This window comes from Gossypium hirsutum, chromosome A12, assembly GCF_007990345.1.
Source record: "Gossypium hirsutum isolate 1008001.06 chromosome A12, Gossypium_hirsutum_v2.1, whole genome shotgun sequence".
In the NCBI taxonomy this organism is placed as follows: domain Eukaryota; kingdom Viridiplantae; phylum Streptophyta; class Magnoliopsida; order Malvales; family Malvaceae; genus Gossypium; species Gossypium hirsutum.
This window is the reverse complement of record NC_053435.1, coordinates 17,956,882-18,028,970: the sequence shown is the minus strand read 5'-3', so window position 1 is coordinate 18,028,970 and position 72,089 is coordinate 17,956,882. Positions and strand designations below refer to the sequence as shown.

At 35.4% G+C, this 72,089-nt stretch overlaps 4 protein-coding genes, 1 non-coding gene and 1 pseudogene across 7 annotated transcripts; 2 read left to right on the top strand and 4 right to left on the bottom strand.

Moving 5' to 3' along the window:
• Positions 1 to 29,325: 29,325 nt before the first annotated feature.
• Positions 29,326 to 29,847, bottom strand: LOC107933105 (putative methylesterase 19). The gene is made up of 2 exons (XM_041084129.1): positions 29,740 to 29,847; positions 29,326 to 29,622 (listed from the first exon to the last, which is right to left on the bottom strand). Exons 1-2 carry the CDS (start codon positions 29,845 to 29,847, stop codon positions 29,326 to 29,328), a joined length of 405 nt encoding a protein of 134 aa, XP_040940063.1.
• A 5,039-nt stretch (positions 29,848 to 34,886) lies between these two features.
• LOC121203412 (polyneuridine-aldehyde esterase-like) lies at positions 34,887 to 35,931 on the bottom strand (annotated as a pseudogene).
• A 987-nt stretch (positions 35,932 to 36,918) lies between these two features.
• On the bottom strand, positions 36,919 to 42,886 carry LOC107933052 (uncharacterized). Of its 3 annotated transcripts, XM_016865211.2 has the most exons (14): positions 42,772 to 42,886; positions 42,624 to 42,686; positions 42,436 to 42,540; positions 42,253 to 42,339; positions 41,607 to 42,164; positions 41,037 to 41,516; positions 40,741 to 40,802; positions 40,546 to 40,651; positions 40,307 to 40,386; positions 39,832 to 40,146; positions 39,663 to 39,737; positions 39,438 to 39,540; positions 38,653 to 38,847; positions 36,919 to 37,430 (listed from the first exon to the last, which is right to left on the bottom strand). In XM_016865211.2, the coding sequence occupies exons 1-11, from the start codon at positions 42,859 to 42,861 to the stop codon at positions 39,701 to 39,703; spliced, it is 1,983 nt and encodes a 660-aa protein (XP_016720700.2). In that variant the 5' UTR covers positions 42,862 to 42,886; the 3' UTR covers positions 36,919 to 37,430; positions 38,653 to 38,847; positions 39,438 to 39,540; positions 39,663 to 39,700. The 3 variants fall into 3 exon arrangements, with proteins under 3 accessions (XP_016720700.2, XP_040940192.1, XP_016720693.2); XM_041084258.1 differs by having other exon boundaries at positions 38,653 to 39,540; XM_016865204.2 differs by lacking the exon at positions 38,653 to 38,847.
• A 99-nt stretch (positions 42,887 to 42,985) lies between these two features.
• On the top strand, positions 42,986 to 45,649 carry LOC107933042 (pentatricopeptide repeat-containing protein At3g50420). Its single transcript, XM_016865193.2, has one exon. The coding sequence runs from the start codon at positions 43,176 to 43,178 to the stop codon at positions 45,291 to 45,293; it is 2,118 nt and encodes a 705-aa protein (XP_016720682.2). The 5' UTR covers positions 42,986 to 43,175; the 3' UTR covers positions 45,294 to 45,649.
• On the bottom strand, positions 45,348 to 48,927 carry LOC107933073 (nuclear pore complex protein NUP58). Its single transcript, XM_016865226.2, has 6 exons — positions 48,488 to 48,927; positions 48,103 to 48,217; positions 46,919 to 47,392; positions 46,111 to 46,615; positions 45,901 to 45,941; positions 45,348 to 45,727 (listed from the first exon to the last, which is right to left on the bottom strand). Exons 1-6 carry the CDS (start codon positions 48,790 to 48,792, stop codon positions 45,689 to 45,691), a joined length of 1,479 nt encoding a protein of 492 aa, XP_016720715.2. The 5' UTR covers positions 48,793 to 48,927; the 3' UTR covers positions 45,348 to 45,688.
• A 19,444-nt stretch (positions 48,928 to 68,371) lies between these two features.
• On the top strand, positions 68,372 to 68,478 carry LOC121211865 (small nucleolar RNA R71). The gene has a single exon (XR_005907082.1). It is a non-coding gene; the product is annotated as a small nucleolar RNA R71 (small nucleolar RNA).
• Positions 68,479 to 72,089: the final 3,611 nt, after the last annotated feature.

Sequence of the window (72,089 nt, the reverse complement as noted above, 5' to 3'; positions counted from 1 at the left end):
AAAGTGATTATGTAAGTGTTGGAATTGTATTAATTGAATGAAAATTATTATTTTGATCAAGAAATGCTACAATTAGATTTAAACCGAGGAAAACGCTAAGGTTTGGGACTAGTTATCGACTTTATTTTAGCAGTCATTCTAATCGAGGTAAGTTCGTATAAAGATTAAATTTGTTATTGCTATTTTTGATGGAATGTTAATTAATATTTGTGATATGCATAATTGGTACAATGGATTAAGTTGGTATAATGGATTAAGTTGTGAAGTTAATTAAATTAAAGTTTATATATGAAAATATGAACTTCACTTAATGTGTAATCGAATGGTACAATGGTGTAAGACCCCATACCCGGCTTGGATGCCAAGTCTAATATCGAGATGCCACACCACCGTCTCACTACTTGTTCATCTAAAACGACATGTCATTTCTCATGCATTTTTTTAATAATAACATACCATTATCATGAATTATAGACCATACATTCACTTTTTGATGATAAACCATGCTAAGAATTCATAAAATAGCATAACATAGGTATTAATCACGCATTAGGACCACTTATCAAATTTTCCCAAAAATGTTATGTAGGTACCGATATTGCCTCTATGGTATCGATATTTCCTTCAAGTGGTATGAATATCACCTGGAAAATCAATACCAAACTAGCATTCTATTTCTCGCCAAATTTTAAAACATCAGAAAATATCGGTACCTTTCGCAAGTTATCGATAATTACACCCCAAGTATTGATACTTGGGCCAAGGTATCGATACCAAATTGGTATTCTGACTCCCTGCACTTTCAAAAATATAGAGTATCATTTTAAAAGCCCTAATATAAATACCTCTCCTTCAGGTTACAAAAATCCATCATATAAGAGCATTTAAATCATTCAACTTAATCCCTAAAAATCCCGCTTCATTCACCTAGTCATATAAGCATCAAAATGTCTAAAACAATAGTCCAAATACCGTATCCAAGTCCACATGCTTCCAAACATACATAATATGGCAATAATCCCAAATACGTCTTAACAATCCGATATAAATGTCTTCCATATAGCCATTTTATTCCCTAGAACTAGAATAAGCAAAACACCTACTATAATGAATAAAGAATGGCTTGGATCAATCCCTCGACGGCCACACCACTCACACTAGAACCCATTCTACAAGGGTAAAGTGGAGTGGTTGAGCTTAACAAGATTAGTGAATGCCTAGAATAACCACTATGCAAACAAGTTATCAAGCATCAACCAAACAACATAGAACATATCCCCAAAACGTCATTTAATAGATGTCATAATTCACATATTTAGTCATATTCCATGCATTATTTTACACATTATTTATATGAATGTTTAGGGATATATATATTCCAACATATATCAATCACATATAAACACGTATAATTACATACAATCACATTTAATAACAACGTATGATAATTTGGCTTTTGAGATTATGAAACGTAAAGTGGATTCTATCACCACTCATCAGATACAGGGATCTCCATCACACCACATATAGACTCGTAGAGTAAATCATATCCCTTAAACGAAGCGTATAACTAACGCTCTCCAACACACCACACATGCATATCCTGATGAATAGAGCTCGACTCATATTCCCTTATCTCTCCAACCTGTCCCTAGGCCTTAGCGCCCCACATATCACAACACACATAGGTGAGTACTCACAATCCAAAGGCATGCCATCTATATCCAACAGTCTCATTAAGTCACAAGGCCAAAATATTTGTATTAATGTCACATATTTACTTACTGACTTTCTTCACATATTCGCTGTATATTCACATTATTAACACAATGTAATCTATGTCATAAGGCATGAGAGCATACCCTTGTATTTACCACCTCATGACACAAATAATTTACTGTCCTACTCACTTCCACAACAATCAACATACACTCATAGGATATATCATATCATCTTATATGTTCATGATTTCACAATTTCACAAATTCAGAAACAAACATATCACACATTTAATCATAGGAGCGAGAAAACTTACACTCGAAATTTCGAGTAGGGGTTTAGGCTACCTCTAAATTCCTAAAAACACTTACATGAGCAGTGATTCTTTAACACTCACCAAAAATATTCGCTTTTGCCAAAAAACTAAAAGTTTAGACAAGCTTCCCTTTGGCCTTATCTCTACTTGTTAAAGGTCCTATCAACTCTGACACTTCAACAAGACAAACCACACATATATTCAGTCAACAAGCAGTCAATAACACACCTCAAATAGCCACAAACACAAGCCTAAGCTACACTCTTTTCTAACTAAATCCTTTAGCACGACAAAGTTAAATTTTGAATAACTCAATCTACGCTTAATATTTTCGCACGAAACAAATTCCATTCATCTACATATTCATCTACGACTAATTCTCAACCTTTAAACCACACAAGACTATATGTTTTAAGGTATTAAAACATTTTGACTAGTTTTTGGCCATTACAACGAAAATTCATTAAAACCCGAGAAATCATTGACGAAACTTCAAAGTTACTTTAGAAAGCTTCTAATTAGATTAAAACTAATTGAAAAACACTTTCAAACCAAGTTTTTATCCACAAACTCAAAATTTACCATGAAAGACCCGATTTTTGACTTTCACCTAAAACATGCATTTTAATGGCTAAAAATTCAATTTAAAGAACCAAATAACGTTTAAATCTAATAGGAAAATGATAGGTTACCTTGAATGCAAGAAAATTGAGGTTTGACTCAAACCTGAAAATACTCACGTTTTGGAGAAGATGATGAAAATGGTGGAATCCTTAGGTGATTTTCAGGGTTTTAATGGAGGTTTAAGGCTCCAAGGTGATAGAATTCAAAGAGAATTATGAATTGAAGATCAAAAGCAAGTGGGAGGAGTTTGGGAGAGCAAGAAACTACACTAGCAAATGAGAAGAAAAGCTTTTGTGAAATAAAACTAGGAATTGGGGATATATTAGGTTGATTTTGAAAAATTGGTTTAATTTCTTCATAAAGACTCACAACATTGACCCTTTTTACAAATCAGTCCCATTTTTAAAATTAATGACATTTAAAACTCGTTTCCAGAAATTGACTTAACTTTATGAAAACCATTGTCGAAAAGATTATTGAGTACCACCCTTACAAAATTTTGAGCTCATATTGGCCAAAATTCCTAAAATACCGCAAAAACTCCTAGGCCTCATTTTGGGGTGTGATAACTCTCCCCTACTAAAAATAATTCCATCCTCGAAATTACCTTAGCTAAACAAGTAAGGATATTGACATCTCATCACTTCCTCAGTTTCCCATGTAGCCTCTTTCATTTTGTGATTGTGTCATAAAACCTTAACCAACGAAACTCTCTTATCTTGCAAAACTCTTTTCACACGCTAGAATCTCAATTGGTTCTTCCTCGTAAGTAACCAAGTCGAACCTCGATCTCTTCAACTTACACAACATGCAACAGATCCAAGTGATACTTCTGTAGCATAGATACATGGAAATCATGTGAATTTGCTCAAGTTCTAGTAGCAACTTGAGTCGATAAGCTACCAGTGCAATCCTCTCAACAACTTCATAAGGTCCAACATACCTTGGACTTAATTTACCCTTTCTTCCAAATCTTAAAAACATTTTCCATGGAGAAACCTTCAAAAACACCTTATCGCCAACTTTAAACTCATTAACTCAATGCTTCAAATTCGCGTGAGATTTCTTCCTATCTGTTGTTGCTTTCAACCTTTCACATATTGATATTACTTTCTCTTCAATCTCACAAACTAATTCTGGTCCAACAACACGCTTTTCATCCAACTTTGTCCAACACAAAGGAGTTCTACACTTCCTATCATACAACGCCTCAAACGGTGCCATACAAATACTCGCTTGGAAACTATTATTGTAAGAAAACTTTGCTAAGGGCAGATATCGCTCCCAACTACCACTAAACTCAATCACACAACTTTGCAACATATCTTGTAACACTTGAATTACCATCTCCGATTGACCATCAATTTAAGGATAATAAGTCATACTGAAAGTAAGCTTCAACCCCAAAGCCACTTGCAAACGCTTCCAAAACCTTAAAGTAAACCTCAAATCCCTATCAGAAATAATCAAAATTGGGATCTCATGAAGACGAAAAATCTCAGCAATATGCCACCCTACATACTTCTACAACAAATAATTGGTACACACTACTAGGAAATTCGCATTCTTCGAAAACCAATTCACTATAACCTAAACTGAATCCTTCTTCGATGGAGTGAATGACAAACCAAAAAAAAATTCATGGTAATCCTTTCCTACTTCTATTTAGGAATCGAAAAAGGTTACAACAACCCCGAAGGAAATTGATGTTCAACTTTCACCTTTTGACAAATCAAACATCGAGCCACAAAATCCTTAACCTCACGCTTCAACCTAGTCCACCAATAAATTTCACGAAGATCATGATACATCTTCCCACTACCAGGATGCATAGCATAAGGGCTACTATACGTCTTGGTAAGGATTGCTTACCTTAAATCCACATCTTGCGACACACACAATCTACCTCAAAAATTCAAGATACAATCACCATCTACATGAAAATCCCCCTTAATTCCTTGCTAAACCTATTGAATCCTCTATAGTAAATCCTCATCTAAGGGTTATTTTCCCTTAATCTGTTGCGACAAAGTCAGCCTCACTTGAAGTTTAGCACACAAACCACCATCACTAGCTAAACTCAAGCGCGCAAACATAACTCTCAATTCCGTCATCAACTTCCTACTCAAAGTGTTAGCAACAACATTCGCCTTGCCAAGATGATACTCAATCACACAATCATAGTCCTTCAATAGTTCAATCCAACACCTTTGCCTTAAATTCAACTCCTTTTGGGAGAGGAGGTACTTAAGGCTCTTATGATCAATGTAAATCACACACTTATCTCCACAAAGATAATGGCAACAAATCTTAAGTGTAAACACCACCGCAGCTAATCCAAATCATGAGTAGGATAGTTCCGTTCATGCTTCTTCAACTGCCTTGAAACATAAGCCACAACATTACCCTATTGCACCAACACACAATTGAGCCCTGTATATGAAGCGTCACTATAAACCACAAAATCTTTTCTATGTTCCGTTTAAATCAACACTAGTGCCTTCGTCAACACTGTCTTAAGCTGAACAACACTCTTTTGCCTTCCATCAGCCTATTTGAACACCACACTCTTCTGAAGTAGTTTCGTTAAGGGTGCAACAATGAAAGAAAACCCTTCTGTAACACCCCTTACCCGTATCCGACACCGGGATAGGGTTCGAGGCATTACCGAACTTAAATATAAACTAACATACAATGCCAAGCCATAAAATTTCATCCAAATTTAAAACATTTCAATCACATGCAAATTGTCCCTTAAAGGCCTACTAGGCCCAAAACATACATTGGGAGTGGTTCGAGACTAAACTGAAAGCTATTAGAACTTCTACTACACTTAGAAAATTTTTCATAGTTTGGAGAGTCCAATGCCTGTGTGGGTAGGCCGTGTGGTCACACACGCCCGTGTGGCTTAGGACACGCTCATGTCTTCAGTCCATATAACTCTCTGACTATGACATCATCTACAAAATAAGGTCACACGGCCAAGTTACACGCCCGTGTGCTTAGGTCGTGTGGCGAATTAAATTCTCGAAATTAAGTGCAGACTTCACACGGCTTGGGCATACGTCCATGTCCTGAGGTCGTGTCCTCCATAAGGCTGAGACACACGACCGTTTCTCTACCCGTGTGTTTACTACTGGGCGTTCTATTTACATTAATTAGAGTGCAGGGGACACACAGCCGGATCACACGCCCATGGGGCGGACTGTGTGTCACACACAGCCTAGACATGCTCATGTGTCTAACCGTGTGGACAATTTCTAGGCTATTTTCCAAACCATTTACCACCGTTAAACTCTCACATGCTTATACTCACTTCATGGCATGCAACATGGCACATTTGAATACTCAAGCATCCACATTCATGGTTAAATTATGACTTGGTAATGTTCACATATCACCTATTCAAGCTATCATGCTTCCATATGGCATTCCACACCAATTTCATATTTGTCTATCATCTTTACTAACCTATTTTTAGGTTACACACTTACATCACCTTTATTGTCATGCACATTAATTCATATTTCTTACACCAAACATACATGCCATCCATCACATACTCATTAGCCATAAGCAACCATAACCACATTAAAGCCAAAGCACATTTGCATGCATGCACCAATAAATAGGGTTACAACCCAAATAATTAATATGAGCCACCTCTCATGGCCATATACAAAATAATCATAATAATTTCATGAGCCAACACTTTTGGCTAATCAATATGACATATAACAAAAAGACCAAGTCTTTATACATGTCATACTCAAAATGATGAGATAACTACACCCAAATGTCCAGTTGATAGTGTGATCGAGCCTCCGACGTCCTTCGATTCCCGAGCTAGCTTGGCGGTACTATAAGGAAATGGAAAAGAGAGGGGAGTAAGCTTAAAGTGTAGTAAGCTCAAAGGCAAATAAATAGCAACATTATCACATATATATAAATACCAATGACATAACATAGTTTACTTATGTGTTGTCATAAACTCATAGGCTTAACTTACACAATTCAATCTTACCAAAAGTTTATCATATACCGAGTTCATTCATATAAGTTTTTCATGCATACCTGTACCAACACGTAACACATTGTCACATTTCTTCATCATTGCCTTACCTGTCACCTAATTCACTGATTTACCAGTTGAACACTTGGAATACTGTCGGATACATGGAAAGCTTGCACATAGTGCCTCATACATAGCCACTTGCTACCTCATATCACATATCACACATTGCTCACTCTCGAGCTAATCACGGGTCTGCTAACACAAGCTGGCAGTCAGGACGTAGCTATTCGGACTGCTCACACAACCTGGCAGGTACCCGCAACACATGCCGCGGGCTACCCAGCCACCGGTAGAACATATAAGACTAGCACCTGGATTCACATAATCATATATGCACATAATTTCATGAGCTCATAATCACATGGTTCCTAGTGACATGTCACATTATATCCTGAATTATTCCTAAGGTTCAAACAGGATTTTCTCGATGTCACATCTTTGTCGAACTCGTTCACAATGTCAATCTCATTTACCATAGTATCATTCATACACTCATTGTAACAATTAAACATAGAAAGTCATACATTAATTAAGCATTAAAACATGATACAACATTGCATTATTTACACATGAACTTACCTTGGTACAAAATATGGACAATTAATTCGATTTAGTCCAAAATCTTGTTATTTCCCCGGTCTAGGTCCGGATTCTGCTTTTCTTAATCTATAACAGCAAATTTAGCTCATTTAATCATCACATTAATCAAATTATTCCAAACATTATATTTAGGCAAAATTATGATTTTTCCCCTAAACTTTCACATATTTACAAACTAGTCCCTAGGCTCGTAAAATGAAATGTGTTCATTTTCTTTATTACCCAAGCCTAGCCGACCCTAATCTATGTTTATATCAGCTCACATTTTCCTTTATTTCACATTCTACTACTCATTTTTACACCTTTTACAAACAAGTCTTTTCCATGCATTTCTATCAAAAATCACTTAGTAAAAGATGTAAACACATATCAAACTTTCATATTCTTCCATTAAATATCAAAATACAAACATGTCACACATGGGGAAGTTTTTGAGCATGAACCCTAGCTCAAAATATGGCTAGAAATGGATAGATCATGCTTCAATGACTTTAAAAATGCAAAGAACATCAAAAACAGGGCTAGGGAGTACTTATAATCAAGCTTGAAAAGTTGAAAACCCTAGCTATGGTGACCCTTGGAATTTCGATACCCATTGGAGAATATGGACACAATTTTGCTTTCTTTTTCCCTTTTTATTCTTTTATTTACCAAAAAACAAAAATACCCTTTAAGCCTTTCTTTCAAATTTTTCCTATTCATGCCCATTTTTGTCCAAAATTTTAGAACTTGGTCAAATTGCTATTTAAGGACCTCTAATTAATGATTCAATGCAATTTCATGCTTGAATCTTCTAGAACACAAGTTTTACAATTTATTCAATTTATAGTCCCTAAAGTCAAATTGGACATTTTAGGCATAGAATTTCTTCATGGAAATTTCACACAAATATGCAATCATATCATGGACCATCAAATAATTGTGAAATAATTATTTCTATTTCAAATTTGTGGTCTCAAAACCACTGTTCCGACTAGGCCCCAATTCGAGATGTTACAATTCTCCCCCTTAGAGATTTTCATCCCTGAAAATCTTACCGGTGAAAAGGTTTGGGTATTCGTTTCTTATGTTTTCCTCAGTCTCCCATGTAGCCTCTTCAACTCCATGTCTTTGCCATAAAACCTTCACAAGAGCAACACTTTTGTTTCTCAATTGCTTGACTTTTCGAGCCAAAATCTTAATCGGCTCTTTGCCATAAGTCATATCCGGTCGGATCTCGACATCTGTCGGTGAAATCACATGCGAAGGATCAGATCGGTATCAGTGCAACATAGACACATGAAACACATCATGAATCCTTTCCAATTCTGCTGGTAAGGCTAACTGATAGGCAACTAGCCGTACTCTCTCGGTGATTTCATACGGCCCAATAAAGCGTGGACTTAATTTGCCTTTCCTACCAAATCTTAAACCTTTTTCCATGGAGACACATTCAAAAATACCTTATCACCGACCTCAAACTCAATCTCTTTTCGTTTCAAATCCGCATAAGATTTGTCTATCCGAAGCGGCTTTCAAGCAATCACGTATTATCTTTACTTTTCTTCAGTTTCTCTGACTAAATCAACTCTATGAATCTGATTCTCTCTGAGTTCGGTCCAATACAAAGGTGTTCGGCACTTACGCCCATACAACGCCTCATAAGGCATCATTTTTAAACTTGACTGAAAACTGTTATTGTAGGCAAATTCTACCAACGGTAAATACTTTTCCCAGTTACCTTGGAACTCAAGAACACAACACCGTAACATATCCTCAAGAATTTGAATTACTCACTCAGTCTGACCGTGTCCCAGGCTATGTGTCTGACCATATAACTCTCTGAGTTAGGTGACACAGTCGTGTCATAGGTCGTGTGTCAAGTCGTGTAACTCTTTGACTTGTGACACACGACCATGTTGCAGGCCGTGTGCTAGATCATGTAACTCACTAACTTGAAATAATAAGTGACACAAGGTCGTGTAGCCATGGCCGTGTGACACACACGGCCATGTTACAGCTCGTGTCCCAGGCCATGTGCTCCATAATTTGACCCTAAACAAGCCATTTTAAGACCAAAATTTACCCAATCATCCACTCCATTTATGCATACATTCAATAGACCAAAACACCTTTCAAATACACATAAACATACCAATTCAATCAACCTATTTCACCTAAACAATATGCCATTCAAAGACACCTCATTTATACCAAAACAACTTCAATCAAAACAATGCTATAATGCCACATCTCAAACACAAAAATATAGTCAAATAAGCTACCTAATGACATCAATTTTCAAACCATTAACCTTTCATTAAAACATACTAAAATGACCATAATCACATGGCTTTAATATATAAACAACCAACCAAACCATATATTACAAAATACCTAGAACTTAACTCAAGGGCATAAACTTTGCTAAAACATTATAAGTCCATACAAACAAAGTGAATACATAAAAGACATACTCATACCAAAATATTCATTAACATACTCAAAGACATTCATTATAAAAAGGTCATATACATGCCATTTATAACCTTTATAACAGCCCAATTTTGAGCCTACTCGGAATAGTGATTTTGAAACCACAAATCCAGAGTCAAAGAAATCTTTTTATTATTATTTTGGTGTTATAGAATGATTATATGAGTGCATGAAAATTTTGGTGAATTAATTTTAGCGATTGTGAGCTCAATTACGAAAAAGGACTAAATCGCATAAAGGGAAAAAGTTTTGTTTTACTAGGTAGATGTGTTAAATAGCTAGAGAACCATAATTTTGGGTCTTTAAAGTGCAATTAGACTCTTTTAAAAGAAGTGGTCGGTCATAGGGGACAAAGAGAGTCATGTTGACTAGGTTAGGTGGACATTTGGTGACTTGTTTGACTAAAATAAAAATAAAAAAAGAGAGGCTATAGTGCCATCTTCTCCACCGATTTTTTTAGAAACTATTCAAAAAATAAGGGGGTTTAGAGAGCTAAAAATATCATTCATTTTTATCTCTTGCAAGTAAGTCATTTAGAAGGCTATTCTTGATGATTTTTGTATTTTTGGACCCCTTGTAGCATGAGCTTTCTAATAAGGGGACTATTTTGCAAAATGGATGAAAGTATAGGGTTTTTCCATGAAATAATTTATGTTTTTAGCTGAAATTTTATGGAATAAAATGAATCTTGGTTGTTAAATAAATAACTTTTGTGAAAGGGGTTTCATGAAAACACCTAAATGGGCTATTTTATAAAGCTTGTAAAATAGGTGGTAATTGTGTGAAATGTTTGAAATTGTGAGTTGCTATACGTATAAAAAGAGTTTGGCTAGGCTTGGTTAATGAAGAAACATGATAAAAAATGATTTACTAGCCTAAGGGAAAAATCATAATTTTTGTAAAGTCTAAAGGCAAAACGGTCATTTTGTCGAATTGTGAATTGTAGTATGCTTTTGTTAATGTGACGATTAAATGAGTGAAATTTTATTATTATAGATCAAGAAATACGCAATCTAGGCCTAGACCGGGGAAAATCCAAGCAAGCAGATTAAATACAATTAGTCGCCTACATTTTGTTTACCGAGGTAAGTTGTACGTAAATAATGTAACTTATTTGTATTTATGTATTGTATAATTAATATGGCATAAATTGTGGACTATTGCTATGAATGTGCATGACGAGAATTGATGTAGTAGAGACTCCTGGTTGAACCTTAGGAATAATTTGATATCCATGCCATGACATTTGGGTGATGTGTGTGCCAGTGTAAGACCTGTCTGGGACATGGCATCGACATAGATAAGTGAGAGCTAGTGTAAGACCTGTCTGGGACATGGCATCGACTTAGATGTGAGAGCCAGTGTAAGACCATGTTTGGAACATGGCGTCGGCATCGTACCCTATGTTTGAGACTTAGTGATTATCCTGTAGTATTCCAAATGGTTCAATGGGCAATTTATGATTTATGTCAACATGATAGTGCTTATGACCATATTGTGAGTGGTACAGGTATTTATATGAAATTGATGATATGTGAACTCTATTCTTGTTGTATGAATAGCGAGGAATGAACATGAGTAAGTTGTGTTATGAACATTTACTCTTTGTGCGAGTTATGATATATTGAGGGTATGATCACATGAGGTAACATGGTTGTTATTCAATATTTTACATAAAACTTACTAAGCTTTGTGCTTACCCTTTTCCTTTCCATTTTCTTGTAGTGCAGACAAATTAGCCTGTGGCTCAAAGAACGTCAGAGGCATCACTCACACTATCACTCGAAGCTTTTGGTATAGTTAGCTTTATTATCTGTAGTATGGCATGTATAGGGATTGAGTCTTTTTGTTATGTGTCATATTGTTAAGTTAGCCAATTGTTTGGCTTGGGACGAAAACCTTTTCCTTTTTTTTTAGGCCAGGGTTGATGGCTAATATTCATTATTGATAATTGTAAATGATGGTGCTTCCATGGATGAACAAAATGTATGAATGATCAAATGCATGTTTGGTTTGTTAGAATGTCATGTTGAAGTTGTTTTAGTCTTATATTTTTGTGTGGATTTGAGATATTTGTTGTTGTGTAGGTTGGTGCAAGTAAGGGTGGCAAAAAGGCTTGGTAGATAGCCTAGTATTTGTCCACACGGGTAGACACACAAGCGTGTGTCTAGGTTGTGTACGACACACGGTCAGCCCTATGGGCATGTTGTCCAGTCGTGTGTCCCCTACACCTTAAAATTTCAAGTCAGTAAGCACAGTAGTAAACACACGGGTAAAGACACGGCCGTGTGTCTTAGTTGTGTGGAAGACACGGCCTCTGGGCATAGGCGTGTGCCCAGGCCGCGTGAAGTGTGCACCTTAAATGTGGAATTAAATTCACCACACGACCTAGCACACAGGCGTGTGCCTTGGCCATGTGCCCCTAAATGTTTGCTGACGTTGGAAATAGAATGTCAAGGTTGTAGGGCACGGGCTGAGACACGAAAGTGTCATGGCCGTGTAAGGAACACGAGCCATGGACACGGGCGTGATCCAGGCCGTGTGAAAAACCCTTTAGGTTCAAATTAGGAATTAATTCCACATGGGTTAGGGACACGAGCATGGCCCAATGTGTTTAGGCCATGTGAACTATACAGGCCTTCAACACGGCCATATCAAGAAGGCCACACGGGCGTGTCGCCCCTTCCACACGGGCGTGTGCCCCTGTTTCAAAAGTCATTTTCTAGAGTTCTTCAAAGGACACGGTTTGGTTCTGAATCGTCCTTAAAGCTTATTCTGGGCCTCGTAGGCCCATAATAAGGAATTCTAGACAAGGTTTGAAAAGTTTTAAGTTTGATCAAGTTTTTATGATTTGTAAATGTTGGAATGCATGTGTTTAAGTTTAGTAATACCTCGTACTCAGTCCCAGCCTCGGACTTGGGTAAGGGGTGTTACAACCTTGGCTAAAATAACTCAAAAACTACCGAAGTGATTGCTAGATAGTGTGATACATCTCCAACAAGCTTCCAACCGATCAAGATTCTGATAATCTATGAAACAAAGGAAAATAACTACGTAAGCAACTAGTGCTTAGTAAGTTCGTATTAACTCAAACATAAGCTTACCCTTCTTAAATTTATTCATAACATCATTACCATGCTCAAAAGCTTAATAAAATCCTATATACATCACCAAACTCACAAGTCAGTAAGTTCATACATAATACATATAAGTTCAACCATATTATAATGAATTTTCATGTGCATATCATTCATCACATACTTAATTAGTCCCATTTCAATTCATTTTCATTCATCAACTTTACCTTTTTATAAGGTCATGAACAACTATCAATTAGTATACATGCCTATCCCTTAACATTAGCATACCAGTTGAGCCGTCTAGAATTTCGTTGGATACTTGGGAATGCTCACACATAGTGTGCCTTTACATATAACTGTAACCTTTCCTTTTCAATAATGCTCACACGAGCTGTAAAATGGCCTGCTCACATGAGCTGCGCGTCAGAATGTTAGCTACACGGTGCTTCTCACACGAGCTATGAAGAATTCGCAACAAATGTGGGACCTCAGCCATTGGTAGGACATTCAAGACCAGCACCCGAAACATGAAATCCCTAATGACATGTCATTCATATCCTAAGAATTCTTAATGTTCAAATGAGATTATTTAACCATCGATTATTCAAAAATTGATATATATATATTCAAGCTAGTTTATAACTAATATAATATAATAGATAATCTTTTAAACTATCATTAATAACATTATAATTCATATGAACTTACCTCGATAATTATAGTTGCAAAGATAGAGTTGGAGACTAATCCAAAGCTTTTGTTTTTCCCCGATTTAAGTCCGGTTGTTGCTTATCTTGATCTAAATAAATAATTTCATTCAATTAAGTACTTCAAATAACCTCAAGTATTCAATTCAATCTATAACTCATATTTTCATGAAGTTACAAAAATACCCCTCCTATTTTAACTTTTTCACAACTTAGTCCTTAAGCTCATAACTTGAAATTTAACCATTTAACTTAAACCCATGATAACTAATTCTTCCCTAAGCTTAAATAATCTAATTTTTTCCATTTTTTCATACAATATACATGGAATTTTCCACTTAAACAAATTAGTGCTTAAACCTTAAATTTACTAAAATTCACTTAACAAAACATGTCCATATAACAACCAAGTTCAAGTATCTAACAAATAACTTCACTAAAACATCAAATCCATTCATGGCACAACCCTCAACCTTAAACATTTTTGTAATTTAACGCTCGAGCTAAGTTGTTTAAGCTAAAACGAGCTCAAAAACATAAAAATCACTAAAAACTAACCTAAAAAACACAAGCATGCAAGGAATATGTTTGGTCAAACCTTCAATGCTCTCCTATGGAATTTTAAGCTCTCAATTAGTCAAGCAAGAAGATGACCATATTTGCTTTCTATTAGTTTATGTTATTAATTTACTAAATTGCCAATTTTTCCTTTAAAAATTAACAAAATTTCATGATTTTAATCATCAAAACCGTCCACTATAAAAATCAATTCGTCTATTTACAATTTAAATCCCTTAGTATAACATTCTATAACCAATTGGCTCTTTTAACTAATAGTAATCTACTTTTTCACCTTTTACAATTTGGTTCTTTTTACCTAATTAACCATTTAATCTTCAAAATTTATTTACAGAAATTTAATACTACCTTAAATTAGCCCTATAAACATTAAATAAATATTAAAATAATATTTAATACTACTGCTGATATTAAATGGGCCAACCATAGTTGAAATAAGGTTGTGGATCTCATTTGCAAAAACGCTATTATAAATAATTGTAATTTGGTTTTCGATATGGATTACCGTAAGGAAATCCATGATATTATACTTGGTGGTTCTATTAAAAGAGTTCTTGACCTTTTTGGGTCTTTTTGTCAAAAAAAGTTAAAATAATAACTCACTTGTCGGATTCGTGGTCTCGAAACCACTATTTCTGACACAACTGAAATAGGGTTGTTACACCAAGAATTCATAAAATAGCATAACATAGGTATTAATCATACATTAGGATCACTTATCAAAATTTCCCAGAATGTTACGTAGGTATCAATACTACCTCTATGCTATCGATATTTCCTTTAAGTGGTATCGATACCACCTGGAAAATCAATACCAAACTAGCATTCTGTTTCTCGCCAAATTTCAAAACATTAAAAAATATTGGTACCTTTCCAAGGTATCGATAATTACACCCCGAGTATCGATACTTGGACCAAGGTATCGATACCAAATTGGTATTCTAGCTCTCTACACTTTTGAAAATACAAATGTATCATTTTAAAAGCCCTAATATTGATACCTCTGCTTCATGTTACAAAAATCTAGCATATAAGAGCATTTAAATCATTCAAACTTAGTCTCTAAACATCATGCTTCATTCACCTAGTCATATAAGCATCAAAATGTCTAAAACAATAGTCCAAATACCATATCCAAGTCCACATGCTTCCAAACATACATAATATGCAAATAATCCCAAATACGTCTTAACAATTTGGTTGATATAAATGTCTACCACATTGCCTTTTATTTCCTAGAACTAGAATAAGCAAAACACCTACTATAATGAATAAAGAATGGCTTGGATCAATCCCTCAATGGCCACACCACTCACATCGAGAATGCAACCACTTTGCAAGGTTAAAATAGAGTGGGTGAGCTTAACAAGCTCAGTGAATGCTTAGAACAACCACTACGCAAACAAGTCATCATGCATCAACCAAACAACATACAACATATTCCCAAAATGTCATTAATTAAGTGACATAATTCATATATTTAGTCATATTTTGTGCATTCTTTTACACATTATTTATACGAATGTTTACGCATTTATATTCTGACACATATCAATCACATATGAGCACGTATAATTACATACAATCACATTTAGTCACATTGCATGATAATTTGGCTCTTGAGATTATGAAACGTAAAGTGGACTCTATCACCACTCAATGGATACATGGATCTCCATCACACCAAACATAGACTCGTAGAGTCAATCATATCCCGTAAGTGAAGCGTATACCAACGCTCTCCAACATATTACACATACATATCTTGATGACTAGAACATGGCTCACATTCTCTTTTCTCTCAAACATTGTCCCTAGGCCTCAGCGCCCCATATATCATAACACACATAGGTGAGTACTCACAATCCTACGGCATGCCAATTATATCCTACGGTCACAGTACACATATTTACTTACCAATTTTTCACACATATTCGTTGTATATTCACATTATTAACACAATGTAATCTCTATCATAAGGCATGAGAACATATCCTCGTATTTACTGCCACATAGCACGAATAATTTACTCCTCTACTCACTTCCAAACAGTCAACATAAACTCATAGCACATATTATAGCATCTCATATGTTCATGATTTCACAAATACACAAACAAACATATCACCCATTTAATCATAGGTACGAGAACACTTACACTCAGAATTTAGAGTAGGAGTTTAGGCTACCTCTAAATTCCAAAATACACAATGAATCATCTACGAGCAGTGATTCTATAACACTCACCAAAATATTTGCTTTTGCCGAAAAATCAAAAGCTTAGATAAGCTTCTCTTTGCCCTTATCCCTACTCGTTATAGGTCCTATCAACTTTGAAACTTCAACAAGAAAAACCACACATATATTCAGTCAACAATCAATCAATAACTCACCTTAAACAGCCATAAACACAAGCCTAAGCTACACTCTTTTCTAACCAAATTATTTAGCATGACAAACTTAAAATTTGAATAACTCGGTCTGTCCTTAATATTTTTGCACTAAAAAAATTCCACTTATCTACATATTTATCTATAACTAATTCCCAACCTTTAAACCACACAAAACTACACGTTTTAATGTATAAAAATTTTTCGATAAGTTTTTTCCCATTACAACGAAAATTCATTAAAACCTGAGAAATCCTTGATGAAACTTGAAACTTACTTTATAAATATTCTAATTAGATTAAAACTAATTGAAAAACACTTTAAAACCAAATTTTTATCAACAAACTTGAAATTCATCATTAAAGACCCTATTTTCGACTTTCTTCTAAAACATGCATTTTAATAGCTAAAAATTTAGTTTAAATAACCAAATAACACTTAAATCTAATATTAAAATGATTGGTTACCTTGAATTCATGAAAATTAAGCTTTGAATCAAACCTAAAAAAATTCACGTTTTGGAGAAGATGATGAAGATGGTAGAATTCTTGGGTGATTTTCTTGGTTTAAATGGAGGTTTAAGGCTCAAGGGTGATACAATTCAAAGATAATTGTAAATTGAAGATAAAAAGCAAGTGGGGGGAATTCAAGAGAGCAAGAAACGACACAAGCAAATGAGAAGAAAAGCTTTCGTGAAATAAAATTGGGAATGGGGGTTTATTAAGTTGATTTTGAAAAATTGGCTTAATTGCTTCAAAAAGACTCACAAATTTGACCCTTTTATAAATCAAATGAAATTGGGCTAACTTTTATTTTGATTAAATGTGGATAATTCATGAATATCGGGATTTAGGATTAAATTGCATAAAAGGAAAAATGTTGGGGTAATTTTGTAAAATGATGATGGAAGGACTTAATTAAATAAAAGAGATTATTTAAGTGCTGGAATTGTATTAATTGAATGAAAATTATTATTTTGATTAAGGAACGCTACAGTTGGATTTAAATCAAGGAAAAAGCTAAGGTTCTGGATTAGTTGTCGACTCCATTTTAGAAATCATTCTGGTCGAGGTAAGTTCGTATAAGGATTAAATTTTTTATTGTTGTTTTGATGGAATGTTAATTAATATTTGTGATATGCATAATTGGATTGATATTTGTGTATTAATTTGGTATAATGGATTAAGTTGTGGAGCTAATTAAATTAAAGTCTATATATGACAATATGAACTTCACTTATTGTGTAATCGAATGGTATAATGGAATGAAATGAAATAATTTGGATACATAAATTGAGAAATGTGTATTTCATTAAGCATGTGTGAAATAGTATAATATAATGAATTGTAAAGAATTGGATATGTGCAAAGGTCTTGTTCGAACCTTGTGAATATTTAGGATAGAAATGACATGTCATTAGGGATTATACGGTTTTGGGTGCTGGTCCTGATGGCCTATGATGGCTGAGGTCATGCATTTTTTGTGGATTCTCGACAGCTCGTATGAGCAACATCGCTTAGCTAACATCTTGACCCACAGCTCATGTGAGCAGGCCCATTCTATAGCTCATGTGAGCACTATTGGAAAGGTTACAGTTACATGAACAGGCACACTTTGTGTGAGCATTCCCAAGTCTCCGATGTAATTCTAGATGGTTCAACGGGTAAGTAAAGGTTAATGGAAAGACATGTATAAAAACTTAATGTACTAATGTTCATATGAAATGAAAAGATGGATATGCATATATGCCATTAAAAGGATGATAATTTTTTACGTGATAGATGAAATATGCATGGAATTTATTTCTTAATATATGTTATGTTTACTTATTATCTATTAACTATATGGACTCAAATGAATAGAATGTGAAATGGATATATATATATGTAATGGTTGATATAAAAAACCTTAATGCTTATTAGGTATATGCCATGATTTACTATGCTATAGTATGTATGATATATGAAGTTTGAGGTGTAGAAGGTAATGAAAATGAAAGTACACAGTATATGATGAAAGTGATTAATGAATTTGAAAAGCTTGAGATGTTATATGCCTTATTTGGTTAAATTTATATGTGCATTGCTTCATCGACTAATCTTGTGAGGTGTTGTGTATAGGAAAAAGGAAATTTGGACTATGGTTAAATGGAATCATTTATGGTTGTTTAATTAATGCATTTGGTAAGTTTAAGTTCTGTTATATGAACTTTATAAGTATTAGTTGTTTACCCATTTGATTTTCCCTATTTTTATAGGTCATCGGAAAGCTCGATCGATTGGAAATTATGTTGGAGCACGATCACACTATCTAACGATCGATATTGGTAAATTTTGGTTATTTTGGCAAATGGTTATAAATGACATATAATAGGATTATAAGTGTAGTCTTGGTAATTGGTTTGTTTTTAAATGGTGCCAAGTTCATTTATTTTCATATTTTTCGATGAATGCGTATTCATATGAGGTGATAGTAATTATGCATTTCCTCATGTGAGTAGAAAGAAGATGATTGTGTGATATGTTGTGATATGGTTATTTAACATGTATAGGCTAGTTACCACTTGGTATTTTGATGTTTGAGTTGGTATGTTTGGATTGCTACCAAATTATGCATATGTTAATATGGCTATGTAAATGTATGTATATGTTTGTGACTTTGGACCATCTTAAGATGCCTTGTAAATATGTGATTTGTGTTCATTCATATGTGATAGAAATGGTATAATGATGGTGTGAACATAGGAAAATATGTTTAGGTTATGATGCATGTTTGATTGAATTAAATAGAATGATGATTGAGGTGCCATTTGAATAGCATAAATGTGATTTTGGCATGTTTATAGATGTTTTGAGGTATGCTTTATATATGCTAATGATGGTTGAATTCGTAACACCTTGATTTTGGGCCTATTCGGAACCATTAATCTGAGGTCAGAGAAATTATTTTTTTTATTATTTTATGTGTTATAGCATGATTATATGAGTGTATGAAAATTTTGGTGAATTAATTTTAGCAATTTCGTGCTTAATTGCAAAAAAGGACTAAATCACATAAAGTGTGAAAGATTTGTTCTACAAGATAATGTTGCTACATAGCTATGGAACACTAAATTAGAGGTCCTTAGTGAGAAAATAGACAAATAAAAATTAGTGGCTGAACATGGAGACAAAGAAATTGAAAAGTCAAAGTTTGTGGGCATTAGGTGACTTATTTAATGATAAAATAAAACAAAAAGGAAAAAGGTTGTCATCTTTTCATCTTTCTTCTTCATCCACCAAAAATGGCATCAAACATGGGGGTTTTGAGAGCCCAAACTTTCAGCCACTTAGTTCTCTTACAAGTAAGTGTTTTTGAAGGTCTTTCTTTTGTATCTTTGTGACCCTTGTAACTTAAGCTAACTAATGGAAGGACTAGTTTACAAAATGGTTGAGAGTCTAGGAGTTTTCCATGTGAATACTCATGTTGTTTGCTGAATTTTTATGAAAGAAAATGAATCTTGGTTGTTTAATTAACAACTTTTGTGAAAGGATTTTTCATGAAACCACCTAAAATGGACCTTTTTGTAAAGGTTATAAAATAGGTGATAAATTTGTGGAACAATTGAAATTGAGAGTTGCTATAAGCTTAAATCAGTTTCGGCTAGGCTTGGTTAATGAGGAAATTCAATGAAAATCGTTTCACGGGCTTAAAGGCAAAATCGTAATTTTGTTAAAGCTTAGGGGCAAAATTGTAAATTTGCCAAAGTATGTTTTATGGGCAGCTGGTAATAATTATAAAAATTCGGCTAAGCTTAGGTTGTGTTTAATTTCATGAATTTGCACTTTTATGTGATAGTGACTAAATTGCAAGAATGTGAAACATTAGGGGCAAAAGGGTAAAGTTGTCCTAATGTGAATTTTTGGACTAAATTGTATAAATTGATAACTAAATAAGTAAAATTTGTTATTATATAGATTGGGGGAGACGAGATCTAGACAGAGAATGAGGGAAAACAAAGCATTGGGTTAGTCGACTTAATTCTTTGTTTTAGCGAACGAGGTAAGCTCATATAGCTAGTTGACAGTGATCAATTATTAAATTAGAAATGATATAATGTATTATTATTATGTACAATTGTTATCGAATCATGATAATATGAGATTGAACTGAAAGATCAATCTAAGAAAAATGCAGGGTCGAGTACAATCGGACTAAGACTCGTGATGAATTGACGGAAAAGACCATGGTTGGACCATGGCAATATGAGAGCCAGTGTAAGACCATGTCTGGGACATCGCATCAGCCTCGATATATGTCAATGTAAGACCATGTCTAGGACATGGTATTGGCACTGGTATATTCGAGCCAGTGTAAGACCATGTTTGGAACATGGCATCGGTATTATTATGTGAGCCAGTGTAAGACCATGTCTGGGACATGGCATCGGCCTCAATATGCGAGCCAGTGTAAAACCATGTCTGGGACATGGCATCAGCCTCAATATGCGAGCCAGTGTAAGACCATGTTTGGAACATGACATTGGCATTGTTATATGTGTTAGTGTAAGACCATGTCTGGGACATGGCATCAGCACCGTTGTATGAGAGCCAGTGTAAGACCATGTCCAGGACATGGCATCGGCATTTTACCCTTTTGTATGAGGCTTATTGGGTACCCTTTAGTATTCTAAATGGTTCAACGGGTGATTTAAATATTGTGTCATTATTATGTTGCAAGTGGTACAAGTATGTGTGCAGAACTCATGAGAAATGATTTCGGTTTAAGATGCACCTTTGGTAAAGATGCAAATAAGTAAGTCATGCCCATAAGAATGATTTTGTGATGACCTTGTGATTATGGGTCTATGCTTATGATGTATAAATATGTATTTTTACCATGATGGTTGAAATGATTTGTAAAGGTGTTATAAACTTAGTTATCATTATTTTCACTAAAACAGTTTTGGACAGCAGCAGTAGTCTGACTTTGAAAATCCACCAAAAATTGTGTAAATTGAGTTAGAGGTTGAATAAAATGTAAAATTAAAGCTTATTGAGTCTATTTTCACATAGAAGAAATGGTGCAAGCAAAAGAATTTCATTTTATGAGATATTTGGATTTCTATGAGATAGGGTTAGAGTGATTTCGGGTCCCCTTGTCTTAACTCTGGAAAATCATTAAAAATTATATGAAAATAATTATGGGATAGAATTTATATGAATAAATCCTTAATGAGTTTATTTTCAAGATAAATAGACAGAAACGTTATCTGAATCTCATACTATAAGGTAATTAATTTTTAGTAAAGAAAGGTTGAAGCTGTCAAACAGCAGAATAAGGGTAAATTTGAAGAATAAACTGTACTTATTTGCTAATCCATAAATTCTGAAAATTTTATGGTATAAATTTATATGATTCTAGTTTCAAATTATTTTAACGGATCTTAATTTATAATTTTTTAGCTCAAGTTATCAATAATTTAGTGACTATGACTTGCGTAGACAGCTTGGCTGGAATATGAATAAATAGTGGAATTATGTGCAATTATGATTGTGTTACCTTGAGAACATGTTGTGAGAATATGGAAAAAACATGTCAATAAATCTCTTATTATTTTCATATGGACTTACTAAGCTATATAGCTTACCACTTCCTTTTTCCTCATTTTATAAGGTCACTAAGCTAGCTCGGGTTGGAGATCGTCAGAGATTCTATCACACTATCCAGCTATTGAAGGGTATAAATGATTTCAAGCACTTTAAGTCTATGGCATGTATAGGGACTTAGTCAATTGGGTATGTTTCATTTTATTTGGCCAAATGTATTGGCTCATAATGGGAATATGATTCATTTTGTATAAGGCCGTGTGATATGGCTCATATTGGTTATTAGGTGTAAACCTATTCATATATGCATTTATGTGCTAAAGGTTTCATATGGTGTGGTCATGTGTGTTTAGTATGGATGAATTGTGAATGTGCCCTAGAATACTTGATGATTTTAAAGTGACTAAATTGGTTTATGGATAGACATTAGCATAAGTATGAAGTGTAAGAATGTGTTGACGATAATCATGGCATGAAGTTGATAAGTTTAAACTAGGAAAATTGCGATGCCTTTTCATGAATAAATTGATATGAAATTGCCACGAAAAGTGTCATTGAATTTATGTTTAAGTAAGTGCTAACGAGGGTGCCCAATGGCTAGGTAAATAGCCATTTTCTGGGCCACACGGGCAGAGACACAGTCATGTGTCTCATCCGTGTGGAGGACACGGTCTAGCACACGGGCGTGTGACTTGGCCGTGTGACCCTATTTCATTGCTGACATCATAAACAGAGAGTTACATGGGATGAGAACACGAGCGTGTCCCAAGCCACACGGGTGTGCGTGTCCCAAACCCACACAGACGTGTGACTCTCCAAACATGGAAAATTTCCTAAGTGTTGTAAAAGGTTCGTAAGTTCTCGATTTAGTCTCGAACCACCCCCGATATATGTTTTGGACCTCGTGAGCCCATATAAGGGACATTATGAACATGAATGAATGTTTTTATTTTGAACGAAATTTTATGACCCAGTTTTACATGTATGTGTACGTTTTAGTCCGGTAATGCCTTATACCCTGTCCCGGCCTCAGACTCGGGCAAGGGGTGTTACAGAATTGGTGAATCTTTGTGTGAAATTTTTAGGCTTGAAATGACTTGATTTAGGGGCAACTTTTGCTACACATAGTCTAAAGCACAAGCTATCACATGGTCGTGTGCCACACACGGTCACCCCACACAACCGTGTGTCATTTAAATTTAGGTGCAGGGTGAACCACATGAACTCAAAGAGTTACATGGTCTAGGGACATGGTCGTGTCGCCCAACTCTGTTTCCACACACGAGCTGGGATACGGCCGTGTGTCCTAACTTTGAATGTCCATACAATCTGGGCTATGTTACATGGCCATGTGACCTCTATTTTCAAAATTTTCAATTTTTTCCTAAAATTTCTTATTTATTTCAAATTAGTCTCGATTTGTTCTTGAACTATTTTTAAGGCCTCGAAGGCTCGATTTAAGGCCCAAATGTGTATGTTTACTAATATTATGATGAGTTCTGGTAATTAATAACAAATGGTATTATTGATCTATTTTAAAGTAAATTGTTCTGTAATGCTTCGTAACCCTAATCCAGCGACGAGGATGGGTTAGGGGTGTTACGATGTGGTACAGTCATTGAGACTTGGGAGGAGTTCTAAAGCTCCAAAGTGAATTCAAGGGGTAGTTTTATAGGAGTATGCGGAGGATAAGGCTCAGGCTAAGTTACGCTGGCTTACACAACAAAGCACAATTAGGGAGTATGTGCAGTAGTTCAAGGATTTAATGCTCCAAATTTCCAACTTGGGTCAGAAAGATGTCTTCTTCTCTTTCATGCATGGCTTGAAACTATGGACAAATCAAGAGTTACAATGTTGAGGGGTCAAAGAACTTACCAAAGCCATGACCATAATAGAGTCCTTAATCGATCTTTTGTTCCAAAAGAAAACAAGTTTGAGTCTTCCAAGCTTAAGGAGAAGGGCAATGGTGGGGGAGATGAAGAAGGAAAGGTTAAAAATAACAGTGGTGGCAATAGTGGTAATGAGAAACCACATAAAGGAAAGTGGAAGCCCAATAACAAACCAAAAGGGCCAATGGAATGTTTTCTTTGTGACAATTCGCATATGGTAAGGGATTGTCTGAAACGATCCATGTTTTCTACCTTTAAAGGGGACGATGGGCCAACAAAGCATCGATAAGGCTTGGTTCGATCTTGATTCTATCGAAGTCAAGAGGGTCAAGCAAACTAAATATGCTCATTTCATTCCTATAAAAACTAACTATTCCCTAAAGAAATTGGCTAAAATTTATATCTCTGATATTTTGAATTTCCACAATTTACCTTTATCTATAGTTTCAAATCAAGATCCGAGATTTACCTCTAAATTTTGGAGTAAACAAAATGAAGTTTGGGTATTAAATTAAATTTCAGTACAATGTTTCACCCTCAGACCGATGGACAACTGAAGCGAGTAATTCAAATACTCGAAGATATGTTGCGTTGTTGTGTGATTGAATTTGAATGCAACTGGAAAAGATTCCTAACGTTAGCTAAGTTTGCTTACAAAAAAAATTATCAATTGATCATTAAAATGGAACCTTACAAAAATTTGTATAAGTGTAAATGTCGAAATCCTCTTTTCTAGTCAGAGTTGAGTAAAAGAAAGTTAGTGGGAACAGATTTGATGAGTAAGACAGAAGAGAAAGTCCATGTTATTCAAGATTGCTTGAAAGTTACTTCAAACTGACAAAAGTCCTATGCTGACTTGAAAAGATAAGACATTGAATTCAAGATTAGTGACAGTCTTCTTAAAATTTTTACATTGGGGCAGGAAAGGGAAACTCGGTTTGAGGTTTATTGGACTGTACAAAATTCTCGAGAGAATTGGACCTATAGCTTACCGACTAGCTATACCTCCAAAATTGAATAAGATTTATAATGTTTTTCATGTATCAATGCTAAGAAAGTATAGATCTGATCCCTCTCATGTGTTAACTCTTAATGAAATCGAGTTGCAACCTAATCTGACATATGGTGAAAAATAAGTTAAGATTTTAGCTCTAGAAGTAAAAGAGTTGAGAATTAAACATGTGACATTAATGAAAGTAAATGTGGCACCATCATGGTACAAAAGACGCTATATGAGAGCCGAAAGAAACTATTAAATATCAATACTCTCATATTTTCTCAGGTAAATTTTGATGACGTAATTTCTTAATGGGGGAGAGTTGTAACAACTTGATTTTTAGTGATGCCGAAAAAGGCAATTTTGAAACCCCATTTTTGTAAATTGGGTCCGTAAATATTAAATATGAATATTTATGGATTTATTATAAAAGTATATTAAAGTTTGGTCTAGTAATTTGTTCAACTAATAGTTAATTTAGGTGCAGGGTCTAAATTGTAAAAGTTTAATCACTATAGATATTTAATTAGCTAAATGTTCAAAATGGTAAATAAACCAATTTTTTTTACATTAAATAGTGGATGATGATGTTAACTTCTACTAATTTTGATTAATTGTGATTAAATTTTAATTAATTAAGTCTTAATTAAGTTAATTAAGTAATTAAATATTTAATTAAAGTAAATAAGGCAAATTTTAGTGGGATTTTTTCATCTTCTTCATTTCACCTAACCAGCCATGCTTTGAAAACCTAAGAAAAACCATTTTTGAAGCTCAAGTTATTTGGTCCTTAATTGGTAAGCATTTCCAAGCCATTTTCTTGTAATTTTTATGTTTTTAAGGTCATGAGAGCTTGATTTAGCCTATGTACCAATTTGCAAAACTGTTAAAGTTTTTAAAAGTTATCATTACTGATTTCGTGAAGATTTTTAGGTTAAATTGATAGATTTTAAACTTAAATTATGAAAAAGGACTAGATTTTAAAGTTTAATTGTTAGTTTTGCATATAGGGACTAAATTGAATGAAATGTAAAATTGTTATAAAATTTGTTATAAATAGAAAGTAAGGGGTTCGTAAGGGATGTAATTGCAGTTAGTTTTTAAACCGAAGCTCAAAATTGAAAGATATGGCTATTTTGAATTTAGGGACTAAATTGAATAAAATGTAAAACCTTAGGGGTATCAAAAATGAGATTTTTTAGGTTCATTTATTTCATTTCATAATTTGGTCAATGTTTGGTATTGATGAATTGAATGGAATAATTGCATAGATCAAGAATTGAATTAATGGGAGATAATCGAGAAAAAGCTAAAATTGTTGATTAATCCATGAAAATTCAACTTGTTTGGTATTTTGACCAAGTAAGTTCATATGGGACTTACTATTCTATTTTAATTATTCATGAATTATATTTTAATTAAATATATATAATTGTTAAAATTGAATAGAATTAAGGAATTTGGCACAAATGTCTTGTACTAGACTGGATTGTAAATTCATGTGAATATTGGTTGTATGGAAATAATACAAGGTGTCAATATGATTATTGATTGGTTATATGCCTTGTAAATGAAAAATGAAATATGTACAATATTTGATATCAAAATTTATACAAAAGTAATACCCAAGTGAACTTAGTAAAATGTTAGGATAAGTATGGCATGATATTAGAGTTATACATGTATTTGATCATGGATTTACATGTTATTATAAGATTAGCATTTTTTGCATGTTCTTGAGTTAAAAGTATCATAGGTTTAGCTGTAACATCCTATTCCCGGCCCAATTGTCAGGTTTGAGCTATAGTGTGCTACATTCGTTGCTGGAGCAACTACAATCAAAATAAATACTAATCACATCATTAAACATTCAAACACAAGTATTAATCATTCTTGTGTCTTATACAAGCTTAAGAAAGCTTTAAAGCTATCCTGAGATAGAATAAGGACTGAATTATAAAATATTCAAATTACAAGATCAACGTTGCAACGTGAGGGAGTTCCTCATCGCGACATAATATATTGTTTTAGGGCTCATTGGGACAACAAGGCTCATCGGGACAACAAGTTTCCTCGTCTCATCGTGATATTATAGGTTATTTCTCATCACAATGACATGTGTTTAACGTCGTGACGTCACATACTTTTTTTGCAATTTTCAATTGAATCACCAATCTACATTTTCAAATCAACAAGTATACATACACCAACCACAAGTCCAACTAAAGCATGAAATATTTATGATTCTAACATAACAAAACTCTTGTCATCATCTATGCACTAATGCCATTTTATCTATATGTTAACTAATTAATAACATTTCATTCCAAACATTAAACATTTATGCCTATTCATTAAGCCATAGATAATTGCAGCTTTTTAACATAAACTATACTTTGAACTCATATGCCTATTTCATCCAACAACCAAATCCATACATCCAAATTTTATTCTCAATATTGAATATAACATAATCTTATACTAAAATTGACTCAACCTAGATACATGTCATATAACCAACAAAGAATATATTTGAGAGTATTTACTCAAACACTTGGTGTGCATTGCTTTCCTGTGGCTTTCCAAGTTTTTTGTTGCTCCTTTGTTTTTTAGTTGCTTCCGCTTTATCTTTGGTGCCTTAGGGAATTTCTGAGAGAATTCTCACTTTCGAGAATTAGGTTGACTTAGGCGGATTTGAAGCAAAAAAATATCACCTAAGGCCACACAATTTGCTAGACTAAAGTTCTAGGCCCGTGACATTTGCATATTCTTTGTTTTTTTCCTTTTCAAAAATAGCTAAGAGTTACTATAAAACAAAAATGTATCACTAAAAGATTATTATTATAGTTCTGTATAAGCTGAAGTAAATGGGTAATGCAATTAAAACCATTGATCTCCATTGTTCTATCCATATCACTTACCCAGACGAAAGAATCAAAGAGAATCATATAGTCGGCAATTGAATATCAAAACTACAATAGTAAAGCTTGGAAAGAAAGTTACAGATATGGTCATAATATTTTATTTGGATATTGTGAAGTAACTGGTGTTGAAATCGTTGTGTGAGATGTGTTCAATTAATCAAATGAAATAGCTTGTTTAAAGCATAGTCTACCTGCAATTTTGATTAACTTTAATAGGTTTTCATAAAGTAAAGGTTCAATCGTAAGACACCTTCGTTTATGTAATTGGTTTCCAAAATTATCGAAATCTAAAATATTTTGAAAATGTGAGAAGATCGTTGGAATATTTTCAAAACATTTATAATGTTTTAATAGTTATAATTGAAAGGTTACAAGTGATTCAAAAGTTATATCACTTGGTTGTTAACAAAAAATTGTCACTATTGATAGTGATTAGCTATGTCTCTCAAATACTAAAACTTATGTTACTTGATTATTAACAAAAGTTCAGATTATTCAAGTAATATGTAATGAATAATAATATTCATTATTAATAGATGTGACTATTCAAATAGGTAATTATTAGATAGTTATGTCTCTACGGAGAGACATGAGAACTCTTAGGAATTCCATTTGCAGATATACTAAGAAATAACAAACAACACTAAGAATTCAAAAATAAAAGTTTCTTTATTCTCTTCCATCTATTAATATTTAAAGACTGTCCTATAAAGAATAGTTGTAGAAGTTTTTTATAGAATTTGATGTTCTTGCTATGCTCCGTTCAATGCTCAATACATTGTTTGGTCAGTGTAAAACGTTGACAATTATTGGGTTTCAATACATCTTTAAGGTTAATTTGTCAATAACTCGTTTGCATACTAAAATATAAGTGGGCGAATAAAATCTTAAAGATAATGGCATAGTTTCTACATCTCATTTCTGTTCAAACCAATAGTGAAGAGTCGATAGAACAACGTAAAAGACAATCTCCTTCATGATGATGTGATTGTGATGGTAGGATGTGAAAAAAAAGAATTCTATTTTTAAAAGATAATATTCCAAGTTGAATGAAAAAAAAATAGAGTTGAGATCATTTGCATAAATATGATATACTGCAATGCCGAATGTCCAATTATCCAACAAAGAGAGAGCTTAGGAAAATGTTAATCCCTCTCAGTAATTGAGGGGCCTACATCCAGAGTGAAGACACAACGTAGGACTAAAAACCAATGAAGATTAAGAACAAGTGTAGGACTGAGGACCACACACCTCTTCACTTATTGAACCGAGACTGAAGTTTTGACATTTATTCATTTTATTTAAACTGTTTCAATCAAGAGGACCAACAGTAAACTTGATTCGTAGTAGTGAGCAAAGTCGTCAATGGCACTCTCCAGTATATTTCTCTGCAATTTCTTCAAGGCAAGTGCACAGTTGGTTGGGTTTCGAAAACATGACCATATGATCCGAATCTGAAATCGACTTTACCTCATCTGAAGGATTATTTTCAATCATCCACCGTTGGAAGTCTTCTTTGATGACATTATCTTTGCCGCACACAACGTAAACTCGAGGAACTGTTCCATATTTCTCCTTGGTCACTGCAACAGCCTTGATTGATTCTTCGTCATTAAAGACACCAACATGTCGGACTAAAGTCAGTGCAAGCGTTAAATCCTGCCCCAATCCAAACCAACAAATATCAGCTCTTGCTTTCTATATATTCTTTCAAAGGAGACTGTTAATGCATATGAAAATGACGAAGGGTACTGACTGAATTTGAGAAAGTCTTGCCTCAGGTGGGGATAACTGGTACAACTTGGATGCCAAGAAATTATGTCCGAAGAGTGCTGAAGTTGGAGGCTTATCTAGTCCATTGTGGAACAGAAACTGGATGTCCATGGTCTTGTCGGGACTCAACCTTTCATTGAGCTGTCCGATAAAGAAAAAAAACAGTGATGGAAGTTAAGAAGCTGTCTCAATACTGTTGGAAACGTGATGGGCCGAAAATTTACTTTTTATTACACACTCAATATATTACAATACGAAGATTACAAATATTTTCTCAATGACTAGATAGTCTAGCTGCTGCTAGATTTTAACTCACTCAAGGTTTGCTAACCTTCTCACTCTCACTCACGTTGCTTCTCTTATTTCTTTTTTCTTCTCATTTTTTTCTCATTACAACACAAGTTCAAGCCTCTATTTATAGGCTGATAAAGTGACAACAAATGTGGCTATTAATCCACTTAATTTCCAGCCACAAAACATCTCAATAATGGAGCACTTTGTATGGCTAAAATTTCAGCACTTTGCATGGCACAAAATTGCTCCACGTCTCATGCTTCTAGATTATGCTTGGAGTGGGTTTGATTTCTAACACTCCCCCTCAAACCTAACTTTCATACCGAGCTTCTCTTTGAATTTGTTGAATGTCTCCACTTTCAACGGCTTTGTGAAAATATCTGCCAGTTGATCTTCTGTCCTGCAATGGACCAACTCCACGTTTTTGTTTTTCACTTGCTCTCGGATAAAATGATACTTCGTATCGATGTGCTTGCTTCGGCTGTGCGACACCGGATTCTTGGCAAGTGATATAGCGGATTTGTTGTCAACGTAGATGGTAATTGGACCTTCATTTGAAACACCTATTTCTCCTAAAATATTCTTCAACCATATTGCTTGGCATGTACAAGTTGCTGCGGCCATATACTCTGCTTCACATGTTGAGAGAGCAATTGTTTGTTGCTTCTTTGACGACCATGAAAAACTGCGGAACTGATGTGGAATGCATATCCGGAAGTGCTTTTCCGATCATCCAAGTCTCCCCCATAATCGCTATCTGAGTAGCCAACTAATTTTGAATCTTGTGAGTGGGTATAGAATAAACCATGGTTCATCGTACCTTTGATATATCTCAAAATTCTTTTTGCGGCAATTAAGTGGTCTTGCTTCGGCTTCTCCATGAATCTGCTCACCAATCCTACTGCATATGTAATATCTGGTCGTGTGATTGTCAAATACCTTAAACTTCCAACGAGACTTTTAAACAACGTCGGATTTATCGACTCCCTTGTCGAATCAACACTTAGCTTCATCCCTGGATCAGCTGGCGTGACTACTGGCTTGCAATCCTTCATTTTGAACTTGTTCAAAATCTGCTCCGCATACTTCTTTTGAGAGACAAAAATTCCATCTTGCATTTGTTTCACCTCGACTCCAAGAAAGTATGACATCTCACCGATATCTGTCATTTCAAATTCTTTAGTCATAGCTTTCTTGAAATCATCAGACATACCTGGATTGTTTCCGGTGAAGATTATGTCATCCACATATAGGCATACGATCATGATATCTCCATATCCATTCTTCTTTGTGTACAGGGTGTGCTCGTGCGGGCTTTTGATGAATCCATTTCTTCGGAAGTACTCGTCGATCCTTGTGTTCCATGCTCTTGGGGCTTGCTTCAATCCATACAAAGCTTTCTTCAATCGGTAGACTTTGTCCTCCTTTCCTTGTATGCTATATCCAGGTGGTTGTTCTATGTAGACTTCCTCCTCCAAGTAGCCATTCAGGAATGCAGACTTGACGTCCATCTGATAGATTTTCCATTTGTATTGTGCTGCGACCGCTATGAGAAGCCTAATTGTGTCTATTCTTGCGACTGGAGCAAATATTTCATCATAGTCCACTCCTTGTCTTTGCTTGTAGCCTTTGGCGACTAGTCTTGCCTTGTATTTCTCTACTTTTCCTTCTTTGTTGGTCTTCGTCTTGTACACCCACTTGACACCAATCGGGCTATGTCCTTCTGGCAGACTTGTTAGCTCCCACGTGTCATTCCTTCTTATTGCAGCAATCTCCTCGTCCATGGCCTTCTTCCATTTATTGTCTTCAATTGCTTCTTCGTATGTCACTGGATCACATTCTGTCATTAGACAGAATAGTGAATAATCGAACTGCGTCTCTACAGGTTCCGTAGAATTGTAGATGTCGTTGAGACTCCGTGTTCTTGTGGGTGCTTCATCTGAGCTGCTGCTTCCGCTGCTGCTGGTTGGTGACGAAGGGGCTGTTGTACCAGGACTTTGATCATCGCCTTGTTCTTCTTGGTTGATGACATCATTGTCGTCTTCGTTGAAAAATAATCCTTCCACTTTCTTTTCTTCTTCACTCCATCTCCAGTAATCCGCTTCATCGAACTCGACATCTCTTGAGATAATCAATTTCTTAGTAAGAGGATTATAAAGTCTGTAGGCCTTACTTCTTTTGTCATAGCCTATAAAGATACACTTCTCTCCTCTATCGTCAAGCTTTTTCCTCTGTTGCTCAGGAACGTGTGCATATGCAATGCATCCAAAAATTTTGAGGTGTCCAACTCTTGGCTTGTGATCGCTCCATGCTTCTTCTGGTGTCTTGTGTCTTACACTTTTTGTTGGACATTGATTCAACAGATAAACTGCGCATTCAACGGCTTCAGCCCAGAAAGTTCTCGGAAGGTGTTTACCTTTTATCATGCTTCTTGCCATATCCAGAATTGTCCGATTCTTCCTTTCTGCAACTCCGTTTTGTTGTGGAGTGCGTCTGGCTGTTAACTGATGAATGATTCCATGATCCTTGCAGAAACTTTCATAAAGCTTTGCAGTATACTCGCCTCCTCTATCGGATCTGAGTATCTTCAAATATCGACCACTCTGTTTTTCCACCATTGCTTTGAACTCCTTGAATTTTTCTAGGGCTTCCGATTTTGCTTTGAGAAAATAAACCCAACATTTTCTGCTATAATCATCAATAAAAGTTAGGTAGTACCTGTTTCCACCGAGTGATTCAATGTCGTACGGACCAGATATGTCGGTGTGTACAATTTCCAATGGTCTTCTAGCTCTTCGAGATTTTCCTACAAATTTCTGCCTATGCTGCTTTCCTTTGACACAGGCTTCACACAGTTGATCTGGATGATTAATACTTGGTAATCCATTCACCATATTTGTCTTCGACAACAGCTTCAAGCCAGAAAATCCGAGATGTCCGTACCTTAAGTGCCACAACCATGATTCATTCTTCAGATCCGTCTTCATGCATTTTACTTCTCCAGACTCGATGTCGAGGGTGAAAAGACGATTTCGCGTCATATCAACTCGAACAACTAATTCTCCACTTTTGTTCCTGATGGCGAGTGAGCGGTCTTTCATATGAACTTCATATCCTTTTTCTAGGAGTTGACCAAGACTGATCAGGTTGCTCTTCAAAGCTGGTACGTAGTAAACGTCTGAGATGTACTTCTTCTCTCCATTCCTTTGTGTTATAACAACCTTGCCCTTTCCTTTGATTTCTGCATGTGAGTTGTCTCCAAAAGTTATTTTTCCATGAACTGTTTCATCTAATTCTGTGAACAGCTCCTTTCTTCCACACATGTGGTTGCTTGCACCGTTGTCGAGATACCACACACTTCTCTTGCGATCTTCATTTTCTCCGTAAGTGAGAAAGACACTTGATTCCACTTTTTCGTTGCCTTCTGCTGCGACTGCTACATGGTTTCTTTCATCCACTTTGTGTGTTGATCTGCACTCGTAACTGAAATGTCCATACTTGTTACAGTTGTAGCATTGTACCTGAGATTTATTTTCTTGAAATCTGCCTCGGCCACGACCTTTAGATCCACGTCCACGGTTGGATGTTTGATAATCTTTATTTTCTTGATATCTCCCATATGATTGATTTTCACGTCCTCGTGATCCTCTTCCTCCTCTGTTTCCACCACGGTAGCCTCCACGGTATCCTCTGCGGTTTCCTCTTCCTTGGCTAAAGTTATTACTTGTTTCTCCGTCGTCGACGGACAACTTGCTATGCAAGGCTTGATCAAGATTTTCACTATCTTCATTTAGCTTCATCTTTTGCTCATGGGCTTGCAGAGAACCCACAAGTTCTTCGAGCGACATCTTTGACAAATCTTTTGATTCTTCGATGGCAACGACTACGTACTCGAATTTGCGTGTGAGTGACCGTAGAATTTTCTCCATCACTCTTACCTCGTCAAGAGTTTCTCCATTTCGTTTCATTTCATTTACCACCGATTTTACACGATTGGCATAGTCATCGATATTCTCGGAGCTCTTCATTTTTAACATTTCAAATTCAGCTCTAAGTGACTGAAGGCGTACCTTTTTAGCTTTTTCTACACCTTGAAATGATTTTTGCAAAATCTCCCATGCATTCTTCGCGTTCTTCACATCTGATATTTTCTCGAAGGTTGATTCATCTATACCTTGAAAGATACTATTCAAGGCCTTTTGATCCTTCTTTCGTGCTTCTCGTAACGCCTTCTTAGCGTCATTTGATAAAGCTGCTTCTGTAGCGGCATCTCCGGGCTCGATGTATCCTTTTTCAACGATCTCCCAACAATCTTGCGAACCGAGCAAAGCCTTCATTCGAATGCTCCAATTTCCATAATTTGTCTTCGTCAATTGTGGAACTTGTAGCTGAATTACGTCGCCCATATCGACTTGTTAGATGAACACCAAAGGTACTCGGAACTGGACACGAACCGAACTCCGAACCAAGCTCCGAACCGTAGCTCTGATGCCACTTGTTGGAAACGTGATGGGCCGAAAATTTACTTTTTATTACACACTCAATATATTACAATACGAAGATTACAAATATTTTCTCAATGACTAGATAGTCTAGCTGCTGCTAGATTTTAACTCACTCAAGGTTTGCTAACCTTCTCACTCTCACTCACGTTGCTTCTCTTATTTCTTTTTTCTTCTCATTTTTTTTCTCATTACAACACAAGTTCAAGCCTCTATTTATAGGCTGATAAAGTGACAACAAATGTGGCTATTAATCCACTTAATTTCCAGCCACAAAACATCTCAATAATGGAGCACTTTGTATGGCTAAAATTTCAGCACTTTGCATGGCACAAAATTGCTCCACGTCTCATGCTTCTAGATTATGCTTGGAGTGGGTTTGATTTCTAACAAATACATGGTAAGAACTGCAGAAGCATGTACCTGTTGAGAAATAGTTAGGTAAGGGAGATTTGGACCGGGCATGAAAGCAGTGGCAAATACTGCAACAGCAACTTTTTTCAGGAAATCTTTCCATGGCAGCCGATATGGAATACCCACCCAGACTGTGACCCACTAGAATCACCTTCTCCTCCGGCTGAGCAGACGCCATGAAGTTCATCAATGGTTCAAAGTAATCAGGAAACGACTAAACCTCCTGAACTTCCTTTGGATGAATACCAGCACCAGCCAAGTCCATTGCTGTAACCTTGTGGCCCATTGATTTGAGCTGAGTTATCACTTTATACCAACACCAAGCTCCATGGCAGGCTCCATGAACTAGCACAAAATGACCTTCTTTCTTCTCCATCTCTTTTTCTCTTCCTTGCTCTCTTTACTTGTTTGGTTCAGTCTCTTGCAACCAATTTATATCAAAATTATGGGAGATAATTCAATAAGTGCGGCCTTTAAATCAATTGATTCCCTTTAAGTCAAGGCGTAGCTTATTGGTATTGCAATGTATTTGCATTTATATTCTTTGTTTTTTCCCTTCTCCAAAACAGCTATAAGTTACCATAAAACAAAAACGTAATATCAAAAGGATGGCTATTATAGGTCCATATAAGCTAAAGTAAGACGGACGACAGAATCGAGGAGAACATCGTATGGTCGGCAACTAAATATCAAATTTAATTAATAGTAAAACTTGGAAAGGATAAGATCATAAGAGCTTAGAGTTTGATATTTAGTTGTATTTTATACTGTATAATTTCACCATGAATCAAGCAGGAATCTCTCTGAAATTTCTTAAAGGCAAGAGCAGAAGCCTCAGGACCTAACCATGTGATCAAAATCCAGAAGCAGCGTCACCCCATTAGGTGGGTTGTGTCCCTTTGGCTTCATTGAATGAACAGGCACAACAAGGGTGCTGCCATGCCGCACAACCAGAACAAGCACAGTTTAAAGGTTCTTCCGCTTAAAGTCGAAAGGTTATAACTAAATCACCTTTTTAGTGCTACTACTATCATTGCATCTTTCCTTGCCCAAGTTCAAGAATCATCAATAATACTAGTCTATTTTGTATCACATGTTTTGAAGAGAAAAAAAAAAGAATGGTTGTTAGCCACAACGTGTTTGTCATGGTGTGCTGTTTCTTCAAGAAATAGCCCAATAGAGATATTTATATTATTAAAAGATTCAAGTTTTATTTTATAATAATATTTTTTCAATGAAAGATTAATAATATTTTTTAAATTTATTTCTAATTTTAAAAGTTAATATTAATATAAAATTGTAATCTTAAATATTTTATTAAATTTATAAATTATATTAATTATTTATTATATAATTAAATTGAATATCGAAAATTATAATATCTAAGATCAATATTTTAACATTTTTAAATATTTTAAGAAAATAAAATTAAAAACTTATACTTAATATAATATTAGTTTTATTTTAGTTAATTCTTTCCATTGATGAAAAAATATTTTCCAAGAACCAAACACTTGAAAAATGATTTCAAAAAATAAATTGATGTTTCGAAAAAGTATGTTTTCTAATGCTTGGATGAAGTATTATTTTCAATGAAACAAGCCCTCATACCATGGGAAGTATGTTTTCTAATGCTTGGATGAAGTATTGTTTTCAATGAAACAAGCCCTCATACTATGGGAAAGTTTTACAGATTTTTATTTAATATTGTCTAAAAATAAATTAATTAAATCAATAAATAACATTAATTCGAAATGTTCCTTTTTTTTTATGCTAGTCTAATAGTGCCTTTATGACTGAAGGAAAATGGAATAGATACTTGCAAAAACTCATTTCCTCGAGACTTTGTCCTGCTCGTTTATTCTTTTTTTAGTGCAACCAATATATAACTTTTTTTTATTTGTTACTGCCAACAGAATTTAACATTTGAATGGCCAAGTTCGTAGAACTTCAACAACAAATGAAGAACGTCTGAAATGAAAAACTGGTACAATACCATTGATATACTTTATTCCTAGACCAAACTCAATTCACAAACCAGCTATGAGAAGAACTCCCTGCTTCAGTGGTGAGCCTTCGGTTCACATTACTAAGCCAGACCGTTGTGTACATTACTAAGATCTTGATTTCAAAATACTCTATCCTTGATGTTACCAAACTGTTAAGAGTGTTAACTTTTAGAAAAGCAACGGAGAATGACAAAGGTATATAATAACATAAGTACATGTTACACAAGCTGATCAAAACTTAGCAATGGGATTCAAAAGACATTGTTTTGATGAGTGAACTGCGGGTTTTACCATCAGCGTCTAGTTTCACAAAAGTATTGTCATGCTTTGAAGTAGCTGCAAAATTTATCATCTTTTGTTGTAATTTAAAGCAGTTGCTGATATTGCCTTGGAAAGCTGCTTCAATAGCTTCATCAATTCAATGTTCTCATGTCTCAACTTGAGTAAAGGAAAAATCAAGCGAGGTTAAACCATCCTGAAATTTGTAAAAGAATAAGTTGAGAATTAAAGCTGATAGAACAACTATTTATGTTGCTCTTGAAGGAAAAAGAATAAGACAAAGAGCTCATATATGGATTAAACACTTAGCAAGCTACAATACCAAACACCAAATGAATTTTCAAAGAACATCAGTTAAGAAATATGATATCTCTATACCTTGATTTTTAGAATAGTAAATCTTGATGGCCTATCAATTTATAGGACCTAATTTGATTCACATTTTGCAATATAATGTACACAACCTACACAACAAGACAGTTTTATCATCCACATCAAGAATCATCTTAAGAGAATCTATTCCAGGAGGATCTTCAGTTCTTCACTAAGGGTGTGAAAGGAAAGAAAAAGTGGAAAGAAAATAAATTTTGAGTGTGCTTGGTTGGGAAAAAAGTGAGAGGAAAGAACATAAGAGAGATGATCATTTTCCACCCTAATGCATAAAAATCAATTCTTCCAAATTAGAATGATGATAGAAGAAAAAATAAGAAAAATGTGCATGTTAATTCAAAATTATGCATTTTTCAAATGTTTTGTTTTCTTTCCTTTCATTTTCACCTCTACCAAGAAATGGATAGAAATTCTTTCTTTCCATTTTTCATCTCTCCTACCAAACACACCTATGGAAAGAAAAATTATGTTTTCCATCCTTCAATTTTCTATTCTTTTAATTTTCTTTCCACTCTAGCAAAGCAAAGCCTAAAGGTGTACTTGGTTGGGTGGATAAGTGAAGGAAGGGGGGAGGGGGAGTGGAAAAGTGGAAAATAGAATGTGCTTGGTTGGAAAGAAAAGTGGAAAGAAAATAGGAGGGATGACCATTTTCCATCCTAATGCATAAAAATCAATCTTTCCAAATCGGAATGATGAGAGGAGAGAAAATGAAAGAGATGTGTATGTTAGTTCAAAACTATACATTTTTCAAAACTATACATTTTTCAACTCTAAGCAATGGATGGAAAGAAAATGTAATTTTCTTTTCATTTTTCCATCTCTCCTACCAAGCACACCTATGGAAAGAAAAATTATATTTTTCATCCTTCTAGTTTTTCACCCCTTCAATTTTCCATCTTTCCAATTTTCTTTCACCGTACCAAGCAAAGCCTAAACATAATGCTTACACAAAGCTAAACCAACTAAACAAATAATAATAATACAGAAGCATTCATGGGATTGTAGCAGAAATTTTATCTCTAGGATACCTCACAATTGAAGACACTTGCTATACTCCTGCAACCCCTGTATCCAAAGCTATCTCCACTCTTGCCTCAAATGGTATACGATTCGCTCTCTCTTCCCGCTCAGCGAAAATTTTATCTCCCAAGATATCTCACAATTAGCATTGACTGCCAACTTTCTTCTGTTTTGATTCAACTTCACAAACATGTCCCCTAAGACTATATTGAAAATGAAAACAATTACCTAGATAACTCTTCTATATCCAATTAGCCTTTCAACTCCATTCTTATTTTCTAAATTCAAATCTTTCCCTTCATCCTGACTTTAGTAACACCCAAAATTAGATAAACAAAACTATGGCAAAGAAGGTAAACTGAGAAAGTAGATCAAACGGACTCCAATTTGGACTAAAATTACAATCCATTCAAAAGATAAATGCTTTTACGGGATTTTGAGTGTTAGATCCATGGGGTTTTAGTTATAACTAGCGAAAATATATATATAAATAACTCATAATCTATGAAAAAATAGTGTATCATATTATCAAGCAAGAACCAAAAATTTTAAAAAGAGAAACACAAAGAAGTATGAGAGTAAAAGAGATTAAAGGGAATACACACACACACATATGCATATATATATATATAAGAAGCAAACAACAAAATCAAACCCATAAAGAGAGGCAAAGATGAAAGAATTTGGGTTTAGGGTTTAAGACCAAAACTTGGATAAAATTAGTAAGATGAAGGAAATTTTTAGATAAGAAGAAAATCTGTAAGAGAGAAGCAAATATTGAAGCAAATCGTACCTGGAGAGAGCTTTTAGAGACGTGAGAAAGAAATTGTAAAATGTCTTACAAGCTTTCAACCCGTAAGTCAATTTATGCAAAATGAGTGTTATTTTCCATTGACCTGCAAAAAAGTTTTTGTTGACTAACTTTCTTTTCCTCAGACAAACATCAGAAAATGATGAGAATGTTTTCCAAAAAAATGAAAACAGGGAAACAAAGAACCCTTATAGACAGCTCAGTTACCTGACTAGGGCTTTCATTCCTCAGAACATGTATTCATCCTACTGTTTAAAGCACAATTCCTGAAATCTTTCTAGGCTGCAATTGAAGCAAGAGACAGAACTTCTATAAACATATGAAGAGCCTTACAGTATTGATGAAAGGAATATACCGTAATAGGAAAATGAAGTACCGTTTAAGAAGAACTTCTGGGTTGTACGGGAACAAGTTCTTCAGGTGAAGGTTCTCCACGGACTTTTTCAGAGAAAGCAAACAACCTTTGGCTAGCTCATACATTTGTTTCGTGTGTCTATATTCAAGGTTACCATTAAATTTCTTCTCTAGGGACAAAGGAATCGTTTTCACAGGTCCAGATGACGGCTCTATCTTAAAATTGGAGCTTTCTGACAAAATTTTTCTTCTCTTGCTAGATAATTGATTACTTAGTTTCCCGTAAACTGAAAACTCCATAAATGTTTGCCATGAATCACAAACGATGCGCAAGCACCTACACAATAAACAAAAGGCCACACCCCAGAAGAAAAGTATGACAAGTTATATTGAATCAGATGTAAAAAGGAAATGAACAAAACAGCTGTCTTATCACGCTACCTTGTGTGGACAAGTTTAAGAAACAGCATGTTGTAGATGGAAACTAAAATAAATACCTTAAGAGATACTCTGCACAGCTAATTCCTGTGTCTTTCGAGATAAGATAATCAAGAAGAACTTGATGATCATAGTGCAACTACAGATGATGAACAGAAACACATAACATCAGGGATTATCTATGACCTACTCAAATAAAAGAAATAGAAACATATTTTTCCCATTGACATTTTTTTTATTGGACAACAAAATTGGAGCCTGGAGTGCTTATAGCAAGATTAGGGTATAAAAGACTTGCCTCTGCAAGGAAGAGATGAAACAGGCATATGGGATTAAAAATATATGAAACATGAAAAAGAACATCTTCCATCTCATCTTGAGGTGCCAGCCTTTCTTTGTGAAATCTGTAGACAAACCAAGAAAAAGGTCAAAGAATAACCGAAGAAAAATCATTAAACAAAATGATGGTAACAACAAGGATATTTGTGCTCACTGTTGTTCTTCGCAGGCTTGTAGAGAAAGCAATTCCAAGAGAAATTTGAATAATATGTCATCCTAAGACAAAAAAGGAAATACAAAATGGCACCCTAAGAAAGCCTAGATGAGGAAAAAAACAAACAAATAACTAGTTCTAGAGCAACTAATAAACTCTTTATGCACAAATAATTGCAGTAAGCTTACAAAAATAATGATAATGATGCACCATAATTTTCAGGAAAAGGAACACGCAAAGAGACAAAGGAACAACACATAGTGTTTAACAAAGTTTCAATGCTGCAGCAAACTGACCTCATGCGTATACAGTTTGAGGAGGGAAAATGAGAAGTTTATGGACTTCTCCCTGTACATTTCATGGGCAACAAGCTTATCGACCAGAACATGTCCCGAAAGCCATGCATAAAGCTCTAACAAACCTTTCTCTCTACCATAACAACTGTGCTCTGAAATTGCATCAACATCTATGGATGACTTCACAGTTGCACTAGAATAATGCTTCCTAGTGGCTTTTCCAAGATTTATCAAACTGAAGGAACACCTCAAGAAAAGAAAAATGGCCTGTCTTTGTAAATGGCGAGAGTGCATGCTATGCACCTCTCCATCAAAATTACTTAACATAAAAGGAGAGTCCTCTAGAGAATCATCCTGATTCATGACATCAGTTAAAGGTTGATACAAAAGGTCTTCAAAGTATCTATGGAGAAGCTGCAACCAGGAAACAAGAACCAAAAAATCTAGGGGTATTTGTAAACTAAGTCTGATCATCAAAACCTGCAAAATGCTTAAGTCAATCAAATTAGACTGCTTGTATGTGAAAGTAAAACAGGATTGGTTAGCAGCAAAACATCTACATTCACATACCAATAATTTGTGGCTGAAGTACCGAGAGATGCACGTGTTGACACATTTGCCTTCCTTGCGAAGGCACCAATATAGAAGTTTAGGCACTAGGTTGATAATTTTGGAAAGAATCACATTCTTATCTAGGGAATCGTCTAACCCTTCCGCAAAACTAATTTGGTCAACAAATGAAGATAGTAGCTGAATAAAATTCCCCAAGAACAAAGTATTCCGTTCATCATCTTCACCACCATTTCCACCAAAGATCTCGTCCATTGAATCCCAAGGCACATTCGAAATGAAAAAGCTTATCGAATTTAAAAGCACAAGAACAAGCTCATCATCACACTCTTCCTTCAAAAACTTCAGTATATTTCTTAATGTGCGGATAATTCCAGCTACTGTAAACAAGCTGGTATTTTTCAACTTAGATTTAAATAAACCTACAAGATTCAATAAGTCAGAACCAGAACCTCCAGCTCCAGTTATTGAAGGTTCAAAAGAACACGAAGATATGTTCGAGATTGATAATTCTAAGCATATAGAGAGCGAATGGATAAAAAATTCCCAGGTTTTTACCTACAATAACAAGAAAAGAACCTAATAAAAAGGAGGGAAAAAACAAACTTCAAAGTTATAAATAAAATCTTTAAATTGATTAACATACAGATGAGGCTAGAAATTCAGAGAAGGTAACGAGCACATTGCCAGCTAAATGTTGAACGTATAGGCTTTCCAGAGTTAACAAAGGAATCTGAAAGGAAAATTTGAGAATTAATGTGATTTGGCGATTTGGGATTTCAAGAAAAAACTACAAAAATTAACAAAATAGTAAAGAAAAAGAAAGTACCAGGTGAGATATTGATTTGGATAAACAATGGGGGTTTTGTGAGTTTGGGTTTAATGGAGAAGATATGTGAGCCGACGGAATCAAGCGGCGAATTTCATTTGAGACCTGAAAATAGAACCAGACAATAGAGTTAAGTAATGAAAGGAGGTTCAATGTAGGAGTTTTAGAGAAGAAGAAAAGAGGGGAACCTGAGAGAGAATGAGAAGAAGGTTTTTCTCTTCTTGTTTGCTGAAAGACAAATTCTCTGATACCTAACATAGCAAAAGTAATAACAATAAGATTAAAGAGAAAGAAAATGAAGGGGAAATTGAAATTTTGGAGGAGAATGGAACGGACGGTGAAAGGATGGAGAGAATCGTTGATCAGACGGCAGATACGAATAAATTGAGACTCAGTGAGCGACGGTGAAGACATTTTTTTACCCATTTTTCTTAAAGAACCGCAATGTTGTATTTATATACAAGTGTAAAATTACCAAGTTGGGCAAGTTTTATACTTTTATTGAATTCATTGTCTTTCTTTAATTTAGGAATCAAATTGAAAGGAAAACAGTAAATCCAACCCAATTTTTCATCTTCGGTAATGTTATTTTAGTTATTTATTTACTCATTCATTTATTTCTAAGAACAGGGTTTGAGGATCGATCCACGACACAGAATTGTTTGGGGGACCGAACACTGTACTTAGGATTGATTCAGTTCATAGAGTTGCAGAACTGAGAAACCTCCTTGGCCGCGTGCATGCTACCGTCATACGAAAGCTGCTATCTAGCGTCCCTCGTACAAAAATGCAGCTCCATAACAACAGTCAAAAAAGCGCGTCAACTCCACGCTTTCCTACTGACCACCTCCACAACATGCCTCCACTTCCCGTCCCCCTACCTCCACAACAACCTTGTATCTATGTACTCTCGATGCAACTCCCTTTCAGATGCCAAGAAAGTGTTCGATAAAACTCCCCATAGAAATGTAGTTTCATACAATGCGCTCATTTCCGCGTATTCTCGATCTGTAAACCATGCTAATTTAGCCTTTGGATTGGTTTCCCAGATGGGTTTTGAGTATTTAAGGCCTAATGGTGCCACATTCACGAGCTTGTTACAAGCTGCTTCATTGGTTCAGGATAGATTGATTGGTTCGTCGCTACATGCTCTTCTTCTGAAGTCTGGATTTCTAGGTGATGTTTGTGTTCAAACTTCGTTACTTGGGATGTACTCGAATTTTGGGGATTTGGTATCTGCTAATGAAGTTTTTGCTGGCATAGATGGCAAGGATGTCGTTTCTTGGAATTCTACAATATTTGGATACTTGAGGAATGATAAGATAAAGGAAGGGCTGGCTCTCTTTTTTGATATGATGAAGTTTGAGGTTTTTCCAACTCCATTTACCTATTCCATGGTGTTAAATGCTTGCGGTAAGTTGGGAAATTATGAGTGTGGGAAAATTATCCATGCCCGAGTTGTCGTTTCTAATATAGTAGTTGATTTACCTTTGCAAAATGCCTTGCTTGACATGTATTGCAATTGTGGTGATATTGAAATGGGGTTGAAGGTTTTTAGCAGGATTCAAAACTTTGATTTGGTTTCTTGGAATTCAATGCTCGCGGGATTGGCAGAGCATGGAGATGGCATAAGAGCCATGGAGCTGTTTGTTGAGTTGAAGGGAATGTATTTTCTTAAGCCTGATGAATACACTTTTGCTGCTGTCATTTCTGCAACTAGTGCACTCTTGGCATCTGATTATGGGAAGCCCCTGCACGGTCAAATTACAAAATCAGGTTTGGAAAGTAGTGTTTTTGTAGGAACTGCCCTTGTGTCCATGTATTTTAGAAATGGTGGTAGTGAATCTGCTCAGAAGGTTTTTAGTATGATCTTGAAGAAAGATGTGATGGTTTGGACTGAAATGATTATGGGTTATTCTAGATTGGCTGATGGGGAGAGTGCTATTAGATTGTTGGTTGAAATGTGTCAAATGGGGTACAAAATTGATAGCTTTGTTCTCAGTGGTGTATTAAGTGCTTGTGCTGACCTTGCAATGCTAAAACAAGGTGAGATGATTCATTCTCAGGCTATAAAATCTGGATATGATGTTGAAATGTCTGTTTGTGGTAGTCTGATTGACATGTATGCCAAAAATGGAAACCTTAAAGCTGCTCAATCCATATTTTCATTGGTTTCTAACCCTGATTTAAAGTGTTGGAATGCAATGCTTGGGGCATATAGCCTACATGGAATGGCAGAAAATGCCCTGAAGCTATTCGACAAGATTCTAAAACATGAACTAAGACCAGATCAAGTAACATTTTTGTCTCTACTATCTGCTTGTAGCCACAGCGGCTTGGTTGAGAGAGGAAAGTTATTATGGGGTTTTATGAAGGAAAGTGGTTGCACTGCAGGACCCAAGCATTATTCTTGCATGGTGAGTTTGCTTTGTCGAGCCGGATTATTAGACAAGGCAGAGAAGATAATTATAGAATCACCATATAGTGAAGATAATTTGGAACTCTGGAGAACATTGCTAAGCTCTTGTGTCACTTTTAGAAACCTGGAAAAAGGAGTTCATGCAGCGAATCAGGTTTTAACGGTTGATTCAAGAGATAGTGGAACCCATATCTTGCTTTCAAATCTTTATGCTGCAACTGAGAGATGGCAAGATGTTGCAGAAATGAGGAGAAAGATGAGAGGCTTGATGTTGGAAAAGGATCCTGGGCTAAGCTGGATTGAAGATAAGAACATTATTCACATGTTCACGTCTGGAGATCAATTGCATCCCCGGGTTTACGATGCAGAAGCTGAACTCCATAGGTTGCAAGGGAACATGAAAAGATCAGTAACATACGATTTCCTTTCATGTTTCTAGTTTAACAACAGAAATTCAGAACTAAATGTGATTTTGCCCATGATGTTTTATATCTTCACACGAATAACAGTTTCAAATATTACTTCTCAAAAAATAGAAAAAAAATCCTACAATGTGTGTTCTACAATATTACAGTAATAAGGATCTTGTAGCAAACAAATCAATGCTGGAATGACTGGAAATAAGATCAGGATATTCGACAAAGCTAACATCTTGTTTTCCTGGATATCAACAACATGCGTACGAGATCAACTCAAGAGCTAATGACATTGCACTTAAAGGAATATACTGGGTATAGATACTGTCAAAACGAAATATGTGGCCCCTTCATGTTCAAATGATCATTGCAGTGAACAGAAAGTAGCTTCAGGATTTCCATATTCAAGATATGATGACTAACGCCGGGCAGTCCGAGATTTCGGCCTTGATGATTTCTGCATGAACATACATCAACGAGGTCAAGTAAGAGAAATATAATCAATCCATGTGACAATGCCGACTGATGCAGACTCGGAATTAGTCTTCTTCGAACCTATGCCTATACTTTATGATCAATAATGAAAAAGGAAAAGAAATAAAAGGAAAGTCAAGGTAACATTATACTCACAGATGCAGCCCCAAAGCTAGCACCAGATCCTGTTGGAGCACCTGGGATTGAAAATGAACTCAGTCAGACCACAAAATAATTAGATCAAATCTATCAACCTATGTAAAAAACAGTAGCTACTCAAGCAAAATACCAAGCATGGTCTCAAAATGATATTTCGTGAAAATAGAAAGAAGCAATTGCAGAGAACATAATAGCATAAGAAGGTACCAGATGCAAATGGTGTTGAAAAAAGTGAACCTCCAGCAGATGCAGTAGAGCCGAAAGCTGGTACGGTACTAGCAAAAAGAGAGGGAGTGGATGCAGATCCTAGGAGAGATCCTGATGAAGAACTGAAAAGGGATGTTTGGATGGAAGCACCTGTAGTTGGAGTTGCAAACAGAGAAGATGACATGGAAGAAGCAGGAGTAGAGGACGGTGTACTAAAAAGAGACAATCCACCTCCCGAGGAAGCTGCTGATGTTGCTGCAGAAGTCTGTGGGGCAGAGGCTGCAGCAGGAGCTGCTGAGCTGGCAAACAAGCCAGCAACTTGAGTTGACGGTTGTGAATTTGCAGGTAAATGCAAGGTTGGATGTACCCTCTTAGCAGCAGCTTCTTGTTTGGCAGTTTCTCTCCTATCAGCCTCAAGAAAAGGATCATTAACATCTCCTCTGTGACGGTGATCAGCAAGATAAGCTGTTTTCATTGATTCAATATATTGATGAATGCTTTCCACCTGCACAATACAACATCACATGACAAGTCAAATCCTCTTTCTTCAGTGTTTTGTTTGGGGCGGGGATGGACAGGTGTTAAAGTGCAAGCCAAAGTAAAGTTTAAGATCATATCTTGGATGCATGTTATAACATAATGCATAGACTATATAGAAAAACAAAAATATCCTGACATCAACTCCATTAAAATTAATAAATGTTCAAACAACTAGATATTTATCTGCTCCTTAGCATATGACAACTTGTGTACTGTCAACCAGACAAAACATAACACAGAATGATAAAAGTACAGGTAGCTTCTTTACCTTGGCAGCCACATGAACAAAAAAGTCATGCACATTGGACATGACTTTTGGAAGAGATTGCAATAAAGAGGATGCGTGATTGATAGAGTTTCTATCAGAATTCAAAAGGAGAAGTTGTTCCAACTCTTCAATCCATTGGCGGCACTCACCCAAATACTTCTCAAATCTAGCAACTGTATACTGTAGAAAGGGAGAAGGCTTCTTTGGAAGCCCATGGTAAAAATCAAAAACTGGTACCATGGATGCAGCAGTTGGTTGAGCACCAGAACCTGGTCTTGTTGTTGCCCCTGGAACCTGGGATGGTGCAGTGGCATTTGAAGCACCTCCTGTGTTTGAATGAACAAACCGTGGCCGAAGCATCATGAAAGAACGAACAGCAACCTCTGTGTTCCTTAACATATCTTTCACAGTACTCATCAATTCCTGCAGCAAAGCTTTCTGCCTCTCCATGGCAGTACTGATTCCTCCAAGTTCCTGTTGGAGCAACCATGCCATTTTATCAACCAATGCTAAGCAGCAGAACAGGCAACAGACAAGGAATATGTTCCAAAACTGAAGGCTGATTATATATACCATTGAGACATAAAATGCTTCATAGTTCACAGAAAATCTACCAAATGATTCAAAATTGTAACCTAAGAGATGACAGCTAAGAAAACTGGAATGGAGGTAATTACTTAACTCTAACTAAATTCCAGTTGTTCTCAGATCAATTGGTTTGGAAATAACTTCATGAACCACTCACAGTTTGAAACAATGGACCAGATACGACCGCGGTCCAACACATTGAGTAACTTATTTGCATCAACGTAACATAAGCCCTTCTAACCACAAAAGAGACAACAATACATCTAAAGTGAAAGTAGAATACAGTTTGAGCTAGTCCAAATATTCACAACAAGAGCAACTAGTTTTAGTTTCTTAATATTTTTCATTACTTAGATTACAATAAGGGCGTAATATAATATATTCATGTTAAATAACAAAGCATTCCAGATTATTCACCAAAATAAGATACAAGTGCCGTGAACAAGGACAACGAAAGTGAACTACACAATTATGGCTCATCTGCTCTATCAATGCAATGTCTAAGAAGCAGGAAAAGTTTGACAGAAAGAAAAAAGCAGAAATTGAAGGAAGCACAAGTGCACAAGTCCGTATGTAAAAGAAAGCAAAAATTGAACCTGAACAATGTGGCTGGCATCAAGCTCGAAGCCTTCATTGGACACCGAAGAATCATAAAGGCGAGTACACTGGTCTAACCTTTGGCTTTCATCCCTATACTCCAATATCCTTTCCCTACATTCCAAGATGATAATCAAAATACTCACTACTCACTACTCACTACTCAGAGTGCCATATAACAATAATAATGTCAATATCCAAGCTCAATCTATAAACCAAATCAGGAAGAGGAACTTAAGCCCCGCACTTTTCCAGGTAAACACTATTAAATTATCATAATGTATGCAAAAATAAGTTTTTATCAACCAATTTCAATAGCAGCCAAAAAGTTGTATTTTTTGAGAATGCAAAACAAAACCCATCAAGAAAGAATTGAGAACATACTCAATTTGAAGCAGAAATTTTTGAGAATCAGGATGGAGATCAGCCCATTTGGTGCTGTAACTAGCAGGAGTCTTGTCATTAGTAAAAAGAAAAAGGGGTTGTTGCTGCTGCTGTTGTTGTTGCTGCTGCTGCTGCTGTTGTGGAAACTGCAATTGTGGTTGCTGTTGTTGTTGTTGTTGCTGCTGCTGCTGCTGCTGCTGGGATTGATAAAAAGGGCTGTAGCTTTGCTGGAAAGGTTGTAGTTGTTGGGGCTGAAACAATGGCGGAGATTGTTGGGGTTGTGGAGTTGCAAAGAACGATGACATTGTTGTTTTCCTTCGGAAACAAAAATTAGGGTTCTAAGAGTAGAGACATTTAATTTATTTAATTTAGGCGAGGATTGAGGAAGAAGAACCTTTTTTTATTTAAACCCTAGAGAGGGAAAATCATTGACGAAAATCAAAAGAAAAATAAATAACAGGGTAAATTTCAATACAAGTCACCCAACTATTGCTCCTTTCCTTTTTAATCATTCAACTATCAATTTTTTTAATTTGATCACCTAATTATTGTCTTTTTTCCTTTTTATCACCTAACTATCAATTTTTTTTAATTTGATCACCCAACTAATCGATATAGTTTAATAATAAATTTAGGCTTCAACATTTACCTATTTTATCGATTTAGTTATAATTTTAAAAAAATAATCCTCAAATTTACAAATAATCTCAATTTAATTCTAATTCAAAAATATTCTAACAAATATATAAAAATTAAAATACATAAATACTTTAAATATATATAATAAATTTAAAATATATAAAAATACCCCCAGTTTTAGCTCCTTCAATGGCAAAACCACCAAAATCTATACCACCTCATTAGACTCTTTGGTCGGTTTCATCAAAAAAGCTTTCGAAGTCAACGTTGATTTCAAGTTCGTCACCTCAACCCATCCAACATTAACGACTTAAGTATTCCAAAACCATACCGTTTTGAAACCTCTGATGGAGATTATATCGAAGAACAAAGTACATTGCCATATGTTTCTGTATTTTTATGCGGTTTATTTTTAAACTATTTCAAGTTCATCGTTTCTTTTCAGATTCCAAGAATTTGAGCTTTGATCATTTGATGTTCGAATGTTGGGTGTCGAGAAAAGGAGCTTTTATTGACATGTTTTTCGACAATGTGATGCCTGATATTGTTTGGATTTAGCAATAGATCTCTGGTGATGGTGCCTGTTATGGACCATTTCCAATGACAAGTGGGCTGAAGAAATTGATTGGGCTGAAGGACATTAGTTAAACGGTGCATAATGGGTTTAATAAAACGATGCGGTTTATGCATGGGAAAACTTATCATACAATTTGTTGTTTCTTTCTGTTATTTATTTCTTATATATCCGCATGTAATGAGGTGACCTGATTATAAAGAAAATACAATAATTGTTGCATTTCCTCTATTTTGCATCTCTTCTTCTCTTTATTTTTCTGCTATTTCTCTTCTTTTCTTTTGTATTTTTGGTTTCGGTGTTATCAAAGGTATCAGAGCGTGGTCTTTCCTATGACGGGGGACAATGTTACCACTTGTGGACAGAATGACATGATAGTGCTGCAACAAGAGATGGTCAAAACGCAAGGGGAGTTGGTGAAAGATTTCAAGAGAACTTTGAATAAAATTGTACTTCTCTTATTAACTAAAGAATTGAACTTAAATAGAGAAAAAAAAAGTCCTAATCCTAATTGGGAAAATAGTTCCCTTATTCTAATAAACTACTAAAACATAAAAAGAAAATAGTTCACTTATTCTAGTAAACTACTAAAAGATAAAATAAAAATATTTCTAGAATATGAATAAAACTTATCTATCCAAATAAGATTTATCTACCTAAATAAATTTAAAATATATACATATTTCAACACCCTCCTTCAAGTTGGTGCATATATATCAATCATGCCCAACTTGCTTACAAGAAAATCAAAGCTTGTCTTAGAGAGTCCTTTGGTGAGTATGTCAGCAATCTGTTGTTTTGAAGGAACAAACGGCATGCACACTTGGCCTTCTTCAATCTTTTCCTTGATAAAGTGTCTATCAATCTCAACATGTTTAGTTCTGTCATGTTGGACTGGGTTGTGAGCAATGCTAATGGCAGCTTTGCTATCACAGTACAACTTCATTGGTGAAGTTATTGGTTTCCTCAGCTCTTCCATAATTCTTTTTAACCAAACCATTTCACAAATTCCTTGAGCCATTGATCTAAACTCAGCCTCTGCACTACTTCTTGCTACAACAGTTTGTTTTTTGCTTCGCCAAGTCACAAGGTTTCCCCAAACAAATGTACAGTATCCTGATGTAGATCTTCTGTCTGTTATTGAGCCTGCCCAATCTGCATCTGTATAAGCTTCAATTCCTCTTTGTTCGGATTTCTTAAAGAATAAGCCCTTTCCCGGTGATCTCTTCAAGTATCTTAGAATTCGAAACACTGCTTCTTCATGTTCCTCCATTGGGGAGTGCATAAATTGACTCACTAAGCTTACTGCAAAAGCTATGTCTGGCCTTGTATGTGATAAGTAAATTAACTTACCAACTAATCTTTGGTACTGCCCTTTATCAACTAATCTACCTTCTTTATTTTCAAATTTTACATTTGGATTAATTGGTGTGTCAGCTGGGCGGCAACCACTCTTCCCAGCCTCTTTTAAAAGATCAATCACATATTTTTTTCTGAGAGACCACAAGACCCTTCTTTGATCGAGCAACTTCCATTCCAAGAAAGTATTTCAAAGGACCCAAGTCTTTGATCTCAAACTCCAATGCTAGATGCTCCTTGAGACGTCTTATTTCATCCACATCATCTCTTGTAAGAATGATATCATCAACATAAACTATAATACCAGCTATTCTACCTTTTTGTGAATGTCGATAGAACATTGTGTGATCAGCTTGCCCTTGTGAGTAACCTTGTTTTTTAAGAACTTGAGTGAATCGTTCAAACCAAGCTCGAGGAGACTACTTCAGACCGTATAAAGATTTCTTGAGTTTACATACTCGAGTTCCAAATTTTTCTTCAAAACCTGGAAGAGGATCCATGTAAACTTCTTCATCAAGTTTTTCATTTAGGAAAGCATTCTTCACATCTAGTTGCTGTAAAGACCAATCAAGATTAACAGCAATTGATAAAAGAACTCTGACGGAATTTAATTTGGCCACTGGAGCAAATGTTTCAAGATAATCTATCCCGTATGTTTGAGTGTACCCTTTTGCTACCAACCGGGCTTTGTATCTATCTAAAGATCCATCTGGTTTGAATTTGGTTGTGAACACCCATTTACAGCCCACTATTTTTTCCCTACAGGTAATTCCATTGTTTCCCATGTACCTATTTTTTCAAGAGCACGCATCTCCTCTAAAATAGCCTCCTTCCACTCAGGAACCTGTAAAGCATCTTTCACATTTTTGGTATTTGGACAGTATCGAGACACGAAACAAAGGTTGAGAATGTCGAAGATAAGGCTTTATAGGATACAAAGTTAGACATGGGATATTTGACAATATTTTTAACACCTTTTCTTTTGGCAATTGGAATATCTAAATCAGAAAATTCATTGGCTGGATTATGAGCTTTACCTGGGCTTTTGACAGGATCTTGCGGCTCAGATTCTTGGTGATGAATCTAGTGGATTCCACTTTCTTGATTTTGATTCTTCTTGAGTAAACAATTAACTCCTTTGTTTGTTCTTTATTTTCATGATCAGACTTTACACCTTCATCCTCCTTTTCATTAACATTAACATCATTAATTTTTGTGTTAATTATAAATTCGCCTTCCCCATTATTAGAATCCCTATGTTGTATATTCCTAGTCTCTTCTTGATCAATTATAGAATTTTCTTTAGTATAATTCCCTCCCTAAAGATTAGAATGAAAATAAGATTTTGTTTCAACAAATGTGACATCCATGGTAACTATAATCTTCCTATCAATTGGATCATAACATTTGTAACCCTTTTTATTAGAAGCATAACCAACAAAGACACATTTTTTTGCTCTAAGATCTAGTTTACCTTGGTTGTGAAGATGAACAAAAACACTACACCCAAAAACTCGGAGGGATAAATCTGTAATCAATTTAGAGTTAGGAAAGTTATCTTTAAAGAAACTAAAAGGAGTTTTATAATTTAGAATTTTACTGGGCATTCTATTAATAAGATATGTAGCTGTTAACAAGGCTTCGCCCCAAAGATAACGTGGTACTTGACTAGTGAACATCAAGGCTCTAGTTACTTCCAAAAGATGTCACTTTTTTCTTTCTGCAATCCCATTTTGTTGTGGTGTATTTGTACAAGAACTTTGGTGGACTATTCCATGTTTGGTTAAGAAAATACATAATTAGTCGCTAAAAAATTCCCCACCATTGTCAGTTCGAAATACTTCTATTTTCACACCAAATTGTGTTTTCACCATAGCATAAAAAGGCTGAAACACATTTTTAACTTCGGACTTATTTTTTAATAAAAACACCCAACAAAGTCGAGTATGATCATCAATAAATGTGACAAACCAACGTTTTCCTGAAAAAGTCGAGACTCTTGAAGGTCCCCAAACATCACCATGAATTAACGAAAAAGGTTTGGAGGCTTTATATTTTTGAGGTGGAAAGAATGACCGATGATGTTTAGCCAATTCACAAAATTCACAATGATATGAAGAAGGACTTTTATTTTTAAATAGATTAGGTAACAAATATCTTAAATAATAAAAATTAGGATGTCCAAGCCTATAATGCCAAATCATAACCTTATCAAAATCAGAAACAGAATTTAAACATAAAGTAGTTGTTGGTTGACTTAGATGGTCGTCTTCAAGAAAGTAAATTCCACCAAATTCTTTAGCATTGCCAATCATCCTCCCCGAGACCATGTCCTGAAACTTACACATAGAGGAGTCAAATATAACATGACAATTTGAGGACTGGGATAATTTACTGACCGATATGAGATTACAAGCTAGATTTGGCACATGTAAAACATCAGGTAAAACCAAGGAAGATGAAATTTTAACAGTGCCTTTCCCGGCTATTGCCGAGAAGGACCCATCTGCTATTTTGATCTTTTTGTTTCCTGCGCAAGGTGAGTAAGTTGAAAAAAGAAAATGACTGCTAGTCATGTGATCACTAGCTCCAGAATCAACGATCCATGTGTTTGTTTTACAAGGCTTGACACTAAAAAAAACAAAAAAATCAGTACCTGATTGGGCAAAAGAGGAAGAAGGATTATTGGATGAGTTAGGAATAGAAGGATTCATCCGAAATTGTGGTGATTGAAAAAACTTGTATAGATGCTCTAATTGTTCCTTAGTGAATGGAGACCCTTCCAGAGAACTTTGGCCCTCATAATTTCCATTAGTTGTTTGGAAAGCTCTGCTATCCCCTGATTGTGAACCACGACCATTGCCATTCTTTTTCCTTCCATTTGTCGGTTTCCCATGGAGCTTCCAACACGTTTCACGAGTGTGCCAATATTTTTTGCAGTGATCGCACCAAGGTTTTTTCTTTTTTTCACTATCATCATTATTTTTAATAGTTACAAGAGCAGAATTGTAATATCCTAAATTAGGGCTTAATCGGAATAGTGGTTTCGTGACCATAAATCCGAGATAGAAATAATTATTTTACAATGATTTTGATGTTATTTTGGGTATGGATTGGTTGACATTGCATGATGTTATAGTAAATTGCAAAGAAAAGGTTATAGAATTAAAATGTGAAAGTGGTGAAATCTTGCGGGTTGAACCAGACAAATCAGAGGCAATATTTAGTATGATTTCTTCGATGTCGGCTCAGAGATATTTGAGAAAGGGTTATGAAGCTTATTTGGCGTATGTAATTAATACAAAAGAAGTTGAAAAAAAAGTTGAATCAGTGCCGGTTGTGTGTGAATTTGCGGATGTATTTCCAGAAGAATTGCCGGGTTTGCTTCCAGTCAGGGAAGTAAAATTTGGTATAGATTTGATACCGGGAACAGCTCCGATCTCGATTGTTCCATATAGAATGGACCAACAGAGTTGAAAGAATTAAAGTCGTAGTTGCAAGAGTTGACTGATAAAGGCTTTGTGAGACCAAGTTTTTCACCTTGGGGTGCTCCCGTGTTATTTGTGAAAAAGAAGGATGGTTCCATGAGATTATGTGTTGATTATCAGCAGTTAAACAAGGTGACAATCAAAAACAAGTATCCATTGCCGAGAATTGATGATTTGTTTGATCAGCTAAAAGGAGCGACATGGTTTTCAAAGATTGACTTGAGATCTGGGTATTATCAGCTGCGAGTAAAAGAGTCAGATGTGCCGAAAACTGCTTTTAGAACAAGGTACGGTCATTATGAATTTTTAGTTATGCCATTCGGGTTGACAAATGCTCTTGCTGTGTTTATGGATTTAATGAATCGCATATTTCGGCCATACTTGGACAGATTTGTTATGGTGTTTATAGATGATATTTTAATTTATTCAAAAGATGAGACAGAGCATGCTGAGCATTTGAGGATAGTTTTGCAAACTTTGAGAGATAAGCAGCTGTATGCTAAGTTTAATAAAAGTGAATTTTGGCTCCGGGAAGTTGGATTTTTGGGTCATATTGTTTCAGGTGATGGTATACGGGTTGATCCTAGTAAAATTTCAGCCATTGTTGATTGGAAACCACCGAAAAATGTAACTGAAGTTAGAAGTTTCTTGGGGCTAGCTGGGTATTATCGGCGGTTCATAAATGGATTTTCTATAATTGCTGCTCCTATGACTAGACTACTCCGAAAGGATGTTAAATTTGAATGGACGGAAGAATGTCAACAGAGTTTCGAAGAATTGAAAAAGTTATTAACTGAAGCACCAGTGTTGATACAACCCGAATCAAGTAAAGAATTTGTGGTGTCTAGTGATGCTTCTCTAAATGGTTTGGGGTGTGTACTCATGCAAGAAGGAAAAGTGGTGGCTTATGCTTCGAGACAGTTAAAACCTCATGAGAAGAATTATCCTACTCACGATTTGGAATTGGCTGCAGTGGTATTTGCTTTGAAGATTTGGCGACATTATTTGTATGGTGAAAAGTGCCGAGTATATACCGATCACATAAGTCTTAAATACTTGATGTCACAAAAAGACTTGAATTTGAGACAGCGAAGATGGTTGGAGTTATTGAAAGATTACGAGCTTGTTATCGATTATCATCCAGGAAAAGCGAATGTGGGTGCCGATGTTTTAAGCAGAAAGTTGTTGTTTGCTTTGAGAGTTATGAACACTCAGTTGAAAATTTCAGATGACGGTTCGATTCTAGTAGAGTTAAGAGCAAGACCGATGTTTTTACAAGAGATTTCTGAAGCTCAAAAAAATGATCAAGATTTGCTAGCCAAAAGAAAACAGTGTGAAGCTGATACGGGATCAGATTTCAGAATCGGTTCTGATGGTTGTTTGATGTTTAAAAATCGGATTTGTGTACCGAAAAATGATGAGTTTATTCAAAATATTTTGCATGAAGCACATAATGGTTGTTTAGCAGTTCATCCGGGCAGTACGAAGATGTATAATGACTTGACGAAAATGTACTGGTGGAGTGGAATGAAAAGAGATATTTCCGAGTTTATATCAAAGTGCTTAGTTTGCCAACAAGTGAAAGCTGAACACCAAGTACCTTCGGGATTACTCCAGCCTATTATGGTTCCTGAATGGAAATGAGATCGGATTACTATGGATTTTATATCAGGGTTGCCGTTAACTCCAGGGAAGAAAAATGCCATCTGGGCAATAGTTGACAGACTGACTAAATCGGCTCATTTTATTCTGGTACGTACAAATTATTCTCTTAATAAGTTGGCTGAATTGTATATCCGAGAGATTGTTAGACTTCAAGGGATACCTTTGTCAATCATTTCGGATAGAGATCCGAGGTTTACCTCACGGTTTTGGCAAAAGTTGCAAGAGGCATTAGGTACAAAGTTAAATTTCAGCACTGCCTTTCATCCAAAAACTGATGGACAATCAGAGAGAGTAATTCAGATTCTTGAAGACATGCTCAGATGTTGCGTATTGGAATTTCAAGATAGTTGGGAAAGGTACTTACCATTGGTAGAATTTGCTTATAATAATAGTTATCAGACGAGTTTGAAGATGGCACATTATGAAGCATTATATGGTCGTAAATGTCAGACGCCATTGTATTGGACTGAACTCAAGGAAAATTAGATTTATGGAGTTGATTTAATAAAAGAAACCGAAAAAAAGGTGAAAGTGATTCGAGATTGTTTGAAAGCTGCTTCAGATAGACAGAAATCTTATGCGGATTTGAAACGAAAAGAAATGGAGTTTCAAGTTGGTGATAAGGTATTTTTGAAAGTGTCTCCATGGAAGAAAGTCCTTAGATTTGGACAAAAGGGCAAGTTAAGTCCGCGTTTTATTGGACCGTATGAAATAATTGAAAAAGTTAGACCGGTAGCATATCGGCTAGCACTACCACCTGAATTAGAGAAGATTCATGATGTGTTTCATGTATCTATGTTACATCGGTTTCGTTCAGATCCTTCACATATAATTTCACCAACAGAAGTTGAACTACGACCGGATATGACTTATGAAGAAGAACCGATTAAGATTTTAGTTCGAGAAGTCAAACAACTAAGAAATAAAAGTGTTGCACTTGTGAAAGTGTTGTGGCAAAAGCATGGGGTAGAAGAGACTACATGGGAACCTGAAGAAACTATGAGAAACCAATACCCACACCTGTTTACCGGTAAGATTTTTGAGGACGAAAATCCTTAAAAGGGGGGGAGAGTTGTAATATCCTAAATTAGGGCTTAATCGGAATAGTGGTTTTGTGACCACAAATCCGAGATAGAAATAATTATTTTACAATGATTTTGATTTTTATGATATGATTGCATGATTGTGTGAAAATTTCGTGATGAAATTCTATGCCTAAAGTGCTTAAATTGAAAGTAGGGACTAAATCGAATAAGTTGCAAAACTTGCATTCTAGAAGTTTTTAGTATGAAATTGTTTTGGAATATTAATGAGGAGGTCTTAAATAGAAATTTGACCAATTTTAAGTTCATGGACAAAATTAGGACATGGAAGGAATTTTTGGAAAGTTTAGTAGTAAGGGTATTTTGGTCATTTAGTTATTAAAATGAATTAAAAACAAAATTAAAAGCCAATTTTTGTCCATCTTCTTCATTAGGCCAAAATTTCAAGGGTTCTCCATAGTTAGGGTTTTTTTCAAGCTTCCAAGCTCCATAGTAAATGATTCCAAGCCCCGTTTTTAATGTTCTTTACGTTTTTGGAATCCCGGTAGCTCGATTAAGCTTATGTTAGCAATAATTCAACCTAGGGTTTATATTTGGAAAAATACCCATAGGTGAAATTTGTGTATTTTGATGTTTTATGATAGAATATGGGATTTTAAATTATGTTAGACAACTTGTGCTACTCGGTTTTGAGTGAAAACGAGTAAAAGGGCTTAATCGGCAAAAATACCTAATAGTCACAAGTATATGTTAGAGTAAGAATTTGATGTTGCCATAGAAGGGAAAAATGATCAGTATGTTATAAAACATAAGAATAAAGAATAAAGTTTAATTCCCGAGCCTAGGGGCAAAAGTATAATTATGCAAAAGTTTAGGGGCAAAAGTGTAATTTTTCCAAAGTTCGTATTAAATGCTGTTTTGATGAATGTATGTATTAAATAAGATTAATTTTCCATTATAGATCAAGAGAAACGAGATTCAAGTAGCGATCGAGGAAAAGAAAAGATTATGGACTAAATTGCAAAATCTTTATATTTTGGTACCAAGGTAAGTTCATGTGTAAATAATGTAGCATAATTGTTATTTTTAAGTTATTGATGTTAATTATATGATATGCTGATTTTTATTATGAAATATATGCTTTGTGGTTATTTTCGAATAAAATGCAAATTATGTGTATTAATTGTTAAATATAAAGTACTACCGAGTATTGGTTTTGGTATTTTACGGAAGATGGCAAGGATATGTGTTCGAGGAAAATCCCGTTTGAACCTTAGGAATAGATTAGGATACAAGTGACATGTCACTAGGATGGTTGAGCATCCGAACTCGTTGAGTTGAGTCCGAGTTCACTTATGGATGCAAATGTCCGAACTCGTTGAGTTGAGTCCGAGTTCGTGAGATGTAACTAGGCATCCGAACTCGTTGAGTTGAGTCCGAGTTCATTTATGGATGCGAACGCCCGAGCTCGTTGAGTTGAGTCCGAGTTCACTTAGGGGCGGGTTACATGATTTCTTGATTACATATGTGGCACTTATGTGCAAATTATCCATGTATCCGAGTTATATTCCGATGTGTTCAACGGGTGAAATTTCTAGTTTAATGGAAGAGCACTTAAGATATAAGTGACGTTTTGGGTAAGTGTTGTGAAATGGACACTTTGGACAGGTATGTTCTTAACCCTCGGGTTGAAAATAGATACAACAACGATAAGGTGGTAAGATGATGAATGATGTTTAAAGATGTGATATATGTTTTGGTGGTACCATGCTAAAGTTGTTTGGTGTATTTGTATTGTTATGTTACTTGTTATTTACATATGAACTTACTAAGCATTTATGCTTACTCCTTCCTTTTCATTCACTGTAGTTTTGAACAAGCCGGCTCAGGAATCGGGACAGGTCGAAAGTTCGATCACACTATCCAAAGGACTTTTATCTTGGTAAATGGCTTGTACAACTACTTAAGTATGACATGTATAGCAATATACCTATTTTGTGTAAATAATTTTATGATATGGCCATGTTTGGTTGAGAAAATGTTTGATATTAATAAGTCATGGTGATGGCTAATTTAGATCATGTTTGATATCATGAAAGTTTAACAGGTTATCTAGTTCATAAAAATTCATAGAAATATGAAACTTGCCTTAAAACAGAATATTGCTACAGCAATGACATGAATTTGAAAAATCACTAAAAATAGTATAAATATAACTAAATGATGAGTAAGTTATGAAATTGAAGCTTAATGAGTCTATTTTCATATGGATAAAAAAAACAGGCATATAAATTATACTTTATGAGATATTTGAAACCTTGTGAAACAGGGCCAGAGTGATTTCTGGATCCTCTATTCTGACTTTAAAAATTCATAATAAATTGTAAAAAAATAATTAGAAGTCATTCTTTATATTTAAAGATTCCTTATTGAGTCTAGTTTTAAGATAAACAAATCTTGTAGTCATTGAAATTCTGTATAGAGAGATATCTGATTCGTAATACACAGATGTTAGAGTAGTCGAATCCTGAAACAGGGGAGACTTTAACTAATAAATTGTACTAATTGGCCCAACCAAAAATTCTAGAAAAAAATTATTAAATAGATATATGAGTCTAGATTTAGGGAAAATTTATGGATCTTGATTTCAAGTTTCATAACTCGAGATATGATTTTTCTTGTAACTGTGACGCGGGTAGCTAAAAAGCTGTGAATGTAGAAACAAATGATTTGAAGTTCTTAATTTGATAAATTATGTTCGGTAACCCCTCAAGCTCGACTCCGGCGACGGTTTCGGGCATGGGGGCATTACATTTAGTGGTATCAGAGCAGGTTTAGTCAGTTCTCGGACTACGTGTTGTATGTACGGATTTTGCAATTTAGTCCACAATCTTTTCTTTTCCTCGATCGCTACTTGAATCTCGTTTCTCTTGATCTATAATGGCAAATTAATCTTATTTAATACATACATTCATTAAAACAGCATTTAATACGAACTTTGGAAAAATTACACTTTTGCCCCTAAACTTTTGCATAATTATACTTTTGACCCTAGGCTCGGGAATTAAACTTTATTCCTTATTCTTATGTTTTATAACATGCTGATCATTTTTCCCTTCTATGGCAACATCAAATTCTTACTCTAACATATACTTGTGACTATTAGGTATTTTTGCCGATTAAGCCCTTTTACTCGTTTTCACTCAAAACCGAGTAGCACAAGTTGTCTAACATAATTTAAAATCCCATATTCTATCATAAAACATCAAAATACACAAATTTCACCTATGGGTATTTTTCCAAATATAAACCCTAGGTTGAATTATTGCTAACATAAGCTTAATCGAGCTACCGGGATTCCAAAATGTAAAGAACATTAAAAACGGGGCTTGGAATCACTTACTATGGAGCTTGGAAGCTTGAAACAAACCCTAACTATGGAGAACCCTTGAAATTTCGGCCTAATGAAGAAGATGGACAAAAATTGGCTTTTAATTTTGTTTTTAATTCATTTTAATAACTAAATGACCAAAATACCCTTACTACTAAACTTTCCAAAAATTCCTTCCATGTCCTAATTTTTTCCATGAACTTAAAATTGGTCAAATTGCTATTTAAGACCTCCTCATTAATATTCCAAAACAATTTCATACTAAAAACTTCTAGAATGCAAGTTTTGCAACTTATTCGATTTAGTCCCTACTTTTAATTTAAGCACTTTAGGCATAGAATTTCATTACGAAATTTTCACACAATCATGCAATCATATCATAAACATCAAAATCATTGTAAAATAATTATTTCTATCTCGGATTTATGGTCACGAAACCACTATTTCGATTAAGCCCTAATTTAGGATATTACAAGAATTATCATCATTAGCTTCAAACCCTGGCTTTAACATTACTTTTCTCCTTGTCTCCTCTCTTCTAACCTCAGAAAAAATCTCACGAAGTTTTGGAAGCGGTTTTTTCCCTAGGATCCGAGATCTCACTTCATCAAATTCTTTATTTAAACCAGCCAGAAACAAATAAGCTCTTTCGTTCTCTTCTTTTTTCATAGCTTTTACACCATCTCCGGGACACTCCCATTATCATTATAACACTGATCCAGTTCTTGCCAAAGAGACATCATCTCAATTTAATAAAGAGTAACTTCTTTTTCCCCTTGCCTAGCTTTCCACAGTTTTATTTTTAACTCAAAAATCTGTGAAGCGTTTTCTAAATCTGAATAGGTGTCTTTCACAGAGTCCCAAACATCTTTAGCAGTTGGGAGAAAAAGAAAAGGTTTACCTATGGAAGCTTCCATGGAATTAATAAGCCATGCAATTACCATAGAATTTTCTGACCTCCACTTGCTCATCTTTGGATCACCCACATGTGGTTGCTCAACTTCTCCATTTAAATGACCTAGCTTGCCGCGCCCATCAATTGCTAATTTTACGGACTGCGACCATTCTAGATAATTCTTGCCATTCAACTTGTGAGATGTCAGTTGAAAAGAAAGGTGAGACGCCTCTGTCCCTTGAGTCATTGTACTCTCGGTAGTTGTTTCAACTGTAGAACTTTTTTCCTCTGTTTGATTGCTGGATCTCTTATCTCCAGTGAAGGCTGTTTTAACCATGATGTTACTAGAGATTTTAACCTAGCTCAAATGCCTTGAAAGATTTCAAGAGAGCTTTGAATAAAATTGTACTTCTCTTATTAACTAAAGAATTGAACTTAAATAGAGAAAAAAAAGTCCTAATCCTAATTGGGAAAATAGTTCCCTTATTCTAATAAACTATTAAAACATAAAAAGAAAATAGTTCCCTTATTCTAATAAACTACTAAAACATAAAAAGAAAATAGTTCCCTTATTCTAGTAAACTACTAAAAGATAAAATAAAAATATTTCTAGAATATGAATAAAACTTATCTATCCAAATAAGATTTATCTACCTAAATAAATTTAAAATATATACATATTTCAACAGTTGGCTCAACTAGAAACCAAATGGGATGCCAAGTTGCAAAGGTTTAAGGAAGATCTGCATTTGGAACTTCAATCTATGCTAGAGTAGTTTTTGGGGCACCCTACAGCTTTGGAGCCAGGACCAACCTTTAAAAGGAAGGAAGTGTTGGGTCTACCTCCACTAGGTTCCCCCCTAGAGACTCCATGGAGATTTCTCCTCCACTACCCAATCCTCACATACTTAGATCTAGATGGGTTTAGGAACGTTTCTACAAGCTCGAGTGTCCTCGATTCCATGGGTTAAATTATCGTGGATGGTGGTCAAAGTTGGATCAGTACTTTTTGGCTGAAGGTATTCCTAAAAAGATAATGTGAGCATAATGATGTTGTATTTGGAGGGTCAAGCACTGCATTAGTATAACTTATATTCACAGAAACACGGGGGTCACCGCATGTTAGACTGGACATGTTATGCTCATAGTCTAAATGAGTGTTTTGGATCTAGCATGTTTTGGGATACAATGGCTAAGTTGATCACCTTGAGGCAACAGGGTTCAAACTTGGTATGTGATATTCGTGACAGGTTTTAAAGATTTACGAAAGAATCGTTCTTGAGACTAACTTATTATCAGGATTAAGGTAAGTGTACCTATCGAACAGTAGTATAGTTCAGCAAGACCGGATTGTCGAACCCAAAGGAACTAAGAGTACTAGTATTTACTTCCTTTTTATTATTTAGCCTAAAAATTAAGAGGTTTGGTTATCTAAACTAATTATTAACTAAGAATGCACAAAAAGAAAATTTGGGAAAATTTGATTGATTAAGACAATACCTAAGGAAAAATCCACCTAGACTTCACTTGTTATTTGACGCTGAATTAAACGATTTATTCATTTAACTTGATCCGTAGAAATCCCTAAGTTATATTATTATCTCTCTCAAGACTAATAACGTCTAACCCTAGGTTGAATAATTGAAATCTCTTTCTAATTAACACCCTAGAATTGCATTAACTCGATCTATGGATTCCCTTATTAGGTTTCACCCTAATCCGGCAAAATCTTATCACCCTATCTCTAGGCGTGCAATCAACTCTGCTTAATTATGACAAATTTACTCTTAGACAAGGTCTATTCCTCCTCTGAATAAGAGCTTAACTTGAATCAATATCCTGAAATATCAAAACAAGAATTAAGAACACATAATTAAGAACAAGTCAAATATTTATCATACAATTCAGATAATAATAACAAGATCCGTCTTAGGTTTCATTCCCCTTAAGTATTTAGGGGGTTTAGTTCATACTTATGAAAGAAAATATCTCAAAAGCATAAAGATAACAAAACATAAGAAAACCCAAAACTCCTAAAGGAACTTGAAGGGAGATCTCAGTCTTGATGATGAATCCGGCTTCTGAGATGGATCAATCGGCTTTCCTTGAGTAATTCCTTGCTTCCTACTCTATGTCCCCCTTCTAAGTGCCTCCTCAGGTGTTTAAATAGGTTTTAGAATGCCTCAGAGCCCTCAAAATTGACCTTTTCCAAATAGGGTGATACTTGGGCTCGGTAGAGACACGCCCGTGTGCGATTACTCCAGCCTGTGGTCAAGGCTGTTGAACAGGCACAAGCATGTAGTATACCCGTGTAAGTCGTGCTTCAATCCTACCAAAGGGACACGCTCGTGTGAGAAAGTCCAAGCCATGTTGATTTCCCATGCGGGTTTATTTTCTCCATTTTCGGCCTATTTCTCGTTCTTTTTACTCTTATATGCTCTCCTAAGTATAAAACATGAAATTAAAGGATTAGGAGCATTGAATTTACCAAATCTAAGGAGAAAACATTCATAAATAGGCTAAAAATGGGATAAAAATATGTATAAATTACGGTTTATCAAATACCCCCACACTTAAGCATTTGCTTGTCCTCAAGCAAAAATCCTCAACTCATAATCAAAATAAATTCTTGTCAATTTATAATCCCTATCAATAATATCTCAAAATAATCCATAAGTACTTATACATTGAAAATTCAACTAAAAGTACATCAAAGTTTCAAACATTCCAAGTTGAGCATTTTATTACGAAAACATAGGTGTCTCCCCTTATCTAAGTGATTACCTTTGATCAAAACATCACAGAGTTTAACATCCTCACTAAAGATTCACTCAAATCACTCAAGGTGTTTAAGGACATCAATAAAAGCACTCATTAGTCAATATGAAAAGTTATTACCATAGGCTTGCTTGAAAATCAAATCTCCACCACTATATATTAAGCTGATATATCAATCAAAAAGGTCTTTTAGAAGGTTGTAACGTGGCTTTGGTTAAGGGTGTGGTCACAAGCTAAAAGAAGATGTTAGAATCGAGATTGAATTGAAAAATTACCTAGCTAGAAAAATAACTAGTCATCAGTTGACTACAAGTGAGCTTCTTCTCAGAATATGGAATTAACACTCGAGCTCAAAAACGACGAATTACTATTAATATGTATTGAAGTAATTTTCTTTTTAAGAACAAGTCAAATACATAGAAGAACAAAACATAGCTAAGCAATTAGTTCAAATCAAATCTCGACAAAAATAGGGATCAAATTAGGGGATTTCAACAATAATGGGTTATGGGTTAATATTGAGGGTAAATCAATTAATGGTTTGTTAGGCTCAAAGGGGTTCACTAAGGGTTAATTATGAAGGTAGTCTTTTGTGGAGTGAGTGGGTTAAACCTAAGTGCCTTTATCACTTTGACATATCAAATCAAATGGTATGGTCTTGACATGCATAACCAAGAAAGTTCTAGAATAACAAATCAAAACTAATGCACTCATAATGAAAGTGAGCATGAAAGGAATAAAATATGCTCTAAAGGCTCAAGATCTCACAAAAATTATGGCTTTTTGATGTTTAAACTTGTAAAGTTCAACTCAAGATAATACCTAATCTTAGGGAAACAACCTAAAAGTTTTTAATTCTTCAAAAATCAACTTATCATGCTTGATTCCCTAATGTCTTAAAGTTTAAACAATCAATGCTTAAATACCTATGTTTTAATTCAAGACATATCAATAAAAATCATAAATTAATCAAAATTCATTCTAATAGTGATATGAGAAGATCACATAAGAATAAGACAGAAATCAAGGACTTTTCTGATAAATAAATAAATAACCCCCCACACTTAGGATGTACATTGTCCTCAATGTACAAAGATAGATATACTGAAAAATGTAAATATAATATCATAAGATAGGGAGAGAAATGAAACTCCTGAGTTATGAATAGATTCCTTGAATTAGAGTTATGGAGAATAATCGGCCAAAGCAATGATGAGGGTGGAGGAGGATACTCCGGCAGTGGTAGAGGTTCATTAATCCATAAGTCCTTTGCGCTTGAAGTTTTTAGTTCCTTTTTGATGATGAGTTTTGGAGCTCTTTATGACTGTGATAAAATCAGGAACTCTTTAGGAGGTATACTGAAGCATAATTACTTGTAATGACATAGCCAAAGAATAAAAATTGTAAAAACTCAGGATAAAATAGTATTAAAAGGAAATAAAAAAATAATTTCAAAAAAATAAAATAAAATAAATAATAGGTGTTTATAGAGAAATTGGGGTACACGGCCACGGTCGTAGGGCACACGGCCGTGGGGCACACCCGTGTGCTCTCATCTCAGCCCGTACGTTTCGTGGTTTTTGAAATTGGGTGCATTGGAGTAGATGGCCATGTTACACGGCTGTGTCAATCTCCATTCACTTCTCACACGCCCGTGTATGAAGGCGCACGCCCGTGTTATTTTGACAGGCTCGACCACTATCGGTGGGCACGGTCATGTCGATCGCCCGTGTTACTTTGGCAGGATTACCCACGGCTACGTCGCACGGCCGTGGAAACTTTATTGGATCCCTTGTTGGGGAAACATTTTTGTTCTGTTTTCATACTGCCGTATTCCACGACTGTGTTGCATCCCGTGGTATGTGCACGGCCTACGGCAGGCCTGTGTTACTGGCCGTGTAGTTCTGGGAATCCTATGTTCAGTGACTCAATTAGTGTTTTAAATGTTAGAGGCTAAAATTTAAAGAAGTGAACACCGTTAGTGCTCGGGGTGCCTTCCGAGAAGTGCTTATTTATAGTATAAGCTCGACTTACCTCTCTTCTACATGGTCAAGGTGGTGCGAGGAGTTTACACTCCTTACCCTTCTATCAACTTTATCAATATAAGGTTTAAGATGGGTATTGTTTACCTTAAATGTGCCGAATTTGGGATGAATTACCTCGACTGTACCATTTGGGAAAATACTGAGTACCATAAGAGGAATTTCTTCATTAGGTTCAGGAGTGGCAATGCGAGGATCTGCCACATCTAGTAGTACTTTCTCTCCAACCTTAAGTTGATTTGGTGAGGTATTGAGCTTGTCCTGGCTCGGTTTCGGTTTATCGGGTGTTCTCGGTTTTCTGTGTCCGCCATTCATCTAGCTCCTTGATTTGTAACCTTCGTTCTTCATAGATAGGTCTTTTGTTGTTGTTTGAACACGGCTCATATGTATTCTTCGAAACTGTTTCCTGTATAAAGGGTGTCACCACATGATCAGTACTAATAGAATGATTTATACAACCACCTTCAATTTTTGATGTGTTACTCGATTTACGAGCTTGAAGGGTGATTGTTTCATCTCCCACACGAAGTGTGAGTTCACCTGTACCAACATCAATAATGGTTCTATCAGTCGCTAAAAAAGGTCGTCCTAAAATTAAAGGTGCGTTACTATCCTCTTCCATGTCTAGAACAACAAAGTCTACTGGGTATATAAATTTATCGATCTTAACAAGAACATCTTCAATGATACCCCTAGGAAATCTAATGATTTTATCAGCCAATTGAATGCTCATCCTAGTTTGTTTGGGTTTCCTAAGACCTAGTTGTTTAAACATTTTATAAGGCATAACATTAATGCTTGCCCCTAAGTCAGCCAATGCATGATGAACATCTAAACTACCAATTAAACAAGGAATCGTAAAACTCCCTGGATCCTTCAATTTGTTGGGTAGCTTATTCTGTAATATGGCCGAGCAAATTGCATTCAACTTCACATGCGACGCCTCATCCAACTTTCGTTTATTTGTTAAAAGCTCCTTTAAAAACTTGACTGCATTTGGCATCTGCGAAAGGGCTTCAATAAACGGTAAGTTAATATGTAATTTTTTGAAAAGTTTAAGGAATTTACCAAATTGTTCGTTTGATCGGTCTTTCCTTGTAGATTGGGGTATGGCACACTAGGTTTATATTCTATACTCATCGGCTTTGGGTCATTTTGGCCTACCTCATTCTTATATTTGCTTGCCACCGTTTCTGGCCTTGGTTTTGCAACTAACCCTTCCTCATCTTGAATGGCAATAGCGTTGAGTTGCTCCCTTGGGTTAGATTCAGTGTTACTGGGCAGGCTTCCTAGTGGTCTTTCAGATATCAATTTAGCGAGCTGGCCTATTTGAATTTCGAGCCCTTGGATCGACGCTTGTTGATTTTTAAGTGCTGTCTCGGTATTCTGAAAACGAGTTTCTGACACTGAGATGAATTTTGTTAGCATCTCTTCAAGGTTTAGCTTTTTCTCTCGTTTGTAGGGTGGTTATTGGAAGCTTGGAGGTGGTGATCTCTGATTCCCTTGGCCTCCCCATGAAAAATTTAGGTGGTTCCTCCAACCTACATTGTAAGTATTGCTATAAGGATTGTTTTGAGATCGAGGATTGTTATCCATGTAATTTAATTGTTTTGAGATCGAAGATTGTTATCCATGTAATTTAACTGCTCGTTCTCCATGTTGTGGCCATAAGGTGGATATTCTGAACTGCTTGATCCACCTCCACTTGCTTCGCACTGCATTACTGGGTGAACTTGTGAAGAACTAAGAAAACCATCCATTTTTTTATTCAAGAGTTCTACCTGATTAGAGAGCATGGTGACCGAATCGACATTATAAACGCTGGTTGTTTTCGTTGGCTTTGTCCTCATGACTTGCCACTGATAGTTATTTAATGACATCTCCTTTATAAATTCATAGGCATTTTCAGGTGTCTTGTTATTGATGGTCCCGCCAGCAACTGCGTCAACCATCTGCCGAGTCGAAGGATTCAGGCTATTATGAAAGGTTTGAACCTGTAACCAGAGTGGTAACCCATGGTGAGGGCATCTTCTCAATAGGTCCTTGTATCTCTCCCATGCATTATAGAGTGTTTCTAAATCCATCTGTACAAAAAAATAGATATCATTACGTAATTTGGCTATTTTAGCCGGTAGAAAATATTTTAATAAAAACTTTTCGGTCATTTGTTCCCAAGTAGTGATTGATCCTCGTGGCAACGAGTTCAACCACTGTTTAGTCTTATTCCTCAATGAAAAGGGAAACAACCGAAGGCGAATGGCGTCATCAGAAACGCCATTGATTTTAAAAGTGTCACAAAACTCTAAGAAATTTGCCAAGTGAGTGTTGGGATCCTCGTCCCGTAAACCATCAAACTGAACAAATTGTTGTATCATTTGAATTGTGTTAGGTTTCGGTTTAAAAGTATTTGCAGCTACAGCAGGTCTAACTATGCTGGATTTAGTTCATGTTAAAGAAGGTTTAGCATAATCATACATAGTGCGTGGAGCAGAATTCTGATTAACAGCAATCGCAGGAGGTAGTGGATTTTCTTGGTTTTTAGCCATCTCCTCGGTTGTGGTTGAAGTATCGTCCTCTTGCTCTTCCTCTGTGTATCGTAAGCTTTGCCTAATTTCTTTCCGTTCTAAGTCCAAATCTCGATTTTCAACATCTAAAACATCACATTTAGCTTATTAAAACACTGTACTAATCAAATTAGTCCATTGACACACTTAGGCAAAATTTACAATTTTGCCCCTCTATTTTGCCAAATTTACCAAATTGCCCCTAGGCTCGAAAAATGATTTTTATTCAATTTCTTTACTCCTTAAGCCTAGATAAACCATTTTATAGCTTTGGCAACTCACAAAAATCATTATTACACACACTAACACCTTATCCTACAACTTGGCAAACTAGCCCTTTTTAAGGTGTTTTCATGCAATTTCTTTCACAAAAGTTGTTTATTAGACAACTAAGACTCATAATCTTCCATAAAAACACAGAAAAAAAAACACATTTACTCTCATGGAAAAACCCTAGACTCTTCATCATTTTGCAAACTAGACCCCTCGTATGAAAGCTCATGCTTTAGGGGTTCCAAAAATATAAAAATCATCAAGAAACAACCAAAGATCACTTACTTATTAGGGCTTTAAGTGGCTGAAAATTTAAAACTCAAAACCCCCATTCTTTGTTGCCATTTTCATGAGGAAGAATAAGAAATGAAAGAGAAAATGACATTTTATTTCTTTTTCCTTATTTTAATACAAATTAGTCAATTAAAACACCTAAAGCCACAAATTTTGGCTTTTTGACCAATTGGTCTCCCCTTGGCCTGCCACACACTTAAAAAGGGTCTGATTGCCCTTTAAATGCCTCCAATTTTAGTTCTCTAGTCTATTAACACATTTAGGCATTAACACACAACTTTTACCTTTTACGCAATTTAGTCCTTTTTTGAAATTGAACTAGAAATCGCTAAAATTAACTTACCAAAATTTACATACACTTATAAAATTATATTATAACACATAAAATAATACTAAAATAATTTTATTTGGCCTCGGAACAGTGGTTTCAAAATACTGTTCCGACTAGGCCCAAAATCGGGCTGTTACATCAATTCTATGATCAGTTTATAAGTCTCCTAACGCAATTATTGTTATTTGAGTTGTATACATTGAGTATTTTTGTTAGTAATCTAAAATTGGAAGTCAGTAAATATTTACAACTATTTAGGCCTTAATCATTAGTTAAAGCACTTCATATTGCTAGACAGGTGGAAGAGATACTGGAACTCTTTCCGAAGAGAGGGTTGTTGACTAGTTTAAACTCTTTATCTCTTTTTGGAAATGTATCACCTACTCCTTGTGGTTAGGACACCTCATCATTCCCAATCGAGCTCTGTTGTTCAATCTGGTTATTCACCACCTTCAGGATCATCTCAAACAAAAAGGACCTCAAGAGGTATAAGCCCTGTGTTGATGGTAAAACGAAAACAAAAAGGGGCTCTATTTTTTGTGTTTAGCCAAATACCAGTCTGGTTATAAGTGTGTGAAAAGTCAGTTATATCAGATGCTGTTGGAGTCTCATGGCCAAGAGGAGGTAGAAGAGATTTTTGGATGTCCTAACAAGTTGAAAGAGTCTAACCAGGAGGGTGAGCAGCAACAAAAACCAGTGTTATCTCTTCATGTGATTAAAGGGTCACAAGGGCTTCACACTTGAGATTTGAGGCAATCATATGCACGACAAAGATATTTTTTTGGTGGATTAAGGAAGTACTCATAATTTCTTGGATGTTAAGTTGCTCACTAAGTTGGCTTTACCAGTTGACTTACAACAATAAGTGAGGGTAACAGTGGCTGATAGGAGACAACTGTTTACTCGAGGAGTTTGCAATGGCCTGGAGTGGGAGGTGCAAGGGGCTAGTTTTGTTGCTGATTTTATGATACTTCCACTAAAGGGGTGTGATACTGTGTTGGGAATTTAGTGGCTTCTCCTTTTGGGATCAATTACATTGAATTTTGACTCAATGGTTATGCAGTTTTCTTCTAAGGGAAGTCAATGTATTATTCAAGGCATCCTGCCTGGAGATATTGAATTAATGAGCCAACGGCAAGCCACCAAATGTCTATCAATTATCTATAGGGAAATGGGCCCTTGTACTCTTTTCATAACTAGTGCTGATCAGTTGAATTTGTAAGTGGCTCCTATAAAAGACGCGTCCAAGGAATTACAAATGCTTCTGGATGAATTTGGAAGTATTTTTTAATAAATGGTTGGTTTACCTCCATCAAGACTTCAAGACCATCGCATACCTCTTGTGGATGAAAAATTAGTAGTGAAGGTTAGGCCCTATAGATACCCCATGGTGCAGAAATCAGAATTGGAACGATTTGTTAGAGAAATGCTTCAAGCTGGCATCATCATGGATAGTTGCAGCCCTTTTGCCTCTCCAGTGGTAATGGTCAAGAAAAAAGATGGAGGATGGATACTTTGTCTAGATTACGGACAACTTAATCAGTTGACTGTGAGAGACCGTTTCTCAATTCCTATTATTGAAGAGCTCCTAGATGAATTAGGACAAGCCAAGATCTTCTCCAAGCTGGATTTACGAACTGGTTATCATCAAGTCAGGATGTTTGAAGCTGGCATTCCCAAAACAACTTTCAAAACTCATGAAGGTCACTATGAGTTTTTGGTGATGCGTTTTGGCCTCACCAATGTCCTGTTGACATTTTAGGCTTTGATTAGCTCTATTTTAAGCACTTGCTAAGAAAGACTGTCTTGGTTTTTTTTATGATATCATGGTTTAATCGACTACTCTGGGTGATCATTTGATTTATCTACGTGAAGTCTTCCAAATTTTGAGACACCATATGCTCTTTGTTAGAAGAAATAAGTGTTGTTTTGGGACGGAGGCAGTAGAATATTTGGAGAATGTTATTTTCTAATGGATTGTTACCATGGATAAATCCAAGGTGACTTGTGCCGAGAATTGGCCTTTGCCTACCACCATGAAGGAATTGAGGGGATTTCTTGGATTATAGAGTACTATAAACGTTTCATAAAAGATTATGGTCTCATGGCTAGACCCTTGACTAAATTACTCAAGAAGAATGCCTGGCATTGGAATGAACAAGCAACTCAAGCCTTCCAATAGTTGAAAACAACCTTGTGTACTGCTCATGTGTTTGTCCTCCCAAACTTTCAATTGGAATTTTGCATTGATATAGATGTGCCGGGT

Bases quoted from the DNA above. Each gene is read 5' to 3' on its own strand.
- LOC107933105 (XM_041084129.1), bottom strand. From the start codon at position 29,847: ATGGACATCCAGTTTCTGTTCCACAATGGACTAGATAAGCCTCCAACT. The intron at 29,623-29,739 runs GCAAGACTTTCT...GGATTGGGGCAG, and splicing joins ACCAGTTATCCCCACCTGAG to GATTTAACGCTTGCACTGAC.
- LOC107933052 (XM_041084258.1), bottom strand. From the start codon at position 42,861: ATGGGTAAAAAAATGTCTTCACCGTCGCTCACTGAGTCTCAATTTATT. The intron at 42,340-42,435 runs GTACTTTCTTTT...TTTTCCTTTCAG, and splicing joins CCAAATCAATATCTCACCTG to ATTCCTTTGTTAACTCTGGA. The intron at 41,517-41,606 runs GTATGTGAATGT...AGCATTTTGCAG, and splicing joins ACTTCAGCCACAAATTATTG to GTTTTGATGATCAGACTTAG.
- LOC107933042 (XM_016865193.2), top strand. From the start codon at position 43,176: ATGCTACCGTCATACGAAAGCTGCTATCTAGCGTCCCTCGTACAAAAA.
- LOC107933073 (XM_016865226.2), bottom strand. From the start codon at position 48,792: ATGTCATCGTTCTTTGCAACTCCACAACCCCAACAATCTCCGCCATTG. The intron at 48,218-48,487 runs GTATGTTCTCAA...CTTGGAATGTAG, and splicing joins AAATTTCTGCTTCAAATTGA to GGAAAGGATATTGGAGTATA. The intron at 45,942-46,110 runs GTACCTTCTTAT...TTTCAATCCCAG, and splicing joins TTCAACACCATTTGCATCTG to GTGCTCCAACAGGATCTGGT.